This window comes from Chenopodium album, chromosome 7, assembly GCF_948465745.1.
Source record: "Chenopodium album chromosome 7, dcCheAlbu1.1, whole genome shotgun sequence".
NCBI classification, from domain to species: domain Eukaryota; kingdom Viridiplantae; phylum Streptophyta; class Magnoliopsida; order Caryophyllales; family Amaranthaceae; genus Chenopodium; species Chenopodium album.
In genome coordinates, this window is record NC_137840.1 from 14544925 (window position 1) to 14617013 (window position 72089).

At 36.1% G+C, this 72089-nt stretch overlaps 2 protein-coding genes and 1 long non-coding RNA gene across 6 annotated transcripts in view; all 3 read left to right on the forward strand.

Annotated features, from left to right (window-relative positions):
• Nucleotides 1–4372, forward strand: part of LOC145640938 (ergosterol biosynthetic protein 28-like) — an 8158-nt gene extending 3786 nt beyond the window's left edge. The window contains exon 3 of the mRNA XM_081692169.1: nt 3918–4372. Within this exon, the coding sequence (XP_081548295.1) occupies nt 3918–3985 (68 nt within the window). The 3' untranslated portion in view covers nt 3986–4372. The remainder of the gene's footprint in view (nt 1–3917) is intronic.
• A 28935-nt stretch (nt 4373–33307) lies between these two features.
• Nucleotides 33308–52440, forward strand: LOC145640940 (uncharacterized). Of its 4 annotated transcripts, none has more exons than XR_014115018.1 (10): nt 33308–33447; nt 33542–33603; nt 33682–33752; nt 35070–35165; nt 35252–35297; nt 40212–40447; nt 40546–40669; nt 40771–41064; nt 41150–41266; nt 51952–52440. It is a non-coding gene; the product is annotated as an uncharacterized LOC145640940 (long non-coding RNA). The 4 variants fall into 4 exon arrangements; XR_014115020.1 differs by lacking the exon at nt 51952–52440 and adding an exon at nt 45949–45971; XR_014115017.1 differs by lacking the exon at nt 51952–52440 and adding an exon at nt 41906–42664.
• On the forward strand, nt 36319–40133 carry LOC145640939 (uncharacterized). Its single transcript, XM_081692170.1, has 4 exons — nt 36319–38540; nt 38635–38955; nt 39061–39160; nt 39259–40133. Exons 1-4 carry the CDS (start codon nt 38386–38388, stop codon nt 39988–39990), a joined length of 1308 nt encoding a protein of 435 aa, XP_081548296.1. The 5' UTR covers nt 36319–38385; the 3' UTR covers nt 39991–40133.
• Nucleotides 52441–72089: the final 19649 nt, after the last annotated feature.

Consider the following 72089-nt stretch of genomic DNA (forward strand, 5'->3'; position numbering starts at 1 on the left):
TTTTATAAATTAAGTTCATTTTACTGTATTATCCTTTCTTTCACTATATGAATTGTTTTTAGCTCTTTTTTTTCTTTTCAAAAAGGCGTCTCTCTTTGTATGATTCGTAGTTTCTATTAGATTCTTAAGCAGTAGTCTTCACATTGTTATTTTGTGCTATGTTGCCTTAGATGAGTTTGTCATTTTGTGAATGCTCAGAATTGGAAGACGTGCTTGGAATTAAACTTTGAAAAGTAAAACTGACCAGCCATCTTATGTTTAAGAAAGATTTTGAGGTCATTTTTTCCACTGCCAACGAAGCTTCAAGAATATGTAAGGTTTTAGCCTTACTATAGCTGTCTAAGTCCTTAGTATGAGGAATTTCATAGGTTTTGTTTTTTTAGGTTGATTAAAAATAAGCACATGAAATGTACTATGCTTATTGTGATTGAAGTGATGTGGTTTATCCTACTCAAAGGAGGTTCTCTCAGCAGAGGCATAGCAAATTATCTTTAGTAGTTGAAGCTTAAGGCCATCAATCACCTTTTGTTGTTATTTGCCTTTGCTATAAAGAGTTAAAACTTCTTTTAAGAAAAGAACTTCTAGAGCTTAAATGGTGTATGAACTGGTGTGGCGCAAGAGTTTAATAGAACTACTTTTTCAAAAGGAGCTTCAAGTCCTTGTGCTTTGTACAACTACATAATAATACGCAGTACCGCTCGATTGGCACCCATTTAATTTTGCTTATCTGACTGTGAGAAAAATAAACTTATGGTTGATAACCTTTCTAAATGTAAAAGCAGAATTATTTGTTAGTTAAGGATGAAGCTGTATATGGTTTTGTTTGATGATCTCTGCTGATTTTGTCTAGCTGGAATTTTTACTTACCTCATAATTTAAGCCTTTTTTGCTCTCAAAGTATCTCTAACTGTGTTTCCCATTTCTTTGGCTTTATGAATCTTATTTCTACTCAAGCTTCTTTTTTTTAAAAAAAAAGGGTTTCTCTTTGTTTCTATAATTCTTATTTTGTTTAAAAATTTTAAGCAGTAGTCGTCACATTGTGATTTGATGCTTTGCTGGCATAAATATGTAGTTGTTTTGTATTATTTTCTGTTTTCTTCTTGTTGAAAAACTCTATGACGTATGAGTTTGTGATTGCTCAAAATGGGAAGCCATGCTTGATATTAAGCATAGAACATTGACAAACTTGTTTTTATCTCTCTGAAAGAGAGTTTGAGTTGAGGTCATATTTTCGATTGCCAATGCTGCATTTAAATCATCAAGATCTTAGTTAAAGCAGCAGTGCTTTTATTTAGCTTTTTTGCTCTATGGTGCAAAGTAGTTTCACTAGTATGTAATGTACCAGCCCGGAACAGTGTGATTAATTAATTATACAGACATGAGGCAAGCTTGAATATATTGATTGATTAATAGAAAGGTTAACAGGAAGGTTACAAGGATAGTAATAGCTTTAGGCTATTAATCTCAAGGTACCTTGAGGCTACTACTCTCAAGAGGTTTCTAACTCAATTTCTGGATATCCTCCTTCTAACACAGCCTACACTACTTATACTCACGATTGCTAATGGCCAAGCTGACCTTAAGGAATTACATGTGACTTACTTAGCCGATATAGAAAAATCATACACAAACATAAGTTAAGCTGCTTGCTTTCTTTCCTAAACTTCTTCTTAATTATATTTGTCACCTTGTATAGAAATCCCCCTTGCTTCCTATTCTTGCTCTTGACCTTGCTGAACTTGGTGTTGACCCAGGTTCTTTCCCTTTCTCCTCCTCGAATAGACCAAAAGGGTGGCTGACCGGTTTGAAACCAGTCTATAACATACTACCTCCGTTTTTTTATTAGTTGACACGTTTTGACTTTAGCACTATTCACACACCTCCCTTTGACCATGTTTTGTGATTTATATGTAAGGAAAAATATAGTCAAGTGGGATTTTGTTAGATTCGTAACAATGTATATTTTCAAAATATCAACTTTTTATAATTTTTGCTTATCGGTAATTAAAGATATTAATGATTTAATTTGTGCTTGGCAAACGTGACTAAAAAAACGTGTCAACTAAAAAGAAACAAAGGAAGCAGTATTTTTGTTGGTCACACTCTTTTAGGTTAAAATGTGCTTTTTATGATTGAAGTCAAACTCCAAAAGTTTATCCACAGTATATCGAAGCAAAATACCATTTATACTAGTTGAAGCTATGACCTTCAATCACTTTTCGTGATTAGGCAAAACAAGTGCTGGGAGAAACGATTAAATTACTAGCTGGAAGTGTATTAGTGATCATAGGGGTATGAATATCTGTATTGAACATGCATAAAGGCTGTCATTTGCCATTGCAACTAAATAATAAAACTTATACAACAAGATCTTTGAAGGCTTGAAAGCTATGCTATGGGCCTGAAAGCTATTGATGGTGTATGAACACTTATTGCTATGGGCCTGAAAGCTATTGATGGTGTATGAACACTTCTGCCTGAGGTGCGATCCTTAAAGTGTGATCGCCTTTGGGCAACTCAAGGCACTTCAGGTGCAAGATGTTCTCCTCTTTAAGAAACTGTGAGTTTCATGTATTTTCAATTCATGCTAAAATGGAATCACAATTCATTTACTACTAGGAATATTTTGTGTTGATTTTGGCTTAAAGCTTAATAATTTTCTTATCATTAAAAAAAAAAAAAAAAAAAATATTGCTTATATAACCTTTGTGTTGGCAAGCATGATAATGTATGTTCAACTCAAGAACTAGACTCCTCACCATTTTTAGGTGGTTGCAAGACCAAAACACCTCAGACTTTTTGTGCTCCAGGTCTTATAACTTTATAAGGACTTGTTCTCATTAGGTGTTTTGGTTTGAATTTTTCTGCTATGTTTGATTTGATATATTGTTTTGACTAATCTTTGACCTCATTTTTACACTTATGTATGAGAAAAAACCTTGTCAAGCAGGATCTTGTTAAATTTCTCATTGTGTACATTCCAAATATGTAATTTTCATAAATTTAATAGATGAAATAAAAGCTATAAGTTAATTTTATATGAATATATTTGGTCTGATTTGAGTTTGTCTAAGTTCCTGAAATAATTTGAATAAAACAATTTCTAAAATACTTTCCTAATAATATGGCTCTGATAGGCAACAAATTTTCATTTAGGTTCTACAATTTTGGCCAACTCTTAATCTGTTAAAGTTGAAAATTAGTGTGTAAAGTATAGGATAGTTTCTTGTGGAAGTGGATGAATAGAGCTCTTTGTTCTGTAACTAACCAACTAGTTTTACTGAGCATTTGCCAAATAAATATTTTAAGAGCTAATCTCTAACAGCCGACAACTAATAGTGCGGTACAATGGCGAATCTGTGATTGTACCACACTACTATTGCCATACGAGTATACGACCAACAGGCCCTAAGCCCCTCAGTGATGTTTATATACTTCGTAAGCTGAGAGGCTTCAATTTCTGATTAAACAACCTGATATGGACTCTCTGTTGGGTTGAGTTTCAAAAGACTGTTTGATACTTAAGTGTTTTTTCCAGTCTACTTTCTGTATCCACCACTTGGTTACACCCTCAAAACTGTATTAATACAACGGCCTTCACCCCACAAATATGTCCTGTACTAATAAGAGGACGAGATTCTAAACAGCTGAATAGTTCAGGGTCAGATGGCACTCATGCTTATAGTTGTCATCCTGCCTAAGTATGAAGACTAGAAGATTTCATGCTTGACATACTGTGGTACATATCGTTCATTCGTGCATGCTTGACTTAGATTAGAAGATGCATAACTCACCTGTTGCAACACTTGTAAAGTTGTAATTGCTTTTTTTTTTTTTTTTCTTTTCTTTTTTTGCATTACTAATATTATAGATGAAATGGGTCATTTTGTGAGAATTGACCTTTGTTTTTTATTCAGGTACTTCTATAACATGGATGGCATTGCAGTGGAATGCTCACCTAAAGATGTCTGTGAAGCAAATGTAAATCTGATTCGAGATTCCAGTTTGGTGTTTACTAGAGCTGGGGAATATCCTGCAATTTTTATCCATCTCATTTCATGATTTATTCTAGGGCATTGGCTTATGTTATTTTACAGCACTGCGCACATAACTTCAACAAAATTTTCATGTACGGTTTGAATCATCAGATTTTGGAGTGACCAGATCAATGCTATTTTCTTATTCGATGGTCTCAAATGTATGATTGAGTTGTGAAGCCTTGTTACTTGTTGACAATTACGTAGCAGATTATATTTCTGATACTCGCAACTGGATGTCTGTTTACTTGCCTTTTCTTCTGGTTCATGTTCATTTCTCTGCGTCCAACTTTTGCATTTTCAATTACAAAGATCTGTGTAGAGTCATTCGGGTAGACGGTTTGGTACAGGCTTGTGTTGATACGGTTACATTTGAAGGGGGATTTGTGTAGAATTAGCTTGACATGTTGAAGCCTTGAAGGGGGTTTGTGTTATACGCTATAGCCTATGGGGAAGCATCAGATGGAAAGAAGGGTCTTAAGTCTCTTAACGTTGTGCCTTAAATTTACCGCATTTTAAAAGCTTTGTAACTTTTGATTGTGAACTTGAAATAAGACATGTATTATATAATATATACTCCCTCTGTTACATATTACTCGCAACAAAGGAATATTTTATGTCACACAAATAATACCCCTTTGTTACGAGTAATTCGTAACGGAGGAAGTATATAGTTGGAAAGCATTAGAAGTCTAATTTCTGAACCAATTAGATCAATGTCTTTTGAAGGTTTTAAGATATGACTAACATAATACGAGGATGTCGGTTATGGGCCTGATTTAGTATTTTATATCTCTTTCGTTTTACTCGAAATTAGGCTTATGATATATTATTAGAAAGGTTTGGGAAGTAGTATAGTGAGGTATTCCCCATTTATCTCCTAGATTATCTCTATGTGACAACTCATCAAAGGTGAACTATGATTGTGAGTTTGTGACAACTCAAGTGTCATATGAACCGTGACAAAAGTGTTTATCTCTATGTGAAAACTAGTGTCATATAAACCGTGACGCGGTACCGCAGTATTTTGTGACGAAGCGCGGTACAACCTTAGGTGCGACACTATTTTACCATTGCAGGCATCCGTCTAGCATCTTAGCCTATAAATACGGAACCTCTTCGATAAGTTTCAGAGACACGTAACTTTCTCCTAACATATATCTCATTTCTAAGCATACTTCTAAGCACTTCAAGAAATTCGTACTACACAAGAGGCTCTTTGCTTAAACCAAGGTGTGAAAGGTAGAGCCGCTTGAGGGATTGGATCAAAATTTTACCTTTAATTTAGGGAAATATTGTCTGAATAATTTGACCTTTGCCACATCCGCCCACGTAATTCCTATCTTTCAATTATTTTTTAATAATATGACCATGGCAATGTTCTTCAAATGGGCTCTAGTGACCTGTAACAAACTAAGTAGACAATTTTTCTTATTATTTAATTTACATGTGGCACCACGTGATTGGTCAAAATTTTACAAAACAAAAAAAAAAAAAAATTTATCAAAATAAAAAGGAAAATTTGTCAAAAATAACACCACCTTTGGCCGGTCTTTCAGTAATAGCACCACCTTTTGATTATTTCAGAATAACACCACCTTTCACATGTATTTGCCAAATATGAAACAAAACCGGTTGATAACCTATTTTACAGGTTACTAGTGGCACGTGTCACAATGTCATTGGTCAATTTTTTTATATAATTTTTAAAAAAAAAAACCTAATTAATTAAATAACAAAGTTAAAATAATAATAATAAAAAACCACCTCCTAGCCCCCGCTGCCCAGCCCCCACCCCTACCCACCCTTGCCGTCGCCCTTCCCCCTCCCCATCCTCACCGCCGATCGACCTCCCCAGCCTTCCCCCTCCCTCCACCCATTCCCCGTCCTTAAACAACCCACCACCGCTTTCCCGTCGTCGTTTCTAGCCCCCTTCCCTTCCCAATTTTTGATGCCCCTACCCATCCCTTCTCCATTTTTTATACCCCCTCCCTTTCCCTTCCCAATTTCCGGCCCCTACCACCTATCTCCTTCTCTGAAACCATAAACAGTGAAAATGTTGGTTTTGTAAAGGGGAAGGGCTCGAAATTGGGGACGAAGAAGGGAGGGGGGGATTGAATCTGCTACGGGGAGGAGAGGTGGGGGCTGAAATCGGGAACTGGGAAGGGAGGAGCCCGAAATCGAAAACGGGGAAGGTGGATGGTCTTGGTGGGGGTGGTGAATGTCGGTGGGCAGAGGGGCTGGGAATGTGGGAAGGGGTTTAATTTTTTTTTTTTAATTTTTTTTTGTTTTTTTTTAAAGTTTTTTCAAAATTAAAAATAAAAATAAATAAGTTAACCAATCAAACTAGAACATGTGTCCCAGGGTTACCTGTTGTAGGGAATAATTTCAAGCTTTAAAAATCCCACTAGCTTGAACCCCACTGTGATCATACACTAAAGTACGGTGGCGTCCAAAAGGGAAGAAGATAGAGCAAAAGAGTCGCCAACAAGTTTTTTAAGGAACTTGTAAACCGTTCACGAGGTGAAGGTTACACCCCTTAACGATCCAAGAGATCGTCAACTCCATAAGGTCATGAACCAAATAAGGGTTCGGGGATGAAGGTACAAATCCAACCTAAAAGAGATTGAATCTGCCCTAATAATAGGCCTCTACTTTATTCTGATCGTATTCATGTGCGGTTTCTGATTAACATGCAATCAATAGGATTAACCCTAAACCTGTTTATCTATGTTGGTTGAATATTAATGCACAAATAAACTATTATTGGCGATCACTTGAATTATAATCACATTAACCCTAACAAGATTATTAATTATCTTATTAAGCGTGATTGCAAGTACCAAATTCCCTTTAAACATGCAATAAAGGTGATCAAGCAATAAATAATAAATAATGTATCAAGCAACATAATCAATAATAATAATAATTATAATAATCATAATAATAATCATAAATAAAATAATCATTATCAAAATAATAATAATATTCATAATCATCATAAATTATAACGATTATAATCATAATCATAATCATATTAATATTAAAGCATAATAATAGCAAGATCCTAGGCATGATACTAACAAGATTAATAACAAACCCTAGCATGTCACTAAGCAATAAAAATCAAATCTTTAACCCTAACATGATACTAACATGAATAAACATTAGGAAGAAAATAGGAAGCATCATAACAATCATATTTAATATTAAAAATACCCTAGACATGATACTAGGAATCATAATAACAATATAAACATGATTTCTATATCATAATCAATAAATCAGTTAAAGTACTTACTTTGATGCCTCGTACCTCTTTCTAATAGCAAAATACACACGTTAGTAACTTCAAGGAAAATAATAATCAAAAAAATTAAATTAAATAATTGAAATAGAGATTTGGGACCAAACCCTCATAAATTAAAACCTTTCACATCTAGGGCGAAGGCAACTTCGAATATGGCTAAGTGTTTCTAGATCTTGCGAATGCGGAATTTTGTATGTGAAAACAAAGTTTAGAAAAGAGAGAGAATAATCAAGAAAATCTTGATGAGAGTTGGTGATTGAAAAAGGGGAGATATGACCTCTATTTATAGGAAAAAAGAGGGTCGATGAATTAAGAAAAGAATCCAAATTCGAATCGAAATAAAACTCGTAGACAACAGTTTTTGCGGATTTTGTTTTTATCATATCTTTTGATCCAGGAATCGGAATAAGATGAATAAGATTTCGTAGGAAAGATATTGAAGTTTACTTTCTAACCCAATTGGAATAAGATTAAAATATGTTGTAGAATAAAAGATATGAACGAAATAGTGAGACGGTGTCAGTTTTGGATAGAGTTTGATATCTTATTCATATCTTTTCCGTTATAGCTCGGAATTATTATTATAATATATCATTGGAAAGATAATTTCAAGATATATCCAACCATATAAAATTTGGATAAAAATATGAGGCACAAAAATAATATCTGACTGTCTTTGAACATGTTTAAATCCGAATAGAATTAGGACTTTAAAAAAGGAAAGTTTTATAAAAAAGGAACGTTTATATTTAAATCAAATTCCTTAATCTTATCTTTTCAAAAAAGGATAATTAAGATATTTTAGAAACTTATAGAAGATTCTAATCAATCCTAATTAGTTTAGGAATAGGATTAAACCTTTGGACCCTCCTCATGATCATTGGGTCGTAGGTAAAATCCGGTTTGGGCCCAGTTTAGTATTTTGGCCATAACTTCCTCATTATCCATCGGAATTGGGCTTATAATATATCGTTGGAAAGATCTTTTCAAGCCCCATCCAACTACACCATTATTGGACCCTTATCATGGACCAAAATAAACTGGAATTGTCGTTTTCATAAAATATAGTGGGTTTTCGAAAACAGAAAGAAAGAATTTTAACAAAAACTAACCGCAACACTAGACTTTTCACACTTTCACCTCATTCGATTATGGTTCGACGTGAAAGGTATTCATCACTGGGTTTGGTTTTGGGGAGACACAAATGGGTCTCTACAGAAGCCCCCACTTTGACTGAGTTTGGAGAAACGCAAGTTTCGAAAACAAAAGTCAAAGTATCGATAGGGACGGAGAATGATTCAGAACGTTCTGCGATCCTAAATCACTCTTGTAACGCCGATACCTGCAAAACTAGTGTTAGTTAAACAGATAAAAGAGTTAAGAAACGCGTATCTTGCACCGTCGAGCACACGTCTCTGAAAGTAACCGATTGTTGTTGCTTTACTGTTTTGATGACCTCCTGCAAGCTAGAGAATTCCATCCCGCTTGAAAACCGCTACGCCCGTAACTGCTTCCAAATTAGAAGATTGCTTCGCCTGAAACTATCCTCCTCCGCAATGATAATATTCCACATCCTAGGGAATATTATCGAAGATTATTTCTCTCGAAACAATCCTCATTTGCATTGATAATATTCCGCGTCCAAGGGAATACTATCGAAGATTGCTTCTCTTGAAACAATCTTCAGCTGTTTGTGACAACTCTCCATAATCCAAGGAACGCCACCTTGCTGTTTCGATGTTCACTCGTCTCTCAACAAAGAGCTTCTTTTTGATATGATCTTCTGAATGATGTGTCCACACGTCTCTGAACGAAGAGCTTGATAATAGGATGCCCACGCGTTTCTGAGCAAAAGAGCTTGTAGGAAATGTCCACGCGTCTCTGAACAAAAGAGCTTGAAAAGGATTGTCCACGCGTCTCTGAACAAAAGAGCTTTTGAATGATATGCCCACGCGTCTCTGGAGCAAAAGAGCTTGATGGAAATGTTCACGCGTCTCTGAACAAAAGAGCTTGAAAACTTGAACGTTTGTTGCGATAATGTCTTGAAGAAAAAATTTCCGAAGACCAACGTTTGTCGATCTCTAAAGCTTGTCTGAATTTTATTTCTGCTAAAAACCAGTATGTCGGTGTCTCCGTGATTAGGCGCTTTAAGCTAAGTGAGACGATCTTTCATCAGGTCGATCACTTATTGCAATTGTAATCAAACTGACTACTTAATCATGTCAAATTGCTTATAAGGGCTAACTGGCGTACCAAGGAACCCGAAATTGCTGTATGAAGTCGAAATCACCTTTCTGAGAGGCTTCGAGCTCTGTTGTTGCTGAAATATTTCTGGCGCCAGGCGCTGGAGTAGGGTCTTCCCTGTTCTGCTGCACCTGTATTTATTTATAGAACTTTGCCAATTTCTTTAATTATCTTAGGGTTGACCTAAGGCTTAATGTTGCTTGACTCATCGACTTGACACGACTCAAGGTATAAACTTGACTCGCTGACTGACTGACTCAAGGTTGACTCGACTCAAAGTGAAATGACACATGTGTTAGACTCATGACCCGTGTGTGCATAGTGTTGATTATGCGACTTGAAAATGCAAAAAAGCAAAAAATTTTCGTCATTTTTGTGGAGGGTACCGACTTTCTCCCGAAAAGGAAAGACGCGAAAAAAAATCGAAAGTTTGAAGATGCATGTTGAATGAGCTTAGTCAAATGTCATTCGATACTATCTCTCAAGGTGCAAGGATTAATCCATCCTAGGCTATCTCAATGGTTGACTCCATGATGAAAGTATTTGGGTAACTTAGGCACGGAGGCTAAGCACTTCATACTTCTATGTAATGACAATTATGAGTGATGAGTGATGTGACAAGGCATGCTTCATCGTTATGTTAAGATTTCGTGACAAAGGGTTCCTAAGGGAAATATATTTGGTCATGTATGCGTGATGTGTGTGATAGTGACACTAAAGTTAGGCCGCAAGAGCTAAGTGTGTGAAAAAATATATCTTAGGCTAGGTAAGCTAATGATGTAGGGATCAAGCCCCCAAGTCTAGCTCTAAGTGAATAGGGATGAGCATTGGAGATCCCTTGATATGATCATGGTGTAAGTGTGTGAATGTGAATATGAATGCATTTTTATTACGGCCGCACCTCGATGTGAGGTTGCCTACGTATCCGTTAGGAATCAGGCCGAACGTAGCTCTAGCCAAACCTCGCACAAGTGTGTATACCTCAAAAAGGTCTTTTTAAGGGTTGTAACGTGGTTAGGCTAAAGGCTAAAGAAGAAGGGGATAAAGGCTCAAGACCCTAGATAAGCCCCCAAGGTGTGCAACCTCGCTTTCGAATCTTTACATTTTTATGCTTGAGTTTCTACTCTTTTTTAGCTCTATTTTATCTTTTGCTTTAGCATCTATTTTATTTTTATAAGCGTGGGCAATCCCGATCATGCGGTCTATCACTCACTTGACATTCATGTTTCTCAGGCACGGTACCGAGCACTCGATAAGAGACGCAATCTGAGACATGTTCTTATCGAAGATACTTTCATATCAAAGACATTGGAACACTTACCCTTTTGTACACTTGTTTTCGTTTTTTATTATTGCTTATTTTTTGCTATTGCTTTCTTTTGAATTTGATCAAGCTTTCTTTAGAATTGCATTAGTTGCACGCCATCCCATCCCAAGGTTAGGTAGATGTAGGTTGAAAAAAGAAGGGTATATCGTTAGACGAGGCTCAAAGTGGTTTATGAAGAAAGGATTGTATAATTGAAGGGCGAAAGGAGATATGATGTGGCTACAAGGGGTGCCTCAAATCATTAGTATACCTTGTGCTTAATTCAACATTTTTTTTTTTTTTGAATGCAATGTAATGAAATGATCATATGCAAGGAAATAAATGCTCATTTTATTAAAAAGGGAAAAAGGAAAAATCTACAAAATTAATCTAAAAGAAAATAAAAGGTGCCTATGCTAGACTTATTGGGGAAGGGGTAAAATGAAAAAGAAATAGAAAAAGAGGTCATAAAATCTTGTCGTTGAAGCTCATATCTTGTCTTGTGTTGCTTCCCTTATCATCACTCGCTCTTCTTGTTAACTGGAGGTATGGGAAGCTTGTTGTTATCAATTAAATGCTGGATGACCTCCTTTACCTTCCAACGGCTCTCAGTAGTATGACCCCTACCTTGGTGGTACTTGCAGTGTTCGTCTAGATTCCAACTTGGCAATCTTTTCTTAAGTGGGGGATCTTTAATAGGTCCTATGGGAGTAATGATTCCTTTGGCATGGAGTCGATTGAAAGCATCATCGTAGCTAGATCCAATAGGGGTAAATTCCCTTTTCGGTTGCTTTCGATTACCCATGGCTAGGATCTCACTAAGGTCGAAAGTACCAACACTATTACTAGAGTAGGTGTTTTCGGAAGAAGAAGGATAGTCGTTCTTCTTCCCTTTACAGCCACTGTTACCATTGTTACTAATCTTGGCCTTCTTGTCGCGCGGAGGAACATGAAGGAGATTTGAATCAATGAAGTCTTGAACACGATCCTTGAGGGCGAGACACTTTTCAGTAGTGTGACCGCGACCTTTATGGTATCGACAATAGGAATTTGGATCCCAATTAGGAGAACGTTTTTCAGATGGAGGGTCTTGACTGAGACTAATGGAGTGAATGAGACCTTGATCGTGAAGACAGTCAAAAGCTTCATTGTAAGTCATTCCTATTGGTGTGTATTCTACAATGGTCCATTTTTCCTGTGGCTTAGGAGCATTGAGTTCTTCATTAAACTCTTGGCGAGAATTTTGTTCGATGGCCATCACCCGATTTGCTAATCCTTCTACCACATTCAAGACCATGGCAATGACATCTTGCAGTTTTCGAATTTCCTCTTTTAGACTTGACGAGTCTTCCTTGGTATTATCTAAGAAAAGACTTTCATCCTCCTCAATTATGGCCACTTCATCGAGAGAGGTCATATAAGCTGTCTCGATCATAGGCTCTCCTACAGGTGTGATAAGAAGTGATGGATCAAAGGATGCTTGGTCATCTTCGATGGCTAGAATCTCGGAAGTTTCATTGTCATCGATCAGATCTTGAATAGCTTCTTTGAGTTTCCAACACTCCTCGGTGTCGTGACCCTTTCCTTGGTGATATTTGCAATGATTATTAGGATCCCACTTAGGTGGCCTGGCTTCTGGAACCGGATCTTTGATGGGCCCTATGGGCATGACTAGTCCTTTGTGATGTAGCTCCTCGAAAGCCGTTTCATAACTTATACCAAGTGGAGTGAACACCCTTTTTGATCTTTGGATTCGTGGTTTAGAGGTGTTTGTAGCATGTACCTCACTAGAGGAAGAAGAAGGATGGTCGCTCTTCTTTCCTCTCGCACTATTATCTTTCAGAAGGTCATCTTCAATGTCAATGCCTATATTATAAACAGCTTTGAAAGAATTCAAGTCGTGTTGGTACTTTAAGTGCTTTGAATACTTCCCTTGGAGATTCTTGATAAACATCCTCACAGATTCTTTTTCGGTAGGAGCCTTGACCATATTAGCAGAAGTTTCCCTCCATTTATTGAAGAAAGAAGTGAACCCTTCGTTTTCCTTTTGTTTTAACATCTCAAGTTGTCTGTGGTCTGTCTCGTCTTGGATATTGCACTTATATCTATCTATGAAAGCGTTTGTTATCGACTCCCAAGAAGAGGTTTTTTCTTTCTCGAGAGAAAAGAACCATTGTTGACAAACGGTTTCGAGAGATAGTGGGAACAGAGAGGGGAAAACCTTCTTATCGATACCCTTAATGCTCATTATAGTTTCAAAAGCTCTTAAGTGGAAGTAAGGGTTATCTGTTGCCTTGAATTTAGGGATGTCAGTGGCGTTGAACTTATGCGGAAGAAGTTCTTTGTCCAGCGAGACCCCTTGCGAACTCATGCCCTGAAATTTGTAGTCACTAGATAGCTTGCTTAGACTCTCTTGCATGAGGTTCATCTGTTGTTGCTTCACGGGGTCATCGACCCTAAGTGCGAGAAGTTTCAGTGTCTCAGTCACAGTAGCCAGTTGATTCTTAAGATCATTGACTTCTTCTTGAGTTGCCATTATCTTCTTAGCCTTCCTCTTTTGACGAATCAGTTTATCAAAAAGCGAGACTTGAATAAAGCGGTTGTCCTTGATTAATCGCCCTTCTCTCCTCGACCAAGTACTGTGGGAAAGGAATTTGGGGATATTCATTGTTAATTATTTGACTCAAACTTTATTCAACATGCGATTGATGGAGGAAGTGAAGAAAGATGGAAGAATGCGAAAGAAGATTTAGATGGAGAAATATAAAGAATTAGGAATAGAATGTACCCCCAACTTAAACGACGGAAAAGACCGACTCATGCATGAACCTAAGACATGGCCATGGTGATGTGTACTCAAAGTGTGTGCTAAGACTAGTGAGTGTAGGTGACACGTTGAGACTTTTGTCATGACCATGTGGCTAGACTATGTGACTAGACTCAAGCAAAGACTAAGTAAAGACTTCACGTATATGCATTAAACTGGACAGACTGTGGTATTTTAGTCATAACTTTTGATCTGCGACTTTGATTGGGATGAAACCAACGCCGAATTAAAGATAAAACTCGGGGGTACAGATCCATAGGCTGTACGACTCGTAGTTATTTCTAGAACTCCAGATATGACCAAAACAAGTTGACGTTTGTGCAGTATACGGGAATAAAAATCCGGGTTGACTTAAAGGAACTATGACTCGATTTTATGTTTATTTATTAGCTCAAATTAATTAATTAATTAATTAAACAAAGTCCTTTAGTCATTAATCAGTTTATTTAGTCTTAACACAAGTCAAACAAATGGTTAGGAAAAATCACATAGAGTATGCACAACAAATAATGCACAATTAGTCCAGTAGGCACAATATGATGCAATGAGTTTGCAACCTAACCATGACTCTAGTTCTCTAAAGTTCGGAATATGGGTTAGTCAATAGAGGGTCCATGGTTAATTGTCCGGATGCACCGCGCGGAAGCCTAACCGTGAAGGGTTGGCGCGAGTGGATGGGACACCGCGAGTTTTAGAAAAAAACTCGCTTTCATGGTTTGGTGAATTCAACATCTCGGATGTATCCTTTGTTGCACGGAGCGTTCAATCGTCGGGTAGATGGAGCATGAATTCCCAGAGGGTTATGTCCATATGTAGAACACATATGGGTTTCAGAAAAGTGAGAAAAAATTCAATCAGGAAGTAGGATCGAGTAAACAATACGAAAAACCAGTCGAAATTAGAACGCATATATCTGGCTCGGTATTGGGGTAAATTGGCGCCAGCAAACTGAGACTGGCGCCAACTTTTAACTGTAGCGCTTGGCGCCAATACTGGCGTCTGGCGCTACGGCTAAAAGTGTGGCGCCAAGCTCTGGCCCCTGACGCTACTTCCCACATGCCTCAGCAGCTTTTTGTGCTCGATAAAATCTTCTAGTTTCGCGTGGTGTTATTTCAGTCCTAGTTGTGAAAGACATTTCTCAAATTTCCTACGTGTAAAATCCTATGTTTTTGACTCATTACGGATGGTCTTTCCAATGAGAACCTTTTTATGTATATGACAATAATGTTAATCAAAATTACGCACATGAAATACTTAGAACTTTTCGAGTCTCATCCACTAATTCTAGATCATTGCCGAAACAAATTCAGGAATTAAAATAGAAATCCTCCCTAGCGGAGTCGCCAAAAACTGTAGGGAATAATTTCAATCTTTAAAAATCCCACTAGCTTGAACCCCAATGTGATCATACACTAAAGTACGGTGGCGTCCAAAAGGGAAGAAGATAGAGCAAAAGAGTCGCCAACAAGTTTTTTAAGGAACTTGTAAACCGTTCACGAGGTGAAGGTTACACCCCTTAACGATCCAAGAGATCGTCAACTCCATAAGGTCATGAACCAAATAAGGGTTCGGGGATGAAGGTACAAATCCAACCTAAAAGAGATTGAATCTGCCCTAATAATAGGCCTCTACTTTATTCTGATCGTATTCATGTGCGGTTTCTGATTAACATGCAATCAATAGGATTAACCCTAAACCTGTTTATCTATGTTGGTTGAATATTAATGCACAAATAAACTATTATTGGCGATCACTTGAATTATAATCACATTAACCCTAACAAGATTATTAATTATCTTATTAAGCGTGATTGCAAGTACCAAATTCCCTTTAAACATGCAATAAAGGTGATCAAGCAATAAATAATAAATAATGTATCAAGCAACATAATCAATAATAATAATAATTATAATAATCATAATAATAATCATAAATAAAATAATCATTATCAAAATAATAATAATATTCATAATAATAATAATAATAATAATAATAATAATAATAATAATAATAATAATATTCATAATAATAATAGTAATAATATTCATAATCATCATAAATTATAACGATTATAATCAAAATCATAATCATGTTAATATTAAAGCATAATAATAGCAAGATCCTAGGCATGATACTAACAAGATTAATAATAAACCCTAGCATGTCACTTAGCAATAAAAATCAAATCTTTAATCCTAACATGATACTAACATGAATAAACATTAGGAAGAAAATAGGAAGCATCATAACAATCATATTTAATATTAAAAATACCTTAGACATGATACTAGGAATCATAATAACAATATAAACATGATTTCTACATCATAATCAATAAATCAATTAAAGTACTTACTTTGATGCCTCGTACCTCTTTCTAATAGCAAAATACACACGTTAGTAACTTCAAAGAAAATAATAATCAAAACAATTAAATTAAATGATTGAAATAGAGATTTGGGACCAAACCCTCAGAAATTAAAACCTTTCACGTCTAGGGCGAAGGCAAATTCGAATATGGCTAAGTGTTTCTAGATCTTGCGAATGCGGAATTTTGTATGTGAAAACAAAGTTTAGAAAAGAGAGAGAATAATCAAGAAAATCTTGATGAGAGTTGGTGATTGAAAAAGGGGAGATATGACCTCTATTTTTAGGAAAAAAGAGGGTCGATGAATTAAGAAAAGAATCCAAATTCGAATCGAAATAAAACTCGTAGACAACAGTTTTTGCGGATTTTGTTTTTATCATATCTTTTGATCCAGAAATCGGAATAAGATGAATAATATGTCGTTGGAAAGATCTTGAAGTTTAATTTCTAACCCAACTAGAATCAGATTAAAATATATTGTAGAGTAAAAGATATGAACGAAATAGTGAGACGGTGTCAGTTTTGGATAGAGTTTGATATTTTATTCATATCTTTTCCGTTATAGCTCGGAATTATTATTATTATATATCATTGGAAAGATAATTTCTAGATCTATCCAACCATATAAAATTTGGATAAAAATATGAGGCACGGAAATAATATCTGACTGTCTTTGAACATGTTTAAATTCGAATAGAATTAGGACTTTAAAAAAGGAAAGTTTTATAAAAAAGGAAAGTTTATATTTAAATCAAAATTCCTTAATCTTATCTTTTCAAAAAACGATAATTAAGATATTTTAGAAACTTATAGAAGATTCTAATCAATCCTAATTAGTTTAGGAATAGGATTAAACCTTTGGACCCTCCTCATGATCATTGGGTCGTAGGTAAAATCCGGTTTGGGCCCAGTTTAGTATTTTGTCCATAACTTCCTCATTATCCATCGGAATTGGACTTATAATATATCGTTGGAAAGGTCTTTTCAAGCCCCATCCAACTACACCATTATTGGACCCTTATTAAGAACCAAACTAAACTGGAATGGACGTTTTCATAAAATAGAGTGGGTTTTCGAAAACAGAAAGAAAGAATTTTAACAAAAACTAACCGCAACACTAGACTTTTCACACTTTCACCTCATTCGATTATGGTTCGACGTGAAAGATATTCATCACTGGGTTTGGTTTTGGGGAGACACAAATGGGTGTCTACACCTGTAAAATAGGTTACCGGTTTTTTGTTTCATTTTTGGCAAATACATGTGAAAGATGGTGTTATTCTGGAATAATCAAAAGGTGGTGCTATTACTGGAAGACCGACCAAAGGTCGTGTTATTTTTGACAAATTTTCCAAATAAAAAAAGAAAGTAAAATCTAATTTTTAAAAAAACCACCACCACTTCGGCCACCACAATCTATCCTCACCCCCACTCAAACCCGGACCCCTAAACCACAACCCTACCAAGACTCGAAACCATTTCCACCCAAACGTCTGACCACCACCCCCTTAACTGAACCCACCCCACCCTCGTCCCTAACCATTGACCACCACCCTCTCTTACTTGACCGTACCCTATCAGACAAAAACCCCACAACCCCACCCCAAAATCAACTGCGCCAACTAAAATTCCACCTTAACCAACCCCAAAAGCCTTTGAAACCCCACCTTTCCTAAGACCACTCGAAATCCCACATTTTGGAAGTTCTTGATATAAAACAAGAGAGTTAGGAAAAAACAAAGAGAGAGAGAAAAAACAAATGAAAGGATAAAGTTCCACATTGGTTGGGGAAGAGTGTTTTCCCTTGTTTTTATATTGTAGTGCTTTAGCACTACTTAGTTGATTGAGTGGGAGGTGGGTGTTATACCACACACACGTGCGCGCCGGGTTAGGCTCAGACTCGGGCCTCGGGACTCGTGGACTTAGGGTCTTGGGGAATGCGATGTGTGGGCGTGGGTCCCTCTTACTTTTTTGGAGAAATTTTAATTCCTTTCATTGTTGACTAAATATTCCTTTTTGACTGTTGGGATTTTCTAACTGTTACGGAAATTAATCAGCCATTAATCCCTTGATTATAGCTGATTGTTTCTTGACTGACCGATTTCATCTGGACAGTTTCTTGGCTAGGTTCTTCCCTCGTTTTGTGCTAGCCATTTTCATTTGCTGCCTATATATACTCGGTTTTTCCTTCAACAAAAATACACAACAATTCCAATATTCTCTCTTCTCTAAAATATCTAAACACGATTTATGTTCTTCTGTTTTCTGGGAAAGTGTTCTGAATTCCAGTTGGGTTTATGAGTGCACATAAACTCCGACACCGTGCTTATCCTGGAGGGCGACCACTTCTAGTCTACTGCACCGGGAGGTAGCGCAGAATCGTCCTTTAGGTCAGTGGTTCTCCACGACACGGCTACTGTTGTTTGGTTCACGCATCAAGAGATAAGTAATTTCTGTTTTATTGCTTATTAGTATAACAATCTAAAAGACAATTATGGCTTCCAAATTTCTAATTCTTGATATGTCTAAGTTCGAACCTCTTGATGGAAAGAATTATAAACATTGGGCTGTTAAGATGCGTTTTTATCTGGAGCAAATTGATGTTGCATTTGTTCTTGATGATACTGTTGAACTTGTTGATAAGGATGGTTTGTCTGAAACCGATGTTAAGTTTGCTAAGGATGATAGAATCTATAAGGGCATGTTGTTGAATTATATGTCGAATAATCTGTTGGATATTTATATGAGTTTTTATCATGATAAGGATATTTGAGATGCTTTAGAGAAAAAAATATGGGACTGATGATGCTGGTACTAAACGCTATTGTGTTATTATTAAGTGGTTGTGTAACACCCCGTATTTTCTAACCACCATTTTATGTGCATTTAAATCTATTAAACCTAATTTCTTATTTAAATCCAATTTCGAAAGTGAAATCTTTATTAAATTAATAAAGTTGTTATTTTGATTTAAGGGTCATTATAAACTTTTGAAACCTTAATTATAATATTTTGATAAAGCAATTGAAATTATTATTTAAAAAGGTTTTATACTTGAGTTTTAATCATTTCAACTATATTTAACATGTCTGAATTGATATTAGCTTTAAAGGGTGATTCCTTAAGCTTAAGCGTCAATTTAGTAAGTGTTTCTAAATTATATGTAATTTCAATATTTAACTTATCACAATTGATACGGGTCATCATGGGTGGTTCCTTGACTGAAGTGCCAATTTGATAGGTATAAAATGATTCTATGATTTTAAAGACATTTTACTTTCAATCGTATCAATATCGATGTATAAAGTGGTATTGGGTGATTCCGTCAACTTGATTATCGAATTGATATTGTTTACAAACTATTCTTTAATTTATATTTATAAAACTCATTATAATGTCCTTTTATTAATTAGGTCATTGTAAATGAATAATATTATTTGTTTCGCATGTCGCCTCTTTATATTGCTTTTCTGTAAAATATGAACTTTTTATATATTTTTGTTTCGTGATTCAAATTATTGTTTTCATTATTATTATTGTAATTACTATTTGTATTATTTTTGAGGTATCAATAATATAATCTACATTATTGTTTTTTAAAACATACTTTCAAATCGCCTCTCGTTACATTCCTTTCTTAATCTAGTTTCGGGCCAACTAGAATTTATTTATGGGTCGGGTTTTGCCTTACAACTTCCATGACTAAATAGATTAAGATATGCTTGTTCATTAGCTTCCTTATCCCATTCTTACACCTAGATTAATTATTCAGTTAAGCCCAAAAAAAAGAAGCCTTGAATCCTAGCTTTGTATGGCCTTTTTGTGAGCCTCATTTAAGCCCATTCTAGGCTGTTTTACACAGCATCTTTGAGGGATTAGAAGCTGCCATATCCCACCTATGTAACCCCCATATTCAATTTCATTAATTATAATAAAACCTATTAATTTACTGCCCAAACCCTTTCTCTTCCTCTGATTTTCTCATTTCACGTACAAAGAAGGCCAAAACACATCAGTTTTTCCCCACCTAAAGATGCAGCAACTTACTCCTCTTCTCCCCATCTTTTTCGTGGAATTCAAGGTGGGAATCAAGGGGAAATCAAAGCCTAAATTCTGCCATAATTTCTGCCAAAATCGTGCTCCATCTTTCCTCTAAAACAAGCAAAAACGAAGCAAGGGAACAAGACAACTTGGGTGGACGTTTGTGCGTGTGTTTGCTGCTGTTTGTGTGTGGTGATGTTGTCCTTTTCTTCTGGTTTTGGTGGCCTATGCATCGAGGTAACTAGCTTTATTACCTTAGGTTGGAACTATTGGATTTTAGAGTTGAATTGATAGGTAGAAACATGGCTAGGATTAGGTTCATTTGTAATTTTCGTTCACTTTGTGGCTGCTGTAATTTGTATGACATAGAACGTGAATTACTGATATTAATCTTTGTTTTTGTGTCCAAACTTGATTGATATCAAATCCTTGATGTTGTATGATCTTTGTATGATGTTTTTAATGAGTTTATACATTGTTTTGAGGCACAAAATGCACCATAGGTACTGCTGAAATGTTACATACTTGTCATGAGTTTTGTTGTGGTTATTAGGGGTGTTCAAATCCGGGTACCCAAAATTTCAGGTATCCGAAGACCCGGGTACTCTGAGTTTTGGGTAGTTAAAAACGCGGCCCATGACCCATCCCGTAAAATCCGGGTACCCAGTTATCGGGTACCCGAATTTCCCGGGTCAGGTCATGGGTACCCGACAAAATAAATTTCAAAAAATTAATTGGGTGAATTAGAAAGCCAAAGAAAACATACTCGTACTATGTATTTCTCAAACACAAATCAAAGTTAATTATGGTTCAACCAAATAAAAGAAATTGAACAAAGAAAAAAAATTGCAAGTTGCAACCACAATTACAGTAAAATAATATCAAAGATAAAAAGGAAAAAGAAAGACAAAACACCATGAACAATTACAAACCAACTCAACCTTCAAATTTGATTATGAAATCAGACTACCCATCGGTATCGAGTTACTTGGTTCAAGTATAATCAACGTTACAGCTTAGCACATTACAATCTGAACTCGATCTTGCAACGGTTGCGGTGAGAGATCTCTCGTGTGGTTGGATCGACCGTTGATCGTAGATCTCGTGTGGCCTGGTTCGATTTGCTGCTTGATGAAGGTTTTCTCTCGCGCGGTGTGTGTATAAACTGTGAACTTGTGAAGGCATGAAAGAGATAGATGGATCTAAGAGAGGGGGGAGGAGAGAGAAAAGCTGAGAGAGGGGGAGGAACAACAAGAGAAGAGAGGGGGAGGAACAACAAGAGAGGATAGAGAGAGGAACAGTGAGCGGTGGAGAGAGAGAGGAAGATTGAGAACCCTAATTTCCTCTCAATAGTGGTATGGGCTGACCTTACTGGGCTACTGACTTAGTAGCGAATTTTTTTTTTAAAATTTTAATTTACTATCGGGTACCCGAGAATGAAAATATGCGCCCCATGTCCCGACCCGGATAGAAGACAATTTTCCCGGGTCGGGAACCCGACCCGTAAAAAAAGTTTTTTCTCCAAAATTTCCCGTCGGGTATTCACCGGGTCATCGGGAAATCGGGTCGGAACAATCGGGTCGAGTATTTTTGAACACCCCTAGTGGTTATGAGACATGTTTAACCTATTTTCTTGGGCTAATTCTTGCTGGTTAATGTTTAATAGCATATAAGGGATTGTTGGGTATAATTTCCATGTGTTAAACTTCGATTTTGGGCATGTTTTGGACTTGTTATTGAGCACAGGAAACTGGAATCCGCGAATGAGTTACAGTAGTTTTGGGGGTGTGAATTTGAGTTTTAAGTCTGATTATATGGTTTACTTTCATGCCTACACTAAATTAGTATCATGTTAGGATATCACCTAATTAATTTGGCATGATTCCAAGCAAGTTTGATATGTTTTTAGAGGCTAAAACAAGCTATGTAGAAGCTGCCAGCAGGTCAGTCTATGTGTGTAGTTTAGGTGATTTTCAATTGTGTATTCCTTGATTTCTAAGCGCGAATGCATGTTTAACATGGCCTATTATGTTTTTAGAGTGTGTTCTAAAATGGGCTAAGCTTAGTTTCATGTTTAAGGTGGGTTTTTGGGTGATTTGGTATGATTGGTACTGCTGTATATTAGTGTACGGGCTGCTGTAAATATGATTTTAATTTGGCATGTTCTCTCTTGAAATTTAAGTCCGGAATGGTTTTATATGATGCCTAATGAGTGTATGTATATGCCTTAATTTTTATTTTGCATTTGAAGCGTGTTTGGTTGGATTTTTATGATGATTTTCAGAGTTACTTGTTGCTATCCTGTTTTGGTTGTTTTATGAAATTCTAGTTTAGATTTGTTGTTTTAAAAATTAATTTATGGGATTTTTATTATAACTATTATAAGTTAGTTGAATTTATATTTTAATAAGTGATGTGTGAGTTTTTGGGTATTATAAACCCCTAAAGTGAACTATTTCGATGCGTGTTTGAATATGTGGGGGTTGTAATTGTTTTGTCGACGTCGTAATGCTTTAGAGAAGGATAACACTGTCTTTAGCATCACTTCGCCAAGAGTTGTGAATGCACTTAATTGTTGAATTTCGATAATTAACTATATTACCAAACTCAGACGATACCTTTTGTGATTTATTATGTTGAAGTGTTTGAATTGAAGTTTCAATTGAATTTAAGAAATATGATTTTCTCATGCTGTTTGAATTGAGTGTAAGACCATGTTTGGCTTCTCTGCAGATTTCTGAGTGAAATATATTATATTATCTATTTTAAGTGATTTTTGAATTGTGTGTGGGGCCATAGTCAGGTGTGAGGCCGAGTTGCTTCCTGATGGTTAATGAACATACTAACTAACTGGATTGCGAGTCTTAGGTAGCTCAACCTGGGTTAATTGTTGTCGTCCGGGGGTGTGTAAGACCTTATAGGCATCTACCCATAACTGAGAGTTGGCCAATCTTAGACACGGTCTCTACGAGATGACCGAGGGTTCGTCCTGACAAACCTTAGGAAGTGGATTGCGAGGCCACTAGCGTTCCCTCCATGCCTGTTCTACTATTTTGAAGGATTTGAGTTTGAAATATTTATACTATTAAATTATTAATTATTTGAAGTTTATATATTATGATTGTAATTGAGTGTTTTAATGTCGACATTCCTGTTTTAAGTTTAATTGAAATATTTCATTGTTTGTATGGTTTGATGGTTTTAAGTGATTTCATTTGAGTTTTCAAGTTGTTTGTGGTTGTGGTTTCTTTCTGTTAATTTAAGTCTTAAATCTTCTATTTCTGATTTGAGGGAGAACTGCTAGTTGCTCCCCACTGATTGTGGAACGTTGTTATAATTTGCAGGTTTCATTTGTTTATTTGATCTCTGTGACGATGGGTTAGGGATTGAGAGTTTAGAAACTAACTTTTAGGCTTGTATGCCTCTTGTTGTTAGCTGATTGTTTAAGTACTTTAAATTTGGTTTGGGTTGATTTTTGTTTGGCCGATAAGGGTTGTTCCGCCCTTGGCTTTTGAATATAATTGATTGGTATATGTTTAAGTTCGTTTGTTATTTTCTTTTGTTCACTTAGTTTGCTCTTAGCTTAAACAACTTAATTTGGATGTGTGAATGATTTAAACTTGACCTTTAGACCTAGGTTAATCTTGACTTTTATAATCGAAGTTAAGTAGCCTCCCGTTCAGGTGTAATTCCGCTAATGCTTCCCGTTCCAAAAGGACGGGGTGTTACAGGTTGAGGTTTCAAGTTGTTGATAATAAGCATATTATTTTTGATTAGATTCATGCTTATGAGAATGTGTGTACTAATATGGCTGCTGAAGGTCTGTCTATTTGTGATACCACCCTTGCTATTGTTTTGATTGAGAAACTCCCTCCCTTTTGGAAGGATTTTCGTAACCAATTGATGCACAAAAAGAAAGACCTAACCTTAGAGGAGCTTATAGGACACCTCAAAATTGAGGAGGAAAACTGTATAAAAGACAAAGGCCCTTCTGTTTTCCTTCCTCTTCTTCTGCCAAAGCCAATCTTGTTGAACCCAAACAAAACAACTAACCAGTCTAAAGCCAAAATAGTTCTCTTAAGCCTAAAGGGAAGGTTCAGAAGTACAAGTTTAAGGGTACCTATTTTGAGTGTTGTTTTACTAGTCACAAGGCTAAGGATTGCAGTGTTAAGAAGAAGAATAGGCAAAGTCAAGCAAATCTTATTGAGGATTTTGACGTTATCGTTGCTGTTATTTTAGAAGCTAACCTTACAGGTAATGCTGCTAAGTGGATTGTTGACACTAGAGCTACAAGGCACATCTGCGCCAACAAGGACATGTTCACTACCTATGACAAGGTTGAAGATGAAATTGTCTTCATGTGCAACTCAACTTCTTCTTCTATCCAAGGCAAAGGGAAGATTGTTCTCACTCCCACTTCTGGAAAATTGCTTACACTCACTAATGTTTTGCATGTTCCAGAAATGCGCAGGAATTTAATTTCTGGCATTTTGCCCACGAAAGCTGGGCTAAAGCTCTCTTTTGATTCTAATAGATTAGTTCTTACTCGCAATGGGGAATTCGTGGGGCAAGGCTTTTGTAATGCAGGGCTTTTTACTCTTGATGTTAAAGTTGACACTATGACTAAGAATGCTAGTACTTCTTTTGCTTATATTGTCGAGTCTTGTGATGAATACCTTTCACGTCATTGATTATCGAACAAAGTGAAAGTGTGAAAAGTCTTGCTTGTGATTTGGTTGTTTTAATATAAAAATATCTTTATTTTTGTTTTCAAAAATGTACTCTATTTATAAAAATGTCATGTCCAATTTAGTTTGGTCCATGATAATTGTGTAGTTGGATGGGGATCAAAAAGAGCTTTCCAATGATATATTATAAGCCCAATTTCGATGAATAATGAGGAAGTTATGACCAAAATACTAAATTGGGCCTGAAATGATTTTATATGGCCCAATGATCAAGTGGAGGGCCTAATAATTATTATTCCTAAAATTATTAGGATTGGTTATTTTGAGTTCTAGTGGAATTAGGATTAGTAATTATATTAATAGAAAATAAAGAATTCAATTTGGATTAAAACAAGTGTTTTTAAAAGATTAAAAAAAAAAGATTAAATCTGATTTTTAAACATAAGTACAGACTTTAATAATCGAATTTAATTAGATTAAGAATTCCGTACGGATTTTAGAAAACGCGTGAACCATCCCGAAATGACGAAGCTGTCGCGCTGCAACAGAGGTAGTTGTATTCCAGATTGAATTCGGTCTTTTTCTGATCGTTTTCAGACTATTTTTCTTATAAATAGGGTCATATTTCCCCGTTTTAATCACCAACAATCATCTATTATTCTTTCTCTTCTCTCTAAAAGCTAGAAGCTTATTCTTTCTCCCTCTTCTAAGCCTAGCCTTTTCAAATAAAAATACCGCATTCACAAGTTCTAGACACACCTAGCCAAGCTCGAAGCTGCCTTCGCCCTAGACGTGAAAGGTTGATAATTTTTGGGGGGTTGGTACCAAATCCTTATTTTAATTATCTAAATTAATTATTTGATTTAATATTTTTCTTGAATGTACTAATGTGTGTATTATAGAAAGAGATATGAGACAACAAAGTAAGTAGTTTTATTGCTATATCTTTAGAGTGCTTTCCATAAATAATGCTATTAAGAATTCCAATTCCATAAATAAAGTCATTCTTTTATTAATTCCAAGATTACTGTCCACGTCATCGATTTAAATGAATAATTTTTTTTTCCGGATTTTTTATAAAACCGCTACTTGAAGTAGCGGTTTATGTAGGAAAACCGCTACTTCAAGTAGCGGTTTCCACCTAATAATGAAACCACTCCACTAAAAAAAATATCCTCATCTCTCTCTCTCACTATCGTTGAAACCAAAGTCCTCCATTACCGGCCAATCCTTGCTCAAATTTTATATCTCACTCAAACTTCTCTCACCCATTGGTCCAATTTCATTATTAATTGCTTATCATCCTCAAAGGTTTTGGTTGGCAGTACCTTGGTGGGTTTTGATTCAATTTGGGAATTGATACATTGGGTTTTCGGTGATTATATTGCAAATTCTCTTTCAAGCCTAATTTTATAAAAACACTGCTAAGGATTCCTGCTCCATCACTACCATTGTCCATCAATATGTGATATGTCGCTACGCCATCACCACCGTCCACTGTCATTACGCCGCTGCCGTTTCTCTATTGTCACAAGGTTTACCGAATTTCCGCCACTAGGCTAGTAAAATATAATGTGATTTTTTATAATCATGTAAGATCTCACAAAATTCAGATTTGATTTTTTTATTTTGTTTTAATTTTAGTTTGATGTAATTTGGAGTAGTATCGTTTGATTCCATTATGTGAATTTGTCCTTGATTACAGGAGATTTGATAACTCATTTTTTTTTAAAACCGTAATGAACACCGTTACCTCAGTTAGCAGTTTTCCCCAATATGAAAACCGCTAACTTAAATGGCGGTTTATTGCTGGACCAGAAAAAAAAAGATTTAATATCTAGATGATGACGTGGACAGTAATCTTGGAATTTATAAAAGAATGACAATATTTATGGAATTGCAATTCTTGGGAACATTATTTATGGAAAGCACTCATATCTTTAGCAATCATGTTTATATTATTTTAATTCCTAGTATCATGTTAGGATGTTTTTATTGCTTTCTAGTATCATGTTTAGGTTGCTTCCTATTTCTTCTATCATGTTAGTATCATGTTAGGGATAATGCTTTGATCTTTATTGCTTAGTGAAATGCTAGGATTGGTTATTAATCTTGTTAGTATCATGCCTAGGATCTTGCTAATATTATGCTTTGATGAGAATATTATTATGATGATGATTTGATGTTATTATGTTTCTTGATATTATATATTGTTATTGTTATTGCTTGATCACGCCTTCTCTTGCAGAATTAAAGGGAAATTGTACTTGTAATCACGCTTAATAAGATATTTAGTAATCTTGTTTAGACTAATGTAATTTTAATTCAAGTGATCTCCAATAATGGGTTTATTTGTGTGTAGACACCCATTTGTGTCTCCTCAAAACCAAACCCGGTGATGAGTACCTTTTGCGTCGAATCATAATCGAATGAAGTGAAAGTGTGGAAAGCCTAGTGTTGTAGATAGTTTTAGTTTCTTTTCTCTTCTCTCTGTTTTTGAAAACTTATTTTAAGAAAACAGTCAATCCAGTTTGGTTGGTCCATGATCTGGGTCCAATAGTAGTGTAGTTGGATGGGGCTTGACAAGAGCTTTCCAACGATATATTATAAGCCCAATTCCGATGAATATTAAGGAAGTTATGCCCAATTTACTGAACTGGGCCTGGTTTGAGCCTTATATGCGGCCCAATGATCTAGAGGAGGGCCTAATGTAGATTTATCATTCCTAATGCAATTAGGAATGGTTTTAGTCTTCTAGATTCTTCTAGAAGGTTCTTTTCATTCCTAATTCAATTAGCATTGATAAATTGACTTTTGTTGACTTTTCAGAGTTTTAATTAGAATCAAAGAGCATTTTTGAGGGAAATACGATTTTATCCTCCTGTACGACAATTTTTATCTGATTTTAAGAAAACGCGTGAATTTCTGAATCAGCGCCAAACGCCAGCTGTAGCGCCTGGCGCTAATGTCGACGTCTGGCACCAATAGACAATGTTGGCGCTAATCAGATTTTATCTGCGCCAGAACTCTGTTTTTGATATTTTATCTTTTTGGCTGATTTTCTTTATAAATAATCTCGTGAAAACTTCGTTTTGATCATCAATTCTTATTCTCTCTTTCACCAACTCTCATCAAGATTTTCTTGATTACTCTCTTTCTCTCTCTTTTCTAAACTAGCTTCTGTCAAATACAAAATTCCTAATTCATTAGATCTAGATACACCTAGCCATATTCAAAGTTGCCTTCGCCCTAGACGTGAAAGGTTTTATTTATGAGGGTTTGGTCCCAAATCTCTATTTCAATAATTATTTAATTTAATTGTTTTGCTTATTATTTTCCTTGAATTTACTAACGCGTGTATTTTGTTATTAGAAAGAGGTACGAGGCATCAAAGTAAGTGCTTTAATGGTTTTTATTGATGTTATGACACAGAGTTCATGTTTCGGTTGTTATTATAATTCCTAGTATCATGTCTAGGGTAACTTTAATATCAAGTATGATTGTTATGATGCCTTTTATGTTCTTCCTAATATTTATGATTGTTAGTATCATGTCAGGGTTAAGTATATTTGATTTTTATTGCTTAGTGACATGTTAGGGTTTGTTATTAATCTTGTTAGTATCATGCCTAGGATCTTGCCATTATTATGCTTTAACATTATTATGATTATTTTTATGATTTACGATTATAATTGTTATAATTATTAATATGATGATTATAATCTTATGATGATGATTATTATTATTATTATTATTATTATTATTATTATTATTATTATTATTATTATTATTATGTTGCTTGATATTAATTGCTTGATCATGCCTTTTATGCATGTTTAAAGGGAATTTGGTACTTGTAATCACGCTTAATAAGATAATTAATAATCTTGTTTAGGGTTAATTTGATTATAATTTAAGTGATCGCCAATAATAGATTTATTTGTGCATTAAATTCAACCAACATAGATAAACTGGTTTAGGGTTAATCCTATTGATTGTATGTTAGTCAGAAAGCACACATGAATACGATCAGAATAAAGTAGAGGCCTATTATTAGGGCAGGTTCAATCTCTTTTAGGTTGGATTTGTACCTTCATCCCCGAACCCTATTTGGTTCAAGACCTTATGGAGTTGACGATCTCTTGGATCGTTAAGGGGTGTAACCTTCACCCTGTGAACGGTTTACAAGTTCCTAAAAAAACTTGTTGGCGACTCTTTTGCTTTATCTTCTTTCCCTTTGGACGCCACCGTACTTTAGTGTATGATCACAGTGGGGTTCAAGCTAGGGGATTAACGCTTGAAATTTTCCCTACATTGTGCATTAATATTCAACCAACATAGATTAAACATGTTTAGGGTTAATGTATTGATTGTATGTTAGTCAAAAAGCACACATGAATATGAGAAGAATAAATTAGAGGCCTATTTAGGGCAAGTTTATTCTCTTTTAGGTTGGATTTGCACCTTCATCCCCGAATGTCAAGTCATGGTTCCGGACAACTATGGAGTTAGCGATCTCATGGATCATGAAGGGGTGTAACCTTCACACTGTGCACGGTTTACAAGTTCCTAAAACTTGTTGGAACTCTTTTGCTCTAGCTTCCTTCCCTTTAGACACCACCATACTTAAGTGTATGATCACAGTGGGGCTCAAGTGTAGGATGCTTGAAATTATTCCCTACATCTACACTTTAGAAAATCCAAAAATCCTAGCTAATTAATTAGGGAAATTCAGCCCTCTTAATATAAATTATTGCTTAATTAAAATATCCGAAATATACTTGCATGCAAAGGTTAGAATCTTTTTACTCCAGATTATATAAAATCCAAAATAATAATCAATTTTTGAAAATGTTTTTGGCGCCAAAATTCAAATATCATTTTGGCTTCAAATTTCAAATAGTAAAATAAATTACTAAAATACCTTTTTTTATAATAATAATAATAATGATGATGATGATGATGATATGATGATGATGATGATGCTGATGATAATAATAATAATAATAATAATAATAATAATAATAATAATAATAATAATAATAATAATAATAATAATAATAATAATAATAATAATAATAATAATAATAATAATAATATTTTCCTTCTTTGTCGGTGGTTGATGATGAGGACCTTGATTTGGATGAGGGTAATATTAAGCAATGTTGTTGGAAGTTTTTTGATGGACATTACACAGCCGTAGTCCGGGTTCTTTCTTCTTCAGGGGTTGCTCCGTATAATAAGGCCACTCTTGTAGATTTACAGTCAAAACACCCTTCTTATCCAGCTCCATCCTTGCATACAGATATACCTGTTGATCTACTTCATCTCGTTGCTACCTCTACTGTTGTTTTGGATCGTATTAAGAGTTTTACGCGTGGTATTTCATGTGGTAGGGACGGTTTACGTGCTCAACACCTTATGGCTTGTTTGAGTGGTGCTTCTGTGGCTGTCTCTATTTCCGGGGTGGTTAATCTCTTTCTTGCTGGCAGATGTCCTATGGAACTAGGAGAGTATATTGCTAGTGATCCTCTCACACCACTTATCAAGCCCGGTGGTGGTATACATCCTATAGCCGTGGGTACTATTTGGCGACGTTTGGTTTCGAAGGTCGGTGCTGTTATGGTTGACCAGTCTTTGGACAGTTACTTTGATGGTCTTCAATTTGGCGTTGGGGTTTCTTCAAGGGGTGAGGCTATTCTTCATGATGTGAATCGGTTGATTGGGGATCATGGTTTTGACGTTGGTCTATCTATGTTGTTGGTGGATTTTTGAAATGCCTTCAATCTAGTTGATAGTTCGGTCATGCTACGTGAAGTCCGTCGTCGTTGTCCGGGTATTTTGCGGTGGGTTGAATTTTGCTACTCTAATCCAGCCAAATTGTATTATGTGGACCATACATTATGGTCGTCTCAGGGGGTGCAGCTGGGTGATCCCCTTGGTCCTCTCCTTTTTTCTTTGGTTTTACAACCTCTTGTGTGTAAAATAAGAGAGACTTTTGAGGTATGTCTTTAGGCGTGGTATTTGGATGACGACACTATTATTGGAGACACTTTGGTAGTAGGGAAGGTTCTACAGTTGATTATGGAGGAAGGACCTCGTTCTGGGTTACTTCTTAACGTGGAAAAAACAGAAGTATTTTGGCCTATAGAAGACCCTCGAAGTAGGCTTGTGGGTGTTTTTCCACCTAATATTGCTCAACCTTTGCGTGGTGTTAAGTTTCTTGGTGGTCTCGTTAGTTCTGATTCTGGTTTTAGTGGTGAGCTTGTGATGCAGAGGGTTACCAAGACCATTTCGCTTATGGATAAGGTTGTTATGCTGGATGATCCTCATTGTGAGCTGTTGTTACTTAGGGCATGTACTAGAGTTTCTAAACTCTACTTTGCCTTGCGTACTTGTCCTCCAGGTGCTTTTGAGGCGGCTCAATGTGTTTTCGACGAGGCTCTTCGATCTTTCTTGGAGCGTATTGTTACTGCTTCGGGGTCCGGGTTTGGTGATTGGCAGTGGCGGCTCGCCACCTTACCATTTGCGTTTGGAGGGCTTGGTGTCTATTCCGCAAGTGATGTTCGTCATTATGCTTTTCTTGCTTCTAGGTTGTAGTCTGCTGAGTTGCAGACACAACTTCTGCGTCGTACTGGTATCGTTGGTCTTGGTCGAGCCTTTGAGGATGCGTTGGGTCTGTTTAATGGAACGGTGGAGTTTGAAATTTTGAGTAATCCTATTGAGGTCGCTGCCTCTAAACTCATGAAGAAATTGGCAGATATATATTTCACAAAGGTTACCGCTTCTGCAGAATCCACCTTTTCTTTGTCTCCTCGGCAGTCGGCATTGTGGAAGTCGCAACAGGGTGATCACACCTCTGCTTGGCTTCGGGCAGTCCCTATTTCTTGATTGGGCCAGATGATTAACGCTAAGACATACCGATGTGTGTTGTGTTATCGGATGGGTGTTCCATTGTTCTCTGTCTCGACACCGTACTCTGCTTGTTCGAGGGTTTTTGCTGGGGATATTTTCGGTGATCATGCGATGTCTTGTGCTGGTATTTTGGTATTAAATATCGGCATAATGTTGTTCGGGATACACTTGTTGATGTTTGATACCGGTCAGGGATTTCAGCAAGAAAGGAGGTTGACATAGGGTTGTATGGAGGGAATGACGAGGCCCTCAGACCTGCTGATGTGTTACTTTATTCATGGGATCGTGGTCGCGATGTCTGTGTTGACTTGACAAGGTTTTCTCCATTGACACAAATAGGGCTTTCTGACTTTGTTCCAGGATGGGTTGTAGCTGATGCGGCTCATCGGAAAGGGGTTAAGTATGAAGCTCGTTGTCTGGCGATTGTATATGGTTTCATTCCTTTTTCTTTTTCTTCGCTTGGGGAATTGAAGAAGGAGCTCGTTGCGTTGCTGAAGCGGATTCAGAGGTTCTCGACGACGCAAGACATAGGGGCTCGTGCTGCAGCTCATATATTCACTAGGGCAGGCTTTGTTATTGCTAGAGGAGTGGGGGCTCAGATTGTATCTCGGCTTCCCACTAATTTATTGTAGCTTGTATGACTTTTGTTTTTGAGATATAATAATAATAATAATAATAATAATAATAATAATAATAATAATAATAATAATAATAATAATAATGCCTTTCTTGCCTCTCGGTTACAGTCTGCTGGGTTGCAGACAAAGCTTTTACGGCATGCTAACGTTGTTGGCCTTGGTTGAGCCTTCGCGGATGCGTTGCTTTTGTATAATGGAGTGGTTGAGTCTGACATTTTGAGTAATCCTAGTGAGGTCGCTGCCCCTAAACTCATGAAGAAACTGGCAGATATATATTTCACAAAGGTTACCGCATTTGTATAATCTACCTTCTTTTTGTCTCCTCGTCAATTAGCATTGTAGAGATCGCATCAAGGAGTTCACACCTCTGCTTGGCTACTGGTTATCTGTTGGGGTTTGGTGAGTCCGACTGACCGCGGAAATAAACCCAAAAACAAGACTGCACTCACAATAAATAAAACCATAAAACATAATTAACTTAATGACAAGATTAAGATAGTAATTATACCTTTGACGCGTGTTTCGCCCGACCTCAAGGGGCTCTTACTTCGAAATCAAGTCTCGAAAGTACGGCGAAGTTCAATGGAAGTCCACCCACAACTCGAACACCGACTAAGGTCCAATGCCTTGGAGTTAGCAAGGCCTGACCAAAACCCGAGTAATTAATGACACTAATAAAATTCGGTGATTTTACGACCGATTTATTGCGACTGTTATAAAAACGGTCGCAATTCATATTAATTACGACCGTTTAGAAGACAGTCGTAAAATTATTTATTTGCGACCGTTGTGCCGGTCGTTTAAAATGTGTGGTTTCTTTTCTTTTTTAAATATAATTACGACCGGTTTGACTGTCGTAGAACCGGTCGTAATTTTTTTAAAAAAAATTTATTATTTAATTGGTTTGGTCGTATTTCATTTGCAAGGGGAAGAGGAAAGAAGAAATAGAGAAGGGGAAAGAAGAAACAGAGAAGGGGAAAGAGGGAAACAACGAAGAGAATTCTTCGGCGACGAGCATTCTCCACTCGTTCTACCCTCCGACGAGCATTCTCCGGCCGACGACACTGCATGAGGTTAATTTTCTTAATTTTCTCTCTTTTTTTTTTTTTTAATTTCGTTACTTAATTACGTAACCCTAACAATGGGTCGAAATTTACCCCTAAGCAGGACCACCGTCGCCGGCTTCCCCTCCTGCTCGTCCCTCCTCGTTTTCCGACCCCGGTATTCAGGTAAGTCATGCATTTTTTTTAATTTAATTAATTTGGGCGAAAACCCTAAATTTGGGTCACAATCAAACCTCTTCGCAGGGCTACCGTCGCCGCCTCGCCGTGTTCCTCTTCTCTGCGTCCCTCCTCCGTTTTCCGTCGAGTTAAGTCAGGTTAGTTGCTGTATTTTATTTTTCAAAATTAGGTTGAAAATGTGAATTTCTGGAATTGAAAATGTGAATTTCTGGAATTCACTTTGCTATGTTTGATAATAGTTTAATTAGTAAAGAGAGAGTTATCTATGTTCATTTTTGTTTTGGTGCTTGATATTAAAAGAATTCATGTTCTAACCCTATTGTAGCTAATTGTTTTTAGCAAATTTGTGAGTATTATCTCTCAATGTATGATGGTATAAGTGTTGGGTATAGATGGAATTGAGATGATATGGGAGTAAGGTTGGTTTAAGAAGCTAAATTACAAACCATAAAGCTAACAGGTCACTATCTGCCCAGGATCAAAGGCTCCACTACTTACATAAACATACAACCACCTAAATATTTGCATCCAGCTTCCTTCCACTCTATTACTACAAGTGTAGCTAGAATAAGTCTCTTTTAAGCACAATCGTTCAGTCATGAAGAGAATTTAGATTTCAGTAAGCTCTCAATTATTGGTTTTTAATCGATTATTGGATCCCATTGCCTGTTAATAAGAGCTACATACAGTTAGCCTTGACATTAGCAATTTATCATTTCATTCAGAGAAGTTAGCAGCAAGAGAACCCCACTGCCCAGTCTCTTCTTGGTTACTTGTGCAATATTTATAGCTCAAACTAATGTCAAGTGAACTACTGAACCTTGAAATTAAAGCTCAAAGACAGCTAACAGGTTGTCTTTGCTCGTCGATTGCAAATACTTCCTTGTACCTTAGTTTACATATGCTTTTCTTGTTAAAACAATTCTTTTTAGAGTTTGCTCAAGTGAATTTGAGACCTTGTGTAAAATATGATTTATATTACCCATTTTACTAGACTGAAATTTTCATCTTTCTTTTTGATAGTTGTTGGCCTATTAGGGTGTTGTGTACTTGGGATTAGTAGTACTAGAAATCTAAGTGAGAGTAGATTGCAGAGAGGAACAATATTAACTGGACATCTATTATGTAGAAGCATGGGACTTTGGGGCATCATCTATATGTTAATCTCAGTGAAGTTTACAGCATTTTTTAGATTAATTTTGGATGTAATGAAATTTTTCTGTCTTGAATCAATTAAATAAGCATTTAATAGTGTTTCGTGTCTTAGTAACCTACCAAAGAAATGGCTATCTTTAATTTTAGATTGAGCTTTACAAATCTTGCTAGAACTTGAACTTTTATGGCTAGTTGAGTATTTGGTCTTTCATATTTTCGAGTTTTTCTAGTTTTTTGCTCTGTTTTGTTATTTTGTCTAAAATAGCTAATTGTGGGTCGCAAATTAACCCCCTTTGCAGCTCTACCGTTGCCGGATTCCTCTTGTGCCCGTCCCTCCTCCCTTTTTTTTTTTTTTTTTTTTTTTTTTTTTTTTTTTTTTCCGTCGCTGCCACCAAGTAAGTCGTGTGTAGTTATTTTTTTTTTAATTTTAAAGTTTTTTTATAAATACCCTGCCTAAAAGTGTAACACCACCATATACCAGGACCACCTTCGTCGCCGCCTCTGCTTTTCCGGTCAACTCCTCCAGTGTGTGTTTTCTTCCCTTCTTATTTAACTACTTCTTTACTTGTGCAATATGATTCATATTTATGTTAGTTTTTTATGGAGTTGTGATCTATATTTTTTTTTTTACAAATCCTTATTAGATGCATTTTGATTTCAGTTTATTATCATTGATTTACTTTGTGAATGTGCTACTTGTTTAAGTGGGTTTTCCTAGTGATTCTTAAATGGTCAGTTTAGTATTAGCAAGAGGTTTACTATTGATAGCTTGGTTCATTGTTGGATTTTTTACGTTTTATTATGCGTAGGCTTGAACTTGGATGTGTTTTGATTGGAATAGAAATTTATTTTGCTTCATGTCCAATGTAGGACTATTGGATGGTATGAACTCATGTGTTGGATAAATTTAGTTTTTGTTTTTAAAAAAAAAAATGATTCTTATTGAATTACAATGGCTTTATTAGAAATATGTATGTTTAAAGGGTTATGATAATCTTTTGAACATTAATTTGTCTTATGGTTCTATAATGTATTTTGTAAATTATTTTGTTTGTTCATGAAGGGTTACATGTGGTTTTTATTTTATTTTTTTTATTTTTTTATTTTTATTTTTTTATTTTTTATTTTTAATATTTTTATATTTTGATTTTTGTTATCAAACTCCCATCTTTGTTAACTATACAAATCATATTGCTTCTTTGATTTTATTAATGTTACATCAATTTACCTTGAAATTGGATAAATATAATTTATTAGTGTAAGTTATAAATAATTTAATCAATATTGTAAATTATATATAATAAGTATTTTAGAAAACATGTTGTAAAAATTATAAATATTTATCAAGTTAGAAGCATGTGACATAACATATGTTTAAATATCTTAATAAAGAATGTGAAATCAGCTTTCCTGTTCAAGTCATGATAAGGACCTTTGGATATCATTTTGATTCTAATTGTATCGTATGCCATTATTGTAATGAATACAAGTTCAGTGTGAATGATTAATGTGATTTGTTTTTCATAGTGTTGTAGAATTTGTCACCATGAAAAGGAAAGAGCGTTGGTGGATGTACGATATATACGATGGCGGTAATGCCCGTAGACTTAGGCAAGAGTTTGTGGAAGGAGTTGAACAATTCATACGGTTTTGTGAAGCTCATCCTGAGAACCCGGGCATAGATGAAGTAAGATGCCCTTGTCTGTTATGTAAGAATAGACGTCTTCATGATGCCAACACAGTAAAACTCCATTTGTACAAAAAGGGGTTTATACCTGAATACTATGAGTGGGTTTCTCATGGTGAAGGGTTCCCTACATCAAGTGTAGAGCAACCAAATACTTACCGTGAAATGGTTCTCGATGCTCTTGGGAGTAATCATGAACCAGCGGGTGACAATACTACTAGTGGTTCAGATGAAGAGCCAAATGCTCAAGCAAAAGCATTTCAAGAGCTTTTAAAGGCTGTCGAGCAACCACTGTACGAAGGTAGCTCCATGTCTGTGCTAGAAATGGCATCTCGAATTGTATCTTTGAAGTCAGAATACAATTTGCCCCATAGGTGCGTTGATGGGTTTGCTTCATTACTGAATGAAGCGATTCCCGACAATAACAAGATGGGGAAAACATTCTATGATACAAAGAAGATTCGTAATGGACTCGAGCTTCCGCACAAGAAGATCCATGCATGCCCAAAGGGTTGTATGTAATTTTGGAAAGCTCATGTTGAGTTGGATAAGTGTAGAGTGTGCAAAAGGGATAGATACAAGAGGACTTCAAAGGGTTCATTGGTTCCAATAAAAGAACTTATCTATTTTCCAATCACTCCAAGGCTACAACGGTTGTTTGCAACAAAGAACGTTGCAGAGGAAATGACTTGGAATTCCAAAAATCCAAGAGTCCAAGGCACAATGGCGCATCCTAGTGGTAGTGAAGCTTGGAAGCACTTGAATAGATCCTTCCTCGATTTCGCATCTGAACCTAGAAATGTGAGACTTGGTATGTGTACCGATGGGTTTGCTCTTAATGGCAAGTTTAAGGGTCAGTATTCATGTTGGCCAGTCATTCTGACCCCTTATAACTTGCCTCCATCGATGTGCATGAAAAAACCATTTATGTTCCTTTCTTTGCTCGTTCCTGGTCCTAAAAATCCGAAGGGGAACTTGGGTGTGTATATGCAACCGTTAATTGAAGAATTGAAACGACCGTGGGACGTTGGTACAACAACTTACGACATCTCACAAAGAAAAAACTTCAATTTGCGTGCAGCAATCTTGTGGACTATAAGTGACTTCCTAGCCTATGGTATGCTTTCTGGTTGGGCAACAGCTGGTAAAAAAGCATGTCCATATTGCTTGGACAAATCAAAAGCTTTTTGGATTGAACATGGTGGTAAAATGTCTTGGTTTGATTGTCACCGCCAATTTCTTCCTCCCGAACATCCTTTTTGAAACAACAAAATTTCTTTTTGTAAGAATAAGGTTGAAAAGGGGACACCACCTCACATAATGTCCGGTGATGAGCTATAGCAACAAGTTCAACACTTTGATAAGGCAACAGATGTACCAGAAGCACTCGCAAGCTTGAAAAAGAAGAAACTAGGGTGGTTTAAACAAAACATTCTTTGGGAGCTACTGTACTGGAAGACTCTTCTCCTCCGCCACAACCTCGATGTCATGCATATTGAAAAGAATTTCTCTGACCAACTAATTCACACAGTGATGGATGTGAAAAAAAAACTTCAGACACAGTTGCATCTAGAAATGACATTGCCAAATATTGCAAATGACCACAACTACATGTGACGGAGGATGCGAGAGGGAAATACACTTTGCCGAAAGCCCCATTCTCACTCGACAAGGCTCAAAAGAAAGTGTTATCTGAGCGGTAAGGAAATTAAAATTTCCCGATGGTTATGCTTCTAATTTGAGTAGATGTGTAGATTTACAGTCATGTAAGCTTCATGGTTTAAAGAGCCACGACTGTCATGTCTTCATGGAGAGATTGTTGCCGGTTGCTTTGAAGGAATTGCTCCCGGTCAATGTTTGGAAATCTGTTATTGAGATTAGTCTATTCTTCTGTGATCTTTGTTGTTCCACCATCAAATTGAGTGATAATGGAAAGATTGGAACACAACATTGCAGAAGTTCTTTGTAAGCTCGAGAATATATTTTCACCAGCGTTCTTCAACTCTATGGAACACTTACCAGTTCACTTGCCTTATGAAGCTAGGTTATGTGTCCAATATCGTTGGATGTATCCAATTGAAAGGTTTTAGCTCCTACAAACTCATAGCTGCCATTTTCGTTTATACGCCTATAATTGTTTGCATAACATATAACTTATTCAATATTTTTTATTATAGGTTCCTTAATCATTTGAAACGTAAACTTGGCGATAAGGATCATGTGGAAGGTTCTATCTGCAATGCATATCTAACGGAAGAGATAGGGTACTTTTGCTCTAACTACTTCCAACAAGGAATGGATACCAAAACACGTGACTTAGGTCGTAATGTGCATGATGATGTTGAAAGCACTTTGGATGATAGTGTTCTAGAACTGTTTAGGGTGTATCATGGACATGCTTCTACTGGTGGAGTTCGTCGCTTTTTGGATGAAAAAGAACTACAACGTGCTCATTTATATGTTTTGGGAAATAGCGGCATTCTAGAACCATATGAGAGGTATTAAATTTATATATTATCACACTCATTAAGATTTCATTGAATTTTGCATCATATCCAATGTCGACCACCTTCATTAATACTCTTTCTCTGGTTATATGGAAGGGGGTTTGAGGACCACATTGTTCAAATGCAACCCACTATTCGCAAAGAAGATGTGTGGATTAAACATGAAGCTGAATTCCTCGAGTGGTTTAGGTTGAAAGTGATTATGATACGCATTTGACATCAACACGTTTTCTTACTTTGTTGCTATAACTTCATGACATATATCAATTTAATATAATTCTGCCATATGAGCAGGTGATTCAAGAAAAGCCAAATGATGAAATATTGTTTGCTTTGGCTATGGGCCCATCTAAGCGAGTGCGTACTAGGAGCCAATTTTATGTGAACGGATACAAATTCCAAACTTATGGCCATGGAAAACATAAGTCAACAATGAATTATGGAGCAAGTGTATCCAATGAAGCTGGTGGTGATTATTTTGGATTTCTAGAGGATATCATCGAGTTGGAGTTCACTGGTGCCCTATGGACTTATAAGACTGTTCTTTTTAAGTGCAGTTGGATGGACTCCACTAGGGTTATGAACATTGATCAATACCAGCTTGTAGAAGTCACTCATACCAAAAAATACCCCAAGTACGATCCATTTGTGCTTTCTTACCAAGCCAACCAAGTCTACTATGCACCTTACCCAAGTCTGAAAAGAGACAAGGCTCAATGGTGGGCAGTGTTCAAGACAAAGGCGAGGTCTGTTGTTGATGCACCAGTTGACGAAGACTTTCTACAAGAAACCAGTGCTGACATTCCAACTCTTTGTGCTCCGGATGACATTCCGGGCTATGAAGGTGATGAAGATGAATTTAGAGATTCGGATACTAAAAATGAAGTGCTGCCCAATGCCCCTCCAAATGAGTCTAGTTTCGAATCTACCGATAGTGAGGACGAGGATGAGGATGACGGATTTTGGGATGACGATACCGATGATGATCTTAGTGTTGATGGGGAGGGTGATTCAACTGAGATTTAGGAGATTAATTGTAACCTTGTTTTAACTTTTTAATTATGTAGTCTTAATGGATTTCAATTTATTTTAAAAGACCATCCTAGTTATAATGTGATATACTTGTGTAAATATGTTATTATTTATATTTTGCAAAGCCAAGGTTATGTGTGGAAGTAGCTTATAGATCGTGATATAACATGACTATATGATTTTTATCGATGTTCATAATGTTTTTCTTATTCTAGGTTGTCATGGCTTGTGGTGGTCGTCGGAAGCTGGGACATGCCACCCCAAGAGAATTGTTTCCGTCGACAAGCCATGCAAATACGAAAACTTCTCCCGAAGTTACCCCATCCCCTCAGTCATATGTAGATGGTTCTGAGACATCTACTTAGGTTCCTTAGACGCAAGACGGTAAATCTCCCATGGGTGAGGTACCTACCCCCGTTGCGAGAAGGACTTTGCACCCTATAGGGTTATGGTAAGTTATTCATGGTTATCTTAATTTGCATTCCAACTTGAACAATCTTGGTTAGATTTGTATGTAATGACTTCATTTGTTTGCTTATTGGTACTAAGGTTCGATGATAACACCGTGAGCACCTCCATTACAAGTATTTTTCAAGCACATTGGCGCGAACCATGGCTTAACTATGAAATGGTTGACGAGGTTACTAAGACCCATTGGTGAAACTCGTTTATGGTATTATAAAGCCCCCAATTTTAGTTTACTCATCTAACTTTGGTGTTTGTTGGTTACTTATTACAATAAATTATTATACATTTTATTTTTCTTGTTTGCAGAAACAATACCTCTAGAATGTTGATCTTGATACCCTGGTGAAGAAGGATTATGAAAAGAAGGCACATAAGAGGTTGAAAGAGATTACATATAATGTTTCGGTCAGAAACAAGTCAGTTCCTAGATGGGTGGGACAGTGTATGTTTGAGCAAATTATGGCGAAAAGAAAGGATCCGGTTTTTCCGGAGAGGTCAGAAAAGGCAAAGAAGAACAGGAAGGGGGGCTCTCTGTCTAATCCAATTGAGCGGTCACACTTTCAAGGTTCTATCTCTGCATCAAAGCATGCAAAGAAAATGGTAATACTTAATGGTATATAATGATAATGATAAATTTTAGTAGTTACATACACTAAGCATTTAAGGAGTTATTTGATTTGTGCAGGCTCATAAAGCTGGTGGAGTGCTTCCAACTGCCCCTGAGGTGTTCCTAAAGAAACATTTCAAGGAAGTTCCAGGAAAAGGAAAAGTTGCGGCTAACAAAAGGGCACAACAAATCTCGGTAACACATCTAACTTTGGAAACTAATGAAATTATTTTTAAGGAAGAAAGCAAAACATAGGCACTTATACTTGTGATTTGAAACTTGAGGCACCTAAATTTGGAAACTATCGTGTTGTTTAAATGACAAACTCTTAGAATATATCAAAAATAAAGAATATGGGTAAGTTACAAGGCCATTTAAGCCATTTTAGCCTAGTTATTTATGAAACTATAGCCTTGTATATGCTTGAAAATGTGTATGTTTTAGCAATTTATGCCTATAAACATGTTTTGTATGCTAAATATGAGTTTTTTTATTGATAAAATCTTAGAATATAGCATAAACAAAGAAAATGGGTAAGTTAGAAGACCATTTATGCCATTTTAGCCTATTCATGAACCTATAGCCTTGAATATGCATGAAAATCTCTATGATTAACCAATTTGAACCGATAAACATGTTTTGTATGCTAAATATGAGTTGTTTGATTGATAAATCTTAGAATATATCAAACACAAAGAAAATGGGTAAGTTAGATTAAGCTATTTTAGCCAAGATGTGAACCTATAGCCTTGCAAATGCTTGAAAATGTGTATGTTTTAGCAATTTGACCTATAAACATGATTAATATGCTAAATATGAGTTGTTTGATTTTAGTAAGCCTACCAAAAGAAGCTTGATGAGTCTTCCCCTCAAGAAGGGTCATAACCAGACCCTAACCAGCTATACTGGGAGGTCGTTGGTGGTAGGAAAAAGGGTGTAGTGAAGGGCCTAGGTGCAAGTGCTAGTTTGTTTCACAACTTCCGAGAAAGGCTCGCAGTCATACAATCCTTCTATAGCTTCACAGTTGGAGGAACATGTGCAAGCTGAGGTTGCCGAGCGAATAGAGGAGGCAAAAGTGCAAATGCAGACACAGATGGAGGCACATTTTGCTACGCAATTGCAGGAGGCATTGAAGAAGGAGCGGGAGGAGGCGAAAATTGAGAGTAAGCGAATGATGGAGAGAATGTTGTAGAACTTGTTCTCTAACTGTTCAGGTGGTTCTCCATTTCAGCTTCGTAGGGAAGATGACCCGAACATGAGTGGTGGTGGGCTTGGTCACCAGACTCCAGTGTCGTATTTTTTGTTCATAAAGCTCTTAGATTAGTATTGTTGGTATAGGCCTTAGTATTTTTTGAGGGAATATAGACCTTAGGTTTTTTTTTGGGAGTATAGGCCTTAGGTTTTTTTTTGGGGGATATAGGCCATTTCGTTATTTTTTTGGGGAATATAGGCCTTAAATTGGTATTATATTGTCACATGTTGGCCTTATCTATTTTTTGAATGAACATAGGCCATTACTTATTCATATAGGCCTAACTTAGTTTTTAAGTTAAACTTATAAAACTATTACTAACTAATTACTATTATTATTAACTTGAACATTGTTATTGTATGTATTGTTCGAAGTTGGACTTTTTAATTATTAATATTATTATTTATATGAATTATGAATTATATTTTTATTTTATATTAATTTTAAAATTAATTCATATGATAACAGGTTATAGGTTCAGATTAGGATGGCATCGATAATGCAAATTGTAATTATATGAAAATTGCATTATTGTCATATCATATTTGCGACCGTCTATACTTGTCACAAATTTAATAAATTGCGACCGTCACGAACAAGCGCAATTCTATGAGAAATTGCGACCGTTTTGCTGCCTGTCGTAATTTTCTAAAAATTGCGACCACCAGTTGCCCTGTGGCAGTTCCCAGGATTTTGCGATCGTTTAAGCCGGTCGTAATTTTCTGAAAATTGCGATCGCTAGGACCTGTCGCAGTTCTTAGATTTTTGCGACCCTCTTAGGCGGTCGCAATTTTCATCAATTGCGACCGCTCTGCCTGTCGCAAATAACTAATTATGTCAGCTTCAAAAACGGTCGTTGAAAATAAGAAAAACGGCCGCAATTTGATCTGCGACCGCCAAGTGGACGCAAATTTTTGTTTTTGCGACCAACAGAATAACGACTTAGCCTTGCAAACGGTGACAGTCGCAATTCCAATTGCGACTGTTTTCCTCATATTTTGCTACCGGCACTGGCGGTCGCAATTCACTGGTTTTTTAGTAGTGTGAGTTCAAAGGTTTTCACAATGGTGATGCCTTTTTCAACTCTTGAGTTCAAAGGTTTTCACAAATAGTGATGCCTTTTTCAACTCTTACTCTAGTGCTTTTCCTAATACCCCAAGTTGGGTATTTATAGGGAAATGCAAGATTGTGGAAAGCTCTCCCATTAATGTGGGAGAATTTGATTTTCCCATTTTATTTTAAAGCTAAAATAAAATTAATAATCAAATTAGTAATAAATTAACAAGTGGCATGCTCATAAAGAGGAGTAGGTGAGGGCCATTTGGAGGAGGGGGGGACCAAACTTGCTCCCCACTCTCACTCCAATAACCGGCCACCTCAACCCCTAAGCCCTCTAATTAATTTACGCCACGTGGAAACTCACTTTGGAACCAAGAAGGCACCCTTGTGGGCTACCACGGTGCTGCTGTGATGCTTCGGCCCAGCACACCACGCACCAAAAGTACGAGCTGCTGGCGCTTCGGCCTAGTAGTCCACGCACCAAGGTGCGAGTTGCTAGCTACCGTATGCTAGCACAGCCATGAACATTAGTGCGGGCTGCTAGTTACGGTATACTAGCCAAGCCCCGCACTTGGTGCGGGCTGCTAGCATTTATTGTGCCCTTAGCACTCGGTTTTCCGATGCTATTGGTATTTTGGTCATTGTTGATTTATTATTATTTTCACGTCTCATCTTTTTACTATTTTCAACTCGACTTCTGACGCTCGGATTTAACGCTCCAAGCTCAAATTTCCGACGTCTAGAATATTAATTACTCGGTCGACTTATTAATAAATTCCTAATTAATTCTTCACTTTGTCTCGTTAGTTGCTTTGGTGTGACCCGAAGGGTTCAGTCAAGATTAAGGTGTAATATTAATTATACATTAATATTACTGATCAAAAGCGGCCTCCACCCAGGCATTTCGATCACTTGACGTTACTAAAAAATTAGCTTTCTAATAATTCCGAACCCCTTATCGGAATAATACACTTGTTCGAAGGACACCATTCCTTTCAATCTCCCACTTATCCTTCCGGACAAGTGTGCTTTTAGTGTATAACCCTTTTCCTATGTCGCTTAATGCCTCTTCATGAAATATAAGGTAAGATTTATTTGTCATCCTTATTACGTCCAGAAGTGTATCTCGATTCCGAGTCTGACTGTAAATAAACAGATGATTTCTAAAATCCATCCGAGCACGGCCATGCATTTAATAGTCTCGCTCTTCGAGAGGCCTTGTAAACAACAAAGAAATCTTTCTATTTTTAATAGGGGGACATTTCTAGTCTTGTAATGTAGCTTCTCTTACTGAGAGGACCTAGCCGCCCGAGTGATGCCGTTATAATCCCCTATTATGGCAGACATTTGACAATCATCAAAGCGGACTAGTACTTAAATAAGAAAGCTGACAATACTCATGGTCGAGGAAAAAGGTTTCGATAGCAATAATGAGAAGTATACTTTTGACGATTTTTAATCTCTTAAAGTATTCTCATAGGTCGATCCAGTATGGTTCCAAACCAATACCTGTGAAAATGATTTATGACGATCATGTCCTTGTAGCACAAGAAACGGTGCTATAAATCAAACTACACACTAATCTCAAATGACCATTAATCGTCCATCGTTTAAATGACCTCGATTGGGTGTTTCCTTACCAAGACTGGTAATTTCCGATTATAATATTCAATGTTCACTTAATAGGTGTTTCCTTACCAAGACTGGTCTTTGCTACCCTATTTTGAATATTCCATGAATCGAATGAACTCATTATTTAATCCTAAACCACAATTAGATAGCAAATGGAGTGATAAAATTGTATGAAATTTTAAATTACTCCAAAACCTGAATGGTTCATCTAATGATAAATAGTTTTTCCGAATGTTTTATGAGTAACACTCTTTATAAAACATTTATAGAAATCACACCCATATCTAATATGCTTGATTTCTTTCATGCAATTGTGAATGTTGTCGTTCACTTATTGCATAGGTTTAGTTATATTTATTTTGATAATCTTAGCATCTTCATTACTGATCACTTTCATAATAAGATGATAAAATTTGAGAGTGCCATGGATTATATGTGATTTAGGATTTATATTCCAAGTGATGGCTTCCACTCAATTTCATGATTGAGATCTTCAACTTGACAACCTACAATCATTAACATTCAACAATGAACTTTCCATAGAACATCTTCTTTATTATCGCCTTTAAGACAACAATATTATCAACATATATTTTAGTAGACTTCCTGATGATGCTTTGCTTGCGTTTCACACCAAACGACTCACAATGATTTGGGATACCCTAATTACTTATGATCATTGAAATTTACTTTAAATTCCCTCACATCACACATGGATGCACATCTATGTTATCATTCTCAATCCACGACTCATTGTTAGCTCGTGCTTATAAACGACTTCCTTGTTAAGGATCTAATCCTTGTTTAGGTTTGTGCTTGCAACATCAATTCTCAAATTGTATTTGTTTCAACAAGTCAAGAACTCATCTTGGTACTCATCCAAGTACTTTGGATGTTCTTGGCCATAATCTAACGATCTATTACATAGTTTCAGGTTGATTGGTACTACATACGTACTTCACATGCTCTAATCAAGTAAGTCGTGCGACGATTCCATATCATAGCGTACATTATGGATTAAATTGTAGAATGATTCTCAATCTTTTCCACCTACGTTACTTTTTAGCTCATCTAATTTAACAGAGTCTTGCTAAACTGTTTGCTATCTGATATGGTTGAAAGTCTCTACTAGAGTCTTTCTTGTTTGACTTAGTATTTATCCTAGCTCACACTTAGTTCAAACTTTTACTTAGTTTTATACATATGGGGCGAAAGTCTTTCAAAGTCCTTCAATTCATGTTTAACACAGTAAATTCCTTTACACGTTTCAACATTTTATTAAGTCTATACAATAGATCTTAATACCCAATTTGTACTAAGTATCGTCTTTTGCTTGGTCCATTGTCGAAAATGCTTTCAAATCTAAGCATTTAGCATTTGAAAGTTAATTTACAACAGAGTTCGTAAACTTTTGTTTGTCCTTTATATAATTTACTTTTGCTCCCACTAAACTTCTTATTCATAAGAATTTCTATGTTTCTCCATAAGCCAATCCTCTTATTATCTTCATGAGAAAACACGTTCCAATTCCTATGTGCAATGCTTCCTTTAATCCCATGACGAATTCCTTGAGCTTGCTTTCAAATCTAGCATTATTTGGATTTTCAAAACCCTTAGACTATTTTCATAGTCAATTCTAAAATCCTATTTTAGGAAGGCGGTTTTGGTATCTATTTTGTCATATTTCATATGTGCAATTTTGCTAGAATAACCACGAAAAGACTTTAGCATTTCGATTGGTGAATAGGTTTTTATTAAAATCAACTTCGTGAATTTAATTGTATTTTTTTTAACCAATCTAGCTATGTATACATATAAATTTCCACATTTGTTAATTTTCTCCTTGAAAACTTATTTGCAATCGATGGGTCTTTCACTCTTCATGCAAATTAATCAAGTTTCAAACATGGAGTCTTTTTTGGATTTTTATGGCCTCTAACCATTATTCGGAATTTGGATTTGTCGTAGCTATTTTACAAAGCATTATTCCCTTACTATATAATAGTAAATAGTATGCTTGTAAGTCTTAGGTTTATTTCTAACTTAATAGAAAATTTACAGGATTAATCCAAGCCTTTGGTAAATTCTATACCTATACGGGGTTATTGCATCAAACACTGAGTTTCAAGGCGCTTCCAAAGCCCTTTGATTATCTTGATCTTACTCCAACTTTTCAAAAGTTTTGTGAGTAATGAATTCTCTTTTAAGATACTTGTAAAGTCCTTTTGAGTGTTCTTGATCAAGTATTGTTAAGAAGCCCTTTTAAGGTCTTTCGAGATTCTCAGTTCTAGTTTGTTGCTAATCTCGACGGATATCGAGTTCATTTTCCTCCCACTTGTCGTTTTTGGAAACGTGTTACTTTCCAGAAAGACACCACTTAGAGCAACTAACATTATGTTCTCATTTAGGTTGTGGAGGCAGTGCCCGTAGTCTCACTTGAAAGCTTACAAAGAGACATGTATATTGTCTTTGGGTAAAAGTTCGTTGTGAAACAAACAGTTAGCTCCCACTTGAGTTATCTTAGCCTTTAATGGCCATTAAGCTCCCATTGAACCACCTAGCTCTTGCTAAGCCGTTGAGCTCCCAATGAGTCACTTAGCTCCCATTGAGCCAGTGAACTCCCACTGTGGCTAAGAGTTTTAGACATATACTTGAAAAGACATTTTGAAGTTAATTATATCCATAATTGAATATGGTGTCCTTTCATAGCTCCGACATTTTGTTTAGTGTAACATTAGTCCTTTGTGCAAATCTTAAGAACTTTATAGGAAGGGATGTGATCCATCATTGTTCGAGTCATTTTTAAATGGCATCGAGGTCTCCGTGAAGACACACTATGTTCTTTTTGGAGTTATTTATGAAAATTTTAATTTCATAAATTTGTGATGGTCACGCTTGACTCAAGCAAACATCGCTCGATCTAATATAGATGTTTTGATATCTTGCCAAGTGGATTCTGTACTTCACTGAACTCTTGAGCTTCCCTGGTCAAGTTTGCTCACATTTGATGAATATAGCCATATTATTTCAAATTCTTTATGAAACGTTAAAGTAAATGAATCCTCTTTAGCTTTCGGAGTCAATTGTCTATACTAAGAACAACAGCTCTGTAGACACCCAAATGTGTCTCCCCAAAATTAGGCCCCTCCCTAATTTGTTATGAGCTCCCTAAAAGGAAGATGCACCTTGTTGATATGAGTAGTATATCAAATCAGTTTAAAGCAATCATGAGGGGTATTATAATACCTTTCATGTCATTTGATTATCGAACGAGGCAAAAGTGTGAAAAGTCTAGCAATGATGATGTTTTTATTAAAATATATTTTCTTTCTGTTTTTGAAAATATTTATTTTCTTATCCTATTTATTAAAAAACGTGCATTCCAGTTTGGTTTGGTCCATAATATGGGTCCAATAATGGTGTTATTGGATGGGGTTTGAAAAGACCTTTCCAACGATATATTATAAGCCCAATTCCGATGAATAATGACGAAGTTATGGCCAAAATACTTAACTGGGCCCGATTTGGTTCTTACATACGGCCCAATGATCTAGAGGAAGGCCTATTATTAGTTATCATTCCTAAATCTATTAGGATTGATTATAGTCTTCTAGAATACTCTAGAAGGTTCTCTTAAATCCTAATGGAGTTAGGATTGATAATTATGTTTCAAAGAGTTTGAAATTAAATATAACTACTCCTTTTGAGAATCCTTGTTTTGTACGAGGTGGAATATGTTCAGATTTTATTTTTGTGCCTCATAATATTTAACCAAAATTTATATGGTTGGATAGATTTTAAAATTATCTTTCCAATGATATATTATAATATTAATTCTGAGCTATAACGAAAAGATATGAATGAGATATGAAACTCTATCCGAAACTGACACCCTTCCCCTATTTCGACCATATCTTTTTATCTACAAATTATTTTAATCTAATTCTAATTGGGTTGAAAATTAGACTTCAAGAGATTTCACAAGACATATTATATGACTTATTTGGAATTTTTTTTTATCAATAGATGTGATAAAAACAAAATCCGCAAAAATTGTCCTATAGCGCCGGACGACAGGCCTGGCGCTGCGGCGACACACTTGTCGCCAGGCTCTGTCGTTTGGCGACAGAGGTGTGTGTGGAGACAGCGTCGTGTTTTTTTCTTTTTGAAACTCTGATTCTTTTTTATCATATTCCGGCCGATTTCGTTATAAATAGCCTCCTAAAACCTCCGTTTTTAATCACCAACTCTCATCAAGAAATTCTTGATACTCTATCTCTCTCTTTTCTAAACTACCCTTTTCATACAAAATTCCGCATTCACAAGATCTAGACACACCTAGCATAGTTCGAAGTTGTTTTCGCCCTAGACGTGAAAGGTTTGATTTATGTGGGTTTGGTCCCAAATCTTATCTAAACTTTCCTAATATTTATTTTAATTTAATTGTTTGATTTTATATTTTCCTTGAAGTTACTAACGTGTCTATTTTGTTATTAGAAAGAGGTACGAGGCATCCAAGTAAATGCTTTATTGATATTACGATATAGAAATCATGTATAGGTTATTATTTTGCTTCCTAGTATCATGTTAGGGTGTTTTATTGCTTCCTAGTATCATATTTATGGTGATTTGCTTATATCAAGTATGATTAAAAGGATGCTTGCTATTTTCTTTCCTATTAGCATGTTAGTATCATGTTAGGGTTAAAGCTTTGATCTTTAATGCTTAGTGACATGCTAGGGTTTGTTATTAATCTTGTTAGTATCATGCCTAAGATCTTGCTATTATGCTTTGACATGATTATTTTAATTATGATGATTTATGATTATTATTATGTTGCTTGATATGATATTGTTATTGTTATTGCTTGATCACGCCTTTTATGCATGTTTAAAGGGAATTTGTACTTCTAATCACGCTTAATAAGAAAATTAATAATCTTGTTTAGGGCAATTTGATTATAGTTCAAGTGATCGCCAATAATAGTTTTATTTATGCATTAATATTCAACCAACATAGATTAAACAGGTTTAGGGTAAACCTAATGATTGCATGTTAGTCAGAAAGCGCACATGAATACGAGCATAATAAAGTAGAGGCCTATTATTAGGGCAGTTTCAATCTCTTTAAGGTTGGATTTGTACCTTTCTCCCCAAACTTCCAGTCTTGGCTCCAAACCTATTGGAGTTAACGATCCCCTAGATCGTTAAGGGGTGTAACCTTCACCCTGTGAACGGTTTACAAGTTCCTAAAACTTGTTGGCGACTCTTTCTCTAGTTTCCTTCCCTTTGGACGCCACCATGCTTAAGTGTATGATCACAGTGGGGTTCAAGTTTTAGGTAATGTTTGAAATATTTCCTACAGTTTTTGGCAACTCTACTGGGGAGGATTTCTATTTCAATTCCTAAAATTTATTTCGACAATTATTTAGAATGAGTGGACGAGACTCAAAAAGTTCTAAGTATTTCATGTGCTTAATTTTGATTAACATTATGGTCATATGCATAAAAAAGGATCTCATTGGAAAGACCATCCGAATGAGTAAAAAACATAGGATTTTTACACGTAGGAAATTTGAGGAATATCTTTCACAACTAGGATCGAAATAATGCTGCGCAAAACTGGAAAATTTTATCAAGCACAGAAAGCTGTTGAGTCATGTAGGAACTAACGTCTAGAAAACAGAGCCTGTCACCGATGATATGGCTCTATCGCCAAGCCAAAAGTCTATTGCCAGGCAACAGGGCTCATATCCTGGCGACAATCCCTGTTGGCTGGCGTTGCGTTCTTCCAATACCGATCCAGAAATATGCGTTCTTATTTCGACCAGTTCTAGCACTGTTAGCTCGATTCTACTTCTTGATTGAGTTTTTCTCACTTTTCTGAAACCCATATGTGTTCTACATATGGACATATTCCTCTGGGAATTCATGCTCCATCTACCTGATTGAACACTCTAAGCAACAAAGGGTACATCCGAGAATGTTGAATTCACCATACCATGGAAGCGAGTTTAACTCGCGGGGTCCCATCCACTCGCGCCAACCCTTCTAAAGGTAAGGCTTCCGCGCGGTGCATCCGGACTCATAACCATGGACCCTCTTTGACTAACTCATATCCTGAACTTTAGAGAACTAGAGCCATGGTTAGGTTGCAAACTCATTGCATCATGTTGTGACTACTTGACTACTTGTACATCTCTTACTTGTGCATACTTATTATGTGACTAAACTAACTGTTAGTTTGACTTGTGTTTAAGTCTTAATAAACTAACCAATGACTATAGGGCTTTGCTTTATTAATTAATTAATTAATTAATTTGAGCTAAAAAAATAAACTTAAAATCGAGTCATAGTTCCTTTAAGTCAACCCGGATTTTTATTCCCGTAAACTGCACAAACGTCAACTTGTTTTGGTCATATCCGGAGTTCTAGGAAGAACTACGAGTTGTACAAAAGAACTACGAGTTGTACAACCTATGGATCTGTAGCCCCGAGTTTTATCTTTAATTTGGCGTTGGTTTCATCTCAATCAAAGTCACATATCAAAAGTTATGACAAGAATACCACATCCTGTCCAGTTTAATGCATATACATGAAGTCTTAACTTGGTCTTTGCTTGAGTCTAGTCACATAGTCTAGCCACATGGTTATGACACGAGTCTTAACATGTCACAGACACTCACTAGTCTTAGCTCACACTTTGTATATATGTCACCATGACCATGTCTTAGGTTCATGCATGAGTCGGTTTTTTTCGTCATTTGAGTTGGGGATACATTCTATTCCTAATTTTTTCATATATCTCCATCTACATCATTTTTTCCATTCCCCATATCACAATATTCATTCTTCCAACGTCATTCCATCTATTGCATGTTGAATAGAGTTTTAGTCAAATAATTAACAGTGAATATTCCTAATTTCCCTTTCCACAGTACTTGGTCAAGGAGAGAAGGGCGATTAATTAAGGACAACCTTTTCGTTCAAGTTCAACTTTTTGATAAACCAGTGAGTCGGAAAAGGAAAGCTAGGAAGATAATGGCGAGTCAAGAAGAAGTTAATGAGATCAAGAAGCAAATGGCTGGTGTTACTGAGTTGCCAAAGACCTTAACCCTCCAAATCAATGACCCTGTGAAGCAATAACAAATGGAGCTCATGCAAGAGAGCTTGAGCAAGATATTTAATGATTACAGGTTCCAAGGCATTAGCTCGCAAGGGGTCTCAGTGGACAAGGAACTTCTTCCGTAGAAGTTCAATGCCAATGACATCCCTAAGTTTAAGCCAACTGATAATCCTTACTTTCATTTAAGGTCCTTTGAAATTGTAATGAACATTAAAGGGTTTGATAAGAATATTTTTCACTCTTTATTCTCACTATCTCTTGAAACCATTTGTCAACATTGGTTCTTCTCCCTTGATAACGAGAAGACCTCTACTTGGGATGGAATAAAAAATGCTTTCATTGATAGATATAAGTGTAAAATTCAAATTGAAACCGATCATAGGCAACTTGAGATGCTAAAACAAAAGGAAAATGAAGCTAAGGGTTCACCTCCTTCTTCAACAAGTGGAGGGAAACTTCCGCTAACATGATCGAAGTCCCTAATCCATGAGGATGTTCATAAAAAATTTACAAGAAAAGTATTCAAAGCACTTAAAATATCAACACAACTTGAATACTTTCAAGGAAGTCTATGACATAGACATCGAAATCGAAGATGAACTCGCAAAGCAAAAAGCTACTAACAATAGCAACAACAGTGGCTGGAAAGGAAAGAAGAACGACAATCCTTCTTCTTTTAAAAAAGGCCCACTCTAGTAACAATGTTAGTACCTTTGATCTCAGTGAAGTCTTTGCCATGGATAACCGAGGATCTAAGAAGCAACTAAGGAAAGACTTCACTCCCATTAGGATGAGCTATGATGCTGCCTTCGATTGACTCCGTACTAAGGGACTCATTACTCCCATTGGACCTATTCAAGATCCTGCACCTGAAAAGAGATTGCCTAGTTGGAATCCAGATGCACATTGCAAGTATCATCAAGGAAGGGGACATAACACTGAGAGCTGTTGGAAGCTAAAAGAGGCTATCCAACATTTGCTCGATAATAACAAGCTTCCCACACCTCCAGCTAGCAAGAAGAGCGAATGATGACATAAGGCGAGCTTGAAGATTTCAAAACCTCTTTTTTATTTCTTTTTCATTCTTCCTTTCCCCAATAAGTTTATCATAGGCACTTTATATTTTCCTTAGATTAACTTTGTAAGACTTTTCTTTTTTCCTTTTTAATAAAAATGAGCATTTATTACCTTGAATATGATCATTGCATTGCATTGCACAAAAAAAAAAAAAAAAAAAAAAAAAAAAAATCCATGTCAAACTAAACACAAGATATACCAATGATTTGATGCACCCCTTGTAGCCACATCATATCACCTTTCACCCTTCAAATATGCAATCCTTTTTTGATAAACCACTTTGAGCCTCGTCTAACGATAGACCTTTCATTTTTTAACCCATATCTACCTAACCTTGGGATGGGATGGTGTGCAACTTATGCAATTTTCAAAGAACAAAAGCTTGAGTGAATCAAAAGATTAAAATAGCAAAAAACAATAAAAGTGTACAAAAAGGCAAGTGTTCCAATGTCTTTGATATGAACATGTCTTTGATAAGAACACGTCTCAGATTGCATCTCTTATCGAGTGCTCGGTACCGTGCCTGAGAAACATAAATGCCAAGTGAGTGATAGACCGCATGATCGGGATTGCCCACATTATAAAAAAGGTTCAAAATAAAAAAAAAAAAATACAAAAGCAAAAAAAAGAAAAGAGAGCTAAAAAATAGTTAAAAGCCTCAAGGATAAAAATATAAAGATTCAAAAGCAAGGTTGCACACCTTGGGGGCTTATCTAGGGTGTTGAGCCTTTATCCCCTTCTTCTTCAAACCTTTAACCTAACCACGTTACAACCCTTCAAAAGACCTTTTTGAGGTACACACACTTGTGCGAGGTTCGTCTAGAGCTACGTTCGGCCTGATTCCTAACGGATACGTAGGCAACCTCACATCGAGGTGCGACCGTAATAAAAAATGCATTCATAACAAAGTATCCCTGTTCATAATCGATCATATCTAGGAATTTTCAATGCTCATCCCTTTTCATTTAGAGCTAGAATTGGGGGCTTGATCCTTACATTATTAGCCTACCTAGCCTAAGAGTCACCATTTTTTGACTCTTTTCAATATATTTTTCAACACTTAGCTCTTGTGGCCTAACTTTATTGTCACTATCACACACATCATAGATACATGACCAAATATACTTCCCTTAGGAACCCTGTGTCATGAAATCTTAACACAACACTGAAGCATGCCTTGTCATATCAACATCAATCATCATTGCAAAACAAAGTATGAAGTACTTAGCCTCCGCGCCTAAGTTACCTAAATACTTTCATTATCGAGTCAACTAGGGTAGTCTAAGATGTTACAATCCATGTACTGTGAGAGATAACGTTAACAGATTAAGCTCATTCAACATTGCACTATCAAACACTTCGATTCTTTTTCGCGTCTTTCTTTGTCAGGAGAAAGTCGCTACCCTCCACAAAAATGACGGAAATTTTTTGAATTTTTTCTTTTTCACATTTTGAGTCAAGCACATCACAATACAATGCACACACGAGTCATGAGTCACACGTGTCAATTCACCTTGGGTCAACCTCAAGTCAGTCAGTCGCATTGAAGCAACCTTAAGTCAGTCCAATCACCTTAGGTCAACCCTAAGAAAAAACATCAAGCCTTAGGTCAACCCTAAGAAAAACGCTAGCAAAGTCTTTTGGCAATATTTTGATTTTTACAGGATACAACCATTTAGCAAAGCTCCTGTTTGCAGCAAACCGAACGATCTCAATCATTCAAAGCTCTTTGTTTAGAGACACGTGGACATATCAAAAAGCTCTTTTGCTCAGAGACGCGTGGGCATATCATCAAAAAGCTCTTTGTTCAGAGATGCGTGGACATATCATTAAAGCTCTTTTGTTTAGAGACGCGTGAACATATCTAAAAAAGCTCTATTGTTAAGAGACGAGTGAGCATCAAAACAGCAAGATGGCGTTCCCTAGCTTGTGGAAGGTTGTCACAACGACAAATGCAACAACAAATCAATTACCCCAGAGACGTGTGCTCGACGGTGCAAGATATGCGTTTCTTAACTCTCTTATCTGTTTTAACTAACGCTAGTTTGCAGGTATCGGCGTTACAAGAATGATTTAAGATTGCAGAACGTTCTGAATCATTCTCCGTCCCTATCGGTACTTTGACTTTTGTTTTTAAAACTTGTGTTTCTCCAAACTCAGTCAAAGTGGGGGCTTCTGTAGACACCCAAATGTGTCTCTCCAAAACCAAACCCAGTGGTGAATACCTTTCATGTCATTTGATTATCTAATGAGGCAAAAGTGTGAAAAGTCTAGTGATTAGGATGTTTTTATTAAAATATATTTTCTTTGTGTTTTTGAAAATATTTCTTTTCTTACCCTATTTATGAAAAAACGTGCTTTCCAGTTTGGTTTGGTCCATGATATGGGTCCAAGAATAGTGTTATTGGATGGGGATTGAAAAGACCTTTTCAACGATATACTATAAGCCCAATTCCGATGAATAATGAGGAAGTTATGGCCAAAATACTAAACTGGGCTCGGTTTGGTTCTTACATACGGCCCAATGATTTAGAGGAGGGCCTATTATTAATTATCATTCCTAAAGCTATTAGGATTGATTATAATCTTATAGAATATTCTAAAAGGTTCTTTTAAAATCTTTTTTTAAGACGGGACGTAAACACTTTATTAATCAAGCAAGAAGGCTTTGATCAACCAACACAAATTCGATTACATCATTTGGACATTCTTCCATCCAAACTCTAAACTAAAAAAAAGTACTACTTAATTTTGCAAGGCCATGAGCAACCTAATTTCCATTTCTCCTCACAAAAGAGAAGGAATATGACAGGCAAGATTGAGTGAGATGTAGGATATCACTCACAATTTTACCAAAGGCAGAACAGGTTACTAAACCTTTCACAAGATGGTTGTGCAGCTTCAAACAATCTATTTCAATGCAAACCTTACGAAACCCAGCTTCAATTGCAATATTTAAAGTATGCCTCATTGCTAGCGCTTCCACAACATCCACCTCGAAGCTACCCTCGACTTTGAGACAAGTCGAGGCCAACACATCCCCCAAAACGTCTTACATTACACCACCAAAGCCCACTCCATTCACGGAAAACAGAGAAGCATCCGAATTACGCTTGACAACACCTTCCGGGGAAGGTTTCCAGCAAGAGTAAAGTATCGAAGGTGGAGGGGTCGTATTACCTATTTCCTTCGCCTGTTCAAATTCACCAACAATACTAACAACATTACGAATGACTTCAGTCTATCCTTCCTCTTCTTCTCAAAGAGCCATCTATTGTGACGTGATAGGCCGTCGTCGAGCCTACCAAAGATAAAAACCTAACTTGGTCTCTGTAGGGAATAATTTCAAGCCTTTAAAATCCCACTAGCTTGAACCCCACTGTGATCATACACTAAAGTACGGTGGCGTCCAAAAGGGAAGAAGATAGAGCAAAAGAGTCGCCAACAAGTTTTTTAAGGAACTTGTAAACCGTTCACGAGGTGAAGGTTACACCCCTTAACGATCCAAGAGATCGTCAACTCCATATGGTCATGAACCAAATAAGGGTTCGGGGATGATGGTACAAATCCAACCTAAAAGAGATTGAACCTGCCCTAATAATAGGCCTCTACTTTATTCTGCTCGTATTCATGTGCGCTTTCTGACTAACATACAATCAATAGGAATTAACCCTAAACCTGTTTAATCTATGTTGGTTGAATATAATGCACAAATAAACTATTATTGGCAATCACTTGAATTATAATCACAATTAACCCTAACAAGATTATTAATTATCTTATTAAGCGTGGTTGCAAGTACCAATCCCCTTTAACATGCAATAAAAGGTGATCAAGCAATAAAATAAATATCAAGCAACATAATAAATAATCAATATCATGAATAATAATTATAATAATCATAATAAAATAATCCTAATCAAAATAATAATAAATAATAATCATCATAAATTATAACAATTATAATAATTATCATGTTCATGTTAATATTAAGGCATAATAAACATAGCAAGATCCTAGGCATGATACTAACAAGATTAATAACAAACCCTAGCATGTCACTAAGCAATAAAAATCAAATCTTTAATCCTAACATGATACTAACAATCATAAATATTAGGAAGAGAATAAAAGGCATCATAGCAATCATATTTAATATTAAAAATACCCTAGACATGATACTAGGAATATCATAACAATTTAAACATGATGTCTACATCATAATATCAATTAATCAATTAAAGTACTTACTTGGATGCCTCGTACCTCTTTCTAATAACAAAATACACACGTTAGTAACTTCAAGGAAAATAATAAACAAACAATTAAATTAAATAATTGAAATAGAGATTTGAGACCAAACCCTCAGAAATTAAAACCTTTCACGTCTAGGGCAAAGGCAACTTCGAATATGGCTAAGTGTATTAAGATCTTGTGAATGCGGAATTTTGTAAGAGAATTAAGAAAAGAAAGATGAATAAGAAATATTGTAAATCGTGATCGTTGGTGAATTGTGAATGATTGATTCTTGAAAGAGGATTGATTGAAAGAGTTGATGATTCTTGAAAGAGGTAGATTCTTGAAAACGGAGTTTTTAATACGATACTTATAGAGAAAATCATCCAAAAAAGATAAATTATCAAAACAGAGTCTGAATACCAAAGAAACACCTTGGCGCCAGACCTGGCTCATTGGCGCCAGGACTTGTGGCTAGCGCCAGGCGCCAATGCTGGCGTCTGGCGCTAATCCTGATTCCAGGCGCCAAGGCCTGGGATTGGACGCCAAACCGGATTTTAACGCGTTTTTGAAAATCTGATAATTTTACCGTACTGGAAGATTAAATAATATAATTTCAATCGAAAATGCTATTTGATCTGATTAAAACTCTGAAGAATCCTAATTAAATTAAGAATGATAAAACCTTCTAGAATGTTCTAGAAGACAAAAACCATTCCTAATTACATTAGGAATGATAAATTATATTAGGCCCTCCCCTAGATCATTGGGCCGTACTTAAAACTCAAACCGGGCCCAGTTTAGTAAATTGGCCATAAATTCCTCAATATTCATCGGAATTGGGCTTATAATATATCGTTGGAAAGGTCTTTGCAAGCCCCATCCAACTACAACACTATTGGACCCATATTATGGACCAACCAAACTGGATTGGCTGTTTTCTTAAAATGAAGTTTTCAAAAACAGGGAGAAAAGAAAATAAAACTTTCTGCAACACTAGATCTTTCCACACTTTCGTTTCATTCGATTATGATTCGACGTGAAAGGCACTCATCACTGGGTTTGGTTTTGGGGAGACACAAATGGGTGTCTACAGTCTCTCTAATGGGTAGAAAGGGCAAGTAAGGGTCGATCCCACAAGGACTAAGGGGAGCACTAACAAGTATCGATTTGTGATAAGCTAAGTCAAGTCTTTGGGTTTTGAGTTATAATGAAAATTTACAAACAATAATAAAAAGGATCTTGGGAAGGTATCCACCAATTAAGTCATTCACAAACTACAATTTAACATACAAAACATAGAAATTTGGGGATAAATTAGGGGAAGTCATCTAAGGCACCTTACTACTCTCTCAAGCTAGAGGGATTACTGGAGTTATGAATACAACCTACTCTCGTGGTTACAAAGCATAAAACAAGTGTTAAAGCATTATCACGATGACATAAACATTCCCTTGACTGGAAATTCCTATTCTCATGGCATTTCAAGTCAATTAAGCATAAGGGAGCGAACTCAAGTTCATCTCTTGATCCTTCGTTGAGAAAGCTTAGATAAATAGTTCTAGCAATGGCCACTTATAAGAACTAACAATGAAACCACTTAAACTTAACTAATTAACATCCCAAATTAGCTAAATCAACACATGCAAACAAGTATTTGTGAATTCATCAATGGTTTCAACCATCCCAAGTAAAGAACTACTCACACATCATTATAAATTGCAAAACTAAAGTAGTAAACTACTAAGAACATGAATCCAAACACTAATTAACATAAACAAGTAATAAAACTAGAAAAGATACAAAAATAAGTAATTAAAGCAATAAAATAAGAGAGAGAGTAATAAATTCTCATTGATAATGCAAGAAATAATCAAATCTTCAAGTCTCCTTCCTACAATTCTTCATATTCCAAGCTTTCAACAAGTTTTTCACACTTTCTCTCTCTAGAAAATGAGAGTTTCTCTCTTTAAAAATCCTAACCTAAGCTAAAACTACTATAAGAAGATCTCCCCTGTTATTTAGATGAAATACTACAAGAGGGGGGGGGGGGTGAATTGTAGTATGGAGGTTTCTAGTCACTTTTTGCGGAAATAAAAGAAACTAAACGAAAGTAGAGAAATAGTGCAAGAGAGATTTTACAAGGAAAACTTCCTAGGCCAAATAGGAAGTAAAAAACCTCGACCCCAAGGGATTTTGACTCAAAACATTCCATTAAAATAGGCCGACGAATCTGTTACAACCTATAAGGAACTTAAGCCTCTATCGAGTTCCTCAATGAACCCGAGTTCCCCAATCAACTAATCCCTCAATCAGTTGATCACTTTAACTCTCTCTCTAACTTAAGACTTCACTCAAAGCCTAACTTGATCTTTCTCTTTCTCTTAAACTTCACTCAAAGCTTTCTCTTTCTCTCAATACAAAGATTTCACTCAAGTTCTCACCCCAATATAAGAGTTCACTCAAACCCTCATAAATTCCCCATTTCAAGAGTTCACTCAAACCCTTGAATAACTCTCAAATACATATAAAAGATATAATGTATAAAACTAATATGTTGGACAATTTGAGATATGTAAGGAATTTGGAACCTAGAGGAACTTGGAACCTGAAGGAACTGACTCAAAAACGTGGAGAGAAAATATAATTCTTTTCTACTGCTCTTCCACTTGAGACATACGCTAATTTGGAATGACTCACTAAAGTCAGACAAATTGAAACTAAAACCTAACTCTCCTTTTATAGCATGCATAAGACTTGACCACTACTCCCTCTAAATCCTCCACTAACAATCAGTTCCCTTATTTTTAGGTAACTGCCAATTACTTGGGCAGTAGAGAAACGTGATAACGCGGTAGTCAAAGTCTTATGCACTACGTTGAACGTGGAGTAAAATCAGGAAAACTGATTTCTTGGAGAGAAGATAAAGTAAGCAGTTAAAATCTTATTTGATGAAAAAGATATTTTTGTAAAATAATATTTAAGATATTTATTTTCCAAAAACAAAATAAAATCTTTTTGTAAAATAATATCAAAGATTTATTTTCCAAAAAACAGTAAAAATCGTTTTCGAAGACTAATTTTATCACATTTAAAAACTTTATCTTTTTAATTAAAGAAAAATAACTAAATATAAACTCATTCATTAAAAGAGCGTTAATTATTTTTCTTTAACTGACCCATAAGGAACTGACTGGTCACCTAGTTCCTTCCAAGCTGCCAGACTCAGTTCCTTCTAGACTAAAGTTTCAATTTAGTTCCTTAGGCTTGTTCCAAACAATTTCTCTTGTCCAACATACTTACATGATTCTTAGAAAAATATACTCCTATTTTTCTGTCGTCTGCATGTTTCTCTGATGAAGCTTCTACTCCAAAGCTTCTAGTTCCTTCAAAGGAACTTCTCTTTGTTTGTTCCATTGAGGAATTGCTGCTTGTTTCTTTAATCGAAGAACCGACTTCTAGTATGCTTCTTAGGAGCTTCATATAAAGCCTAAAAGAACGTTTGAACATTTAGACTTCTTCTCTTTGTGTTCCCTTGAGGAACTCTTCTTTTTGTGTTCCCCCAAGGAACTCTTCTTCTCTTTATGTTCCCTTGAGGAACTCTTCTCTTTGTGTTCCCCTGAGGAACTCAAGCACGATTCATACTTTGTAATCTTCAATAATGATCTAATTTGTAATCAACATTCTTTATGCTTCATGGCCTGTTCATGCTCATCTCAATACACATATTTGTTAGATAATCATTATTTGTTATCTATCACCAAAACCTAACAACATCCTCTTTTACAAATGAAGTCAAAGGGGTATTATATAACCCCCAAGTAAAAGGACGGAGAACACGAGGAAAAGACCCATCTACAGGTCGGCACGGACGTGCCAAAGGTTGCACGGACGTGCTTCATTGGCACGTGCAGACCTGTTAAAATACGACCAGTAGCTACTACCTGACCTTGCACGGACGTGCTTCATTTGGCACGGACGTGCAGTGACTTGCACGGACGTGCCACTTATTGGCACGGACGTGCAACCCTTTTCTGGCGAAACAACTTATTTTCGGAAGGTTATAACTTCTTTATTACTCATTGGAATAAGGCATGTGACCAATTGTTGGAAAGCTCTTGAGATGAACTTTAATCTCCAATTTGAATCACTTCAAAATGTTGAATGGAACAAAAGTTATGGTCAGTTGAAGTTGACCTTAGTGCAAAAATCCTTCCAAAACTTTCCAAAAGCTTTTCATTTCTCTTTAAGGCACTCATCCTTCTTCCTTAATTGCTCTATCAACCAAGCTTTCCCTTCTCCTTGTTCACTCATGCTTGATCACGTCCATATATAGTGCTAAAAATAGCTACATTATTACATCAAAAACACAAACAACCCGTAAAGCATGGATGGTACAAAATTTGTATAAAAATAGGATAAATAATGAACTTTGATGTCGAATAATCACGAAAACAAGGTTCTAAAGTACCCTAAAATCATACCAAATAACAAGTTATCAAATCCCCCCAAGCTAAGCTTTTGCTAGTCCTCGAGCAAAACAAACATGTAAAATCAAGAAGGAAGATAACTTGCTAATGATCAAACCAAGAGGAGGTAATAAAGAGGAAACACAAAAACACAAATCCGAATGGTAACAACCATAAACACTTTTAGCACAAGTGAAAAGCAATTTAAACCCCTAAGTCGCCTAAGAGGACGAGTTTTTATCACATGTGGGTTTCCATTGAGCTTAACCAACAACTCACACAAACGACAACACATCATCAAAAAATATGCATACAATTTCAATGTTTTTTTTTTCGCCCAAGTCAGCTCATCGAGATATGAGACACAAGCAAGACAAGTGAGCAACTTTCAATAATTACCAATCATACAAATGTACACAGGAGTTGGGGGTAAAGAGGAAAACTAAGCAAGGTTGCACTAAGATACTTTTTTCGACCTTTTACTAGTTCATTAGAGCACATCTTGATATTCCAAAGTTGCAACAAGCCCTCTTTCGGTTATAAAATCTCAAAATGCAAGTCCACCTCCCAAAATGCACTCCTAATCCCCTTTAACTACACTCTAACTCGGGAATTTACACAAGAAACATCAAAATAGACAATGTATGGGAGGCGTCCACAAGTTGACCTCTAAATAAGAAAAAGTGAAAATTTTGAGAATTTTGGAGGAGTTTTTAATCTCCCTTTTTTTCTATATATTTTTTTTCTTTTGATTTCTTTTTTTTTTTTTATCATTCATTACCCTCGCCTCTTTTAACTCTGAGCGGCTCTTTCTTTTATTCGATACATGTGGCTTATTATGCCACTTATTACACAAGATACAAGTAGAACTATCAACAAAACACTTTGGAGATTCATTTGGTAAATCAAAAACCATATTTACATCAAATTCACCAAATTGAGTTTCATTGGTTGGAAAATAGTCATGCAAATCATAGAATGAAGTACAAAGAGGCTCATGTGAAGTGAACTTAGGAAAAGGAGGGGGGCAAAGGTTTGGAAATGAGATAATAATGTTAAGAGTTTTTGAGAAAGGGACATGAGGCTCAAAAAATGAATGTTCAATTGGTAAAGAATCAACAAATACCTCACTCTCAACTCTATGGTCCTCAAAAGAGGGATTTTCCTCCACTTCATACCTTTTATCTTTACTTTCCCAAAATTCATCATGATATCTAGGCTACTCTTTCCAAATTGATAGTTATCATCAACATCTCTTGAATAATCATCAATATAATCAAATTGAAGAATACCATCAACATTACATTTGGACTTTAGTAGACCTATATCATTAGTGGAATTCAACAAACAATCATCAACTTTTTCATCATTCATAATTAATGGTACATTAGGCTCATTATGCAAATTGATGATATTTGGAAAAATAGGGTCATCAACCAAAGGTTTTTCAAGAAGAGGCTTCTCAAAATTTTCATTTTCATTAATTTGAACCCTAGAAGCTTCACTATAATGATTCATGGATGTACAAGTGTTGTTTATGTCCATTAGATTCCTAAACTCTTCACAGCCCTCCAAAAAACGTTCTAGAGCAAGCTTTAAGATGACTTGGGTTCTTGAGGATGGGAGAAATTTCGAAAATCACATTGGAAAGAGGTGTCAACATTATGCACATTAGCCACATCATAAGGAGTACATGACATAAAATTGGAATCCAAGAAAAAATTTGGAGAATTTTGACAATTTGCATCACCAAAACTCGAAACATTAGAATCCAAAACATTATCATCACATTCTTCAAATGAGTTTGCATCATTAAAATGGTCATATGTCTTATGACTATCCATCTCCCAATCATAAGTATCTTTAGCTAGCCACTCAAACATACTTTAATTCTCATTAATAGTATTAGACATATATTGACCTTCGGACATAGATTCAACAACAACTCGCATTTCATCATTTAAACCTTCAAAAATTACTTCACAAATATCCACTTTTAAAAGACTATCACCATAATTATAACCAATATATTCATTAACCCTATGGTAATATCTCCAAAATGTTTCATTCTCATATTAGGGAAGGGAAAAAATTGCCATTTGTTTCAATGGAAGAAACCCCAAAAATAATTTAAAAAAATAAAAAGAGAAAAAAAAATATATGTACAAAGACCTAGACTCATCTAATCAATACTTAGCCAATGTCAACCGAAGTCCTCGGCAACGCCGCCAAAATTTGATAGGCCGTCGTTGAGCCTACCAAAGATAAAAACCTAACTTGGTCTCTCTAATGGGTAGAAAGTGCAAGTAAGGGTTGATCCCACAAGGACTAAGGGGAGCACTAACAAGTATCGATTTGTGATAAGCTAAGTCAAGTCTTTTTGGGTTTTGAGTTATAATGAAAAACTACAAACAATAATAAAAAGCATCTTGGGAAGGTACCAATTAAGTCATTCACAAACTACAATTTAACATACAAAACATAGAAATTTTGGGATAAATTAGGGGAAGTCATCTAAGGCACCCAACTACTCTCTCAAGCTAGAGGGATTACTGGAGTTATGAATACAACCTACTCTCGTGGTTACAAAGCATAAAACAAGTGTTAAAGCATTATCACGATGACATAAACATTTCCTTGACTGGAAATTCCTATTCTCATGGCATTTCAAGTCAATTTAGCATAAGGGAGCTAACTCAAGTTCATCTCTCGATCCTTCGTTGAAAAAGCTTAGATAAATAGTTCTAGCAATGGCCACTTATAAGAACTAACAATGAAACCACTTAAACTTAACTAACTAACATCCCACATTAGCTAAATCAACACATGAAAACAAGTATTTGTGAATTCATCAATGGTTTCAACCATCCCAAGTAAAAGAACTACTCACACATCATTATAAATTGCAAAACTAAAGTAGTAAACTACTAAGAACATGAATCCAAACACTAATTTAACATAAACAAGTAATCAAACTAGAAAAGATACAAAAATAAGTAATTAAAGCAATAAAATAAGAGAGAGAGTAAGAAATTCTCATTGATAATGCAAGAAATAATCAAATCTTCAAGTCTCCTTCCTTCAATTCTTCATATTCCAAGCTTTCAACATGTTTTTCACACTTTCTCTCTCTAGAAAATAAGAGTTTCTCTCTCTAAAAATCCTAACCTAAGCTAAAACTACTGTAATAAGATCTCCCCTTTTACAAATGAAGCCAAAGGGGTATTATATAACCCCCAAGTAAAAGGACGGAGAACACGAGGAAAAGACCCGTCTACAGGTCGGGACGGACGTGCAGACCTGTTAAAATACGACCAGTAGCTACTACCTGACCTTGAATGGACGTGCTTCATTTGGCACGGACGTGCAGTGAGTTGCACGGACGTGCCACTTATTGGCAAGGACGTGCAACCCTTTTCTGGCGAAACAACTTATTTTCAGAAGGTCATAACTTCTTTGTTACTCATCGGAATAAGGCATGTGACCAATCGTTGGAAATATCTTGAGATGAAATTTAATCTCCAATTTGAATCACTTCAAAATGTTGAATGGAAAAAAAGCTATGGTCAGTTGAAATTGACCTTAGTGCAAAAATCCTTCCAAAACTTTCCAAAAGCTTTTCATTTTTCTTTAAGGCACTCATCCTTCTTCCTTAATTTCTCTATCAACCAAGCTTTCCCTTATCCTTGTTCACTCATGCTTGATCATGTCCATATATAGTGCTAAAAATAGCTACATTACATCAAAAACACAAACAACCCGTGAAGCATGGATGGTACAAAATTTGTATAAAAGTAGGATAAATAATGAACTTTGATGTCTAATAATCACGAAAACGAGGTTCAAAAGTACCCTAAAATCATACCAAATAACAAGTTATCATGACGCAACCAAATACCCCATGCAATACTCCAGAATAGAGTCCACCATTCAGCATCTTTGTGAACTTCTTGGACAGCGCAACACCATTCTCTGAAAGATTCCCCATCAAAATTTTCAACATTTAATCTCAGGGGGGATAAGTACCTAATTAATCTTGCCTCTTCACACTTCACCAAAAAATGCAAAGTACACTCGTTTACCTCGCCACACATAGGACACATGAGATCTGTCTGCATACCTCGTCGAGCTAAGTTACTCCAAGCAGCAACAACGTCCCTAATTGCATGCCAAGCGAACATCTTGATTTTTTGAGGAAGCTTAACACACCAAATAGACTTCCAGTCAAAGGAGCAGCAACCTACAGATGGAGATGCAACATTTCGAGTTTTCTCATCAATTAACATGTGATAAGCACTCCTCATCGAAAAATTCCCATCTTTGGTAAAATGCCAAGACCACGAGTCCTTACTGTCAAACATAGGGATAGGAATACTTTGAATTTTTCTCACCTCATCTTCTAAAAAAATAGAGTTCAACATGTCCACATTCCAGCTTCTATTATTCCACAGTTGACATACATAATTTATCCCTGCAGCATTATCATCTTGACTTGTCCTAATTGTGAAGTTTGGCAAGTTAGGAACCCAAGGATCCCTCCAAATGTTTATAGAAGACCCATTCCCAATTTTTTTCTCACCCCCTTCAAGAGAACATTCCGAGCACCTAGTATCGATCTCCATGTAAAGCTTGCATTCAGACTGATTTTTGCCTCAAAAAGAGTCGAGTGTGGAAAGTATTTGCCTTTAAGGACCTTTTTCATGAGGGAATCTTCATTTGGCAGATCGAATATGCCAAGTTTGCTTAGCCAAAAGAGCTCTATTGAATAATTTCATATTCTGGGAGCCAAGACCCCCTTGATTTTTTGAGTTGTACAATTTATCCCATGAAATCCAACATATTTTCCTTTCTTCCCCTTTTTTGACCCCAAAAAAATTGACGACGCAATTTTTCAACCACACTTAAAATGTTATCCGGGATTGCAAAACATTGCATAACATTTTAATAGTGATGTCTCGCTTTAGCGTAGCCCATCACTACTCTCAATAGGTCGATAAGTGTTGTTTTGGAATGACAATTTCAATCAATATTTTAGGGACCTAGGGTTTCTATGTTGGTTGATTTAAGTGAACTTAATTAATCATCATAACATTTGAAATCCTAATCATGCATCTAACATATAATTCATATATAAATGATCATAAATATGTCAAACATAAGCATTTTGATGCATATTGGCAACTAGCATGACCCCTTGAATTCTTCAAGTCTTCAAAAGGTCTTCTTTTGCAACTTCATGACTTTGTCTTCCAAGAACCTCCGTCTTCAAGACTTGACCAAAATTATGCTACTACTAGTATCTACGATTAGGACTAATCTAAATATTAAGGTACAAAAATACTCAACGGTACGTAGACCGTTTTTAGATTTACAAAAATACATCACGGATCGCAGTCCGTATTTTCTATCCTAATTCGGCCCCACTAGTTTCCATTTTATGAAACCTGTGAGAGAATATACATTCCATTCATCCATTCACTATTTGTGAATGGCCCCATGCATTTTACAACGATAAAACAAGTAACAATGCATAAACACGCGATAATTAGTAACTAATCTAGGTGGTTAATCCAATTAACAAGCCTAATTAAAACAAGTCAAAGTTGTTTTAACCGATTATATAAATAAGCGTAATTTATAATTTAAGCTCCCACTAAATTCCACATCCAACTTGATTGATCCAATTAATTAAGGTGGTAAAATCCAATTATTTGCCAAAATAGAATTTTACAAATGTCACTCATAAACCCGAGGACTAGCCTCCAAAATTTTAATTAAAATAAAATAATTAAAACGACAAATAAAGCAAAAATTACGTATTCCAAAATATCCAAGTGCCTAGCACTAAGACTTGGAATGCTCACAACTCGCACGATCTCATCGCACCACATTGCTTCATAAGCAATGTCTACGCATATTACCCTTAATTATGTACCAAGCTACACACACATACACACTCCATGCAAGCCCCACGCACGACTTACCCATGGCCAGCGATAAGGCGGCTGCCATGATGCGTCATGGTGCCGCACATTAGCTCCCCTGCACACACGCACCTTCATCGAGGCACCCAGTAGCCTCGGCAGCCCCATGTGGGTTGCGTGAGCAGCCCGGCTGGCCGAAAGCATGCTTGGGGCTCTTAGGCCTCGATTTGGTGCTTATGCTTCTCGAAAAAATCCCCGATTTTGTGTGACATTTTTAATCAATTCTAAATTAATATTAGAATCAATTAATTTTTGAGGAAAAATGAAAATAACAAGTCCAACTTATATAAATTCATCAAAGTGCATAAAATCAAAAATTATTTCCAAGAACCGTTCTTTAATAAAATTGGTTTAACTTGGTGCAACCAAATTAAGAGGGCAATTACTCACTATTAATATAATTAATTTAAATTAATCTTGAGATTTTGACAGAATAAAAGCGAGTTGGAAAAATGAACACAAGTTCAATAAAAATTCCAACTTTAATACTTGTGAATCCTTGAAAAATTATATCTTCCAATATGAAGATAAAACAAATTTCTATCACAAGTTTCAAACTTTATGATTCCAATCAACTTAAAAATGATTAAATCAACAAAGTTCAACAAATAATCATGGAATTTAGTAACTCAAAGTTTCAATCACTTAACATAATTAAAGATTGAATCTTTAGTACTTAGAAGCCTCAAAAAACAAAGATTTCACACTCAATGCAATTATTTTGCAATTATGTGAAAAAATAAAACCAAACTTTCAAACACTAATTTCTACCAAGTAATCATGCCTAAAGAGGTTTAAAATTGCATATAAAATAAGGATTGAACCAATTACATAACCACCATAAATGTGCAATGAATTTTCAAGGTTAGAAAGACTTAAAATTTTTTGTTAAAACGAAAAATCCCTCGAAAAGTGCATTTCTGGTCGTTTTTTTTTTTGGCTAAAAACACAGTCCTAAAAGAGTAAAACCATTTCCAAAATGCCTCTTCCACCCAAAATTCACTATTTTTTGGTCAAAATCTGGGTTCGAGTGCTAAAGTCAGCTCTAATACGGGATTAAAATTAATAAACCGAGCTACTAATCTAATTAGCAACTTAAAACCAGAAAAATTAAGCCATAAAAACACCTTGAAAAAAAAATATGATTTTAAAAATAAATGAGCAAGGCTCCGATACCGCTGTTGGGGTTTGGTGAGTCTGAATCACGGCGGAAACAAATCCAAAACAAGACCGCACTCGCAATAAATAAAACCATAAAACATAATTAACTTAATAAAAAGATTAAGATGGTAATTATACCTTTGACGCGTGCTTCGCCAAACCTCAAGGGGCTCTTACTTCGAAAGCATGTCTCAAAAGTACGATGACCTCCAACAGAAGTCTACCCACAACTCGAACACCGACTAGGGTCTAATGCCTTGGAGTTAGCAAGGCCCAGCCAAAACCCGAGTAATTAATGAGTTCAAAGGTTTTCACAATGGTGATGCCTTTTTCAACTCTTGAGTTCATAGGTTTTCACAAATAGTGATGCCTTTTTCAACTCTTACTCAAGTGTTTTTCCCAATACCCCAAGTTGGGTATTTATATGGAAATGCAAGATTGTGAAAAGCTCTCCCATAAATGTGGGAGAATTTGATTTTCCCATTTTATTTTAAAGCTAAAATTAAATTAATAATCAAACTATTAATAAATCAACAAGTGACATGCTCATAAATAGGAGTAGGTGAGGGCCATTTGGAGGAGGGGGGACTAAACTTGCCCCCCACTCTCACTCCCATAAACGGCCAACTCAACCCCTAGGCCCTCTAATTAATTTATGCCACGTGGCAGCTCACTTGGGCACCAAGGCACCCTTGTGGGCTACCACGGTGCTGCTGTGATGCCTCGGCCCAACACACCACGCACCAAAAGTGCGGGCTGCTGGTGATTCGGCCTAGAAAGCCACACACCAAGGTGTTGACACCTACTTTTGGCCTATTTTCCCGAAAGGAATTGCGATGATATTACCAAAATCCGTTCTTCATGCTAGATCAAAGTTGAAGTGTTTGTGGACTATGAAAAGAATTATGAAGTAAGTTAAAACCCATATTTGAGAACAATTTATATTAGAGCCTTTTTCGATTACTAATTAGGCCTAAAAAATGTTCATACATCTTTAAACTTGATTAATAGCGGACCCAAATGCGTCAAATGTAATGATTGGATCCAATGAAACCTACATTGTTGAAAAACCAAGCCAAACAGATGAACCAAACATCAAAATCTCGTGCAAGGCCTATACAGATGTATAGCCCTTTCAAAGAGCTTTCCAACGTTATATTATAAGCCCAATTTTGAGCTAAAACGAAGAAGTTATGATCAAAACACTAAACCGGGCCTTAAAACCGACACCCTTGCACTCCAACGACCATTTTTTTTTATCCATAACAGATTTTAACCTAATTCTAACGGAATTGGAAATTGGACATCCAGAGCTTTCAATGATATTTCACACGCTTAAATATGACTTTCCAATCAAAAGTCATGGAAGATTTAAAAACGCGTTTTTGTATAAGGCATACCGCAAACCAGCGTAACTCAATAAGTTGTGCGCGCCTGGCTCGCGCAACTCATTGAGATGCGCGCGGCACCCAGCGCGAATCAGAGAGTTGCACGCGCCACCTGAATCCGCGTCTCCAAAACCCTAAACCTAGATTTGTACGCCTATAAATAGGGGTCTTCGTTCAACAGTAAACACACAAAAAAATTAGAATACTAAACCCTAAATTCTAAAAACCCTAGTCTCTCTCTCAAACCTTCTTACTATCATACTACGTTTCCCTCTTTCTTCCAAAATACTCTTCAAACCTAATCCATCCATTGACTCTCTTGAAGGTTCGAAGAAGAAAGAAAGTCCATAAACGCATAAGACGGAGATTTAGCATTAAAGAAGAACGGTTAGTTTCATGAGCACTTAGATAAATCACTTTTCTTTTATTGTTTAAATAACTTTAATTGATAAATTAGTGTTGTTTGATCACTTTAAAAAAAATTTAATTAATTAATTCACATAGTACTATTTCGTTAATCAAGACTAGAATTTGAATAATTAATTATTTTTTTTATCACTTAAGACAAGGAGAATATTGTTTATTTATTGTTCTTTCACGAATATTGATTAAATAAGAATAACGACTTTTGCAATGTAATTCCTACATGATTAATCCGTGTAAATAAAATCAACTAACTTAGTTTTAGGTATCGCGTTGAATATATTGTTTGGTGATGAAATTGTGAAAAGGAAGAGCTAGTAGAGGCCGCACTAGGGCTAGAATAGTGATTACTCCCTAAAAGGAACGTTATTTTAGTACCCTCGCTCCTGAACTCATTTATGGTTTATGTAGACCAATTTGGGCATGGGTGAATTTAAGATTCGTGCTAATTATCCCATGAACTCCACATGGGAGAAAGGCATGAATGAGGTTTATGAGTTTTCCTAAAACTCATTGGCGACTCCCTACTTGTTTCTTACAAAAAAGCGTGATGACAAGATCAATTCTAATTCAAGGTTCCCCAAACAGTCATGAATTCAAATCCTAATACACCCTAATAAGTGTAAAGTCCTAGGCTTCTAAAGGGCCAATGTGCATCTAAGGAGAAGATCCCCTACGATGGGAACACCCTCCTTACACAAGGTGCGGGCTGCTAGCTGTCGTATACTAGCACAGCCCCGCACATTAGTCATTAGTGTGGGCTGCTAGCTGCGATATGCTAGCTAAACCCCGCACTTGGTGCGGGCTGCTAGCATTTGCCGTGCCTCTAACACTCGGTTTTCTGATGCTAAGGGTATTTTGGTCATTGTTGATTTATTATTATTTTCATGTCTCGTCTTTTTACTATTTTGAATCGACTTCCTACGCTCGGTTTCGACGCTCCAAGTTCTAATTTCCGACGTCTAAATATTAATTACTCGGTCGACTTAAAAATTAATTTGTCGCTTCGGCTCGTTAGTTGCTTGGGTGTGACCTGAAGGGTTCAATCAATATTACTGTTCGGAAGCGGCCTCCACCCAGGCATTCCGATTACTTGACCTTACTGAAAAATTAGCTTTCTAATAATTTTGAACCCCCTATCGAAATAATACACTTGTTTGAAGGACACCATTCCTTTCACTGTTCCTATTTCAGGGTTAGGTCAGACGATGA

Coding starts and splice junctions, on each gene's coding strand:
- LOC145640939 (XM_081692170.1), top strand. CDS start 38,386: ATGGAAAGATTGGAACACAACATTGCAGAAGTTCTTTGTAAGCTCGAG. Junction 38,956..39,060: donor ATTCTAGAACCATATGAGAG/GTATTAAATTTA, acceptor GTTATATGGAAG/GGGGTTTGAGGACCACATTG. Junction 39,161..39,258: donor TCGAGTGGTTTAGGTTGAAA/GTGATTATGATA, acceptor CCATATGAGCAG/GTGATTCAAGAAAAGCCAAA.